The 64,708-nt window shown below is 36.4% G+C and overlaps 1 protein-coding gene and 1 long non-coding RNA gene across 3 annotated transcripts; both read left to right on the top strand.

Moving 5' to 3' along the window:
- The first annotated feature begins 31,499 nt into the window (after positions 1 to 31,499).
- On the top strand, positions 31,500 to 35,089 carry LOC148673580 (uncharacterized). Of its 2 annotated transcripts, XR_015936214.1 has the most exons (4): positions 31,500 to 31,587; positions 32,116 to 32,599; positions 33,448 to 33,513; positions 34,770 to 35,089. It is a non-coding gene; the product is annotated as an uncharacterized LOC148673580 (long non-coding RNA). The 2 variants fall into 2 exon arrangements; XR_015936215.1 differs by lacking the exon at positions 33,448 to 33,513.
- A 12,485-nt stretch (positions 35,090 to 47,574) lies between these two features.
- Positions 47,575 to 57,587, top strand: LOC148673579 (G protein-coupled receptor 54-like). The gene is made up of 6 exons (XM_088630212.1): positions 47,575 to 48,074; positions 48,435 to 48,819; positions 49,472 to 49,596; positions 50,205 to 50,340; positions 50,733 to 50,971; positions 55,950 to 57,587. The coding sequence occupies exons 2-6, from the start codon at positions 48,522 to 48,524 to the stop codon at positions 56,298 to 56,300; spliced, it is 1,149 nt and encodes a 382-aa protein (XP_088486338.1). The 5' UTR covers positions 47,575 to 48,074; positions 48,435 to 48,521; the 3' UTR covers positions 56,301 to 57,587.
- Positions 57,588 to 64,708: the final 7,121 nt, after the last annotated feature.

The raw sequence follows: 64,708 nt of genomic DNA, 5'->3' as shown, positions 1-64,708 counted from the left end.
GGCATGGTTAAGTTGGACAGCTATTTGTGTTTATTTCAACTTAAACCTAACAGTGTAGAACTGATTTTTCAGCTGTTTTGTTTATAGCCTGCATTGCCATGCCTTCTTTTAAACCAGAGAAGGTGGCTTGCAAAATGTAAGTTGTAAGCTTATATGCACTTGCAGATGAAATCACGATTATGGTAAAATCAAACTTTTACGTATCTGGAAGGCAGTAGATGCAGAAATCTTAAATTGTTTTGGCATACAGTTTACAAAAAAACGTTTTATAACTGCTAGACAGCATTATGCAGCATTAACATGAATTATAAATCATTTATATAATGTGGTATAATTAATTCTCCTCTTTATATAGTGAGACGTATTAGGATGGTTTTACTTCCTGTGTAGAAATTATTAAAATTTTAATACAAATATAGTTTGCAACAATCTGCAATCTTCTTGTACCCAAGAAAATACAAAACAATATGAATGTCTGAACAGTTATCATTCGAAAAAGAATATTCTAGCTTGTTCTCTTTTTTGTGATTTGGTTTCTGGAAAATAATCTTAAAATCTTGGTATCTGATTTACTTTCTGACCATAGAGAACAATTTTCAGCAGTGGCAGATTTATTTTGGATCCACGTTTTAGAATTGAGATGACAGCACAGTGCTTGATGTTTTACTTTGTCTGTTCCTTTGAAATCAAGAAAAGACTCTTTCATGAATTAGCCTAATACTCTCTTGCAGCCCTTTGTGTGTTTCTAATCATAAAGTGTTGAAGACTTCAACAACCGGTTAGAAAAAACATTAAAATTGAAGAAGCAGTTAAAAAAGTTGTTATGTAAACATACAGGTGTGCATGATTTATAATGCTACAACACACAACCTAATCTAAAATTGTAAAACTTTTAATTATCTGTTGATTTGCAAATTTAATAATGAGAAACACAGCCTAATAATTTAACCCAAGTCTGTCAACAGCATGACCAATGAAAAGTAATAAAACACAAGCCCATTCTTAGACCTCATTTAAAAGCTGTATAATTGATAACTTATTTCAAATTATTCTTTCAAAGTGTTTTAATGTACACACTTCTTGTGTAAACAGTGATGTAGGGTAAACGGCAACAGTGATATGCTGTGAATAAGTGCAGTTTGTAAGGAATGTAAATTGTAAATGTAACGCACAAATATTATTATATTCCTTGCATACAAATAGTAAAATGACATTCAGGAGCCAGTACTGTAAGATGTTGAATTAAATGTGTTATTAGAACTTCAGAATTGTAACTTTATAATGTGTATGTGTATTTACAAATTGTCATAGTTAAATAAAGTTTGAGAGTGTCTCCATTTATGTTTTACTGCTTACTTTGTACTTCTGTAGGAGAATGCCATTTAGGTGTATATTGGCATACAGACGGGAAGCTGTTGAACACAGTCTTTATAATTAACTCTCAATTTGTGTTCAGAGAGTCAGTTATTTAGAGGAGGCAGTCTCTAAAAACAGCAGCTTCTTTCTTAGGCCAGGTCTTGAAGTGGTTCACTTTCGCTAGCTAGAAAAACATGACTTCCAGTTCCACTAGGAAGGATATTCAGTTGCAGTTCTGTACAAATGTAAAAAAAAAATTGTCATGAGCCAGATGAAGAATTCTGGATTTATAGGCATGCTACTAGAATTATGTATATGATCTCTAAAGGTTTTATTTATCTTGTCTTTTATTCACGTAAACATTTAGATTCCACAGGTCTTACTTCCTTAAAGTTTGAGGAAGGTTGATGGTGGGTGCACAGTCCTTGCACCCCAAAATAACCCAAAATGCCTTTGGAAGCTGAGCACTTGGAAAAAACCTACCTGATATTAGGGAGACCATGTGAACGCCATACAGAAGACAGGTCTCCAAGACAGGAATACTAACTGCTGTGACTGTGATTCTCTTTTCAAAGTGAAAGAAAATGATGAAAACCAGCAACAGATTGATCTGATCCCACTCAGCAGGCGTGGAAGATTTTGTAAAAGACGTTGCTCAAGTGAAGTGAAAAAAGTTGACTGAGAATATGATTGAAATCAGCAGATACAGGGATCCTGTTGAATTTTCTCCATCAAATACATGCCATTTTCTGAGGGTATGAGAAGATTTTTTTGGTAGACCTTTGCTTTTTATACTATACAGGGAGTAATTCTATTAATAGTAATGGAATGAGACATGCAAAGCTTAAACTTATTCTGTTGCGATAATCAAATCCCTTACTAAAAATATTTTAAAAATTGTCTTGTGAATATATCAAGCATCAGAAGAAATGTCTCACTGATGACTTATTCACTTTTTTGCCTTAATTGCACTGACAAGTTACTGAACATTAGTTCAAAAACAGATTAGTTATAGTAGTTAGGTGTTAGTAGTGTGTGTAACCACCACTGGATATCTTTCATAGGAGCCCACAGGAAGTGAAGTCACAGGACTTGATCACTGTAGTGCTGTGCAGTCAAGTTGCTATCAATAACTGTGGCTATAGTTCTGTAGTGATTTAACACATCTGCACAACCATCACCATCATCCCCATCTGGTTTAGTGAGGTGTCATGATTCATAATCTCCCAGATTGTGGGTTATCAGTGATGGCTTAAACCAGAAAGTGAGAGTGTGCTGACTTAACATATCTGTGTCATAAAACATTATATAGCACAGTTAGTCATAAATGATAAATTTATCAAAATGACATGAAACTAAAATCTGCTGTCTGTATTATTTATTTTTCTAAATGCATGTGTGCATAAATAGTGAAATTTTGAATGATTTGGCCAGGATTTGTAATCTTATTTCATGCTGCTCACAAAACCATCTCCCAGTAAAGTAAGAAAATGAATGTGTATGTTTCTGTATTATTCCTGATTTTCTTAAAGAATATTACAAGCTACATTGTACAGATCAGTAGGTAGATAAGTTGAGAAGTATCTTAATTACTTAACCAAAAAGAGATTAGTTAGGGAACATTGATCATAGTATGATATTCTTTAAAATATATTTTGAAACTGATAATTTGAAAGAAAGAGACAATTTAAGAGAAATAAAATTGGAACAAATATATGAAATATGAAATCAGTGAATATCGATGGACAAAGTTTAAACAGATTGAAACTAATTTTGCTTGAATCAAGAGAACACATTTATCCATAAAGTGAATGATTCAAAAGCTAAAACATAGTATGCCATATGGTTCAACAAATCACTTAGGAAAAAAAGGAAAAGAAATGACCAGGTTAAAGAAAAGGAGTATAAGAAATTACAAGCATAGAAAAGGATATTAGAAAAGCCAAGAGAGCAATTGAAAGGCATGGTTCAATTAAGGTTAAAATAAATTACTTCTTTCAGTCCTACAATAACAAAAAGAATAGAAGAAAATTCCAGACAAAACAAAGAAAATGACTAATGCGCTAAATTACAATAGGGTCTCATCATTGGAGAGAACTGTTGCATATAGCTAAATTTGTATACAACCAAGTCCACCTCCATAATATACTACAGAATATAGCATGTATAGGTAAAAGTTGTAACTAACGCTCCCAGAACCAAATACATTCAAGGCCATGACATGACAAGCCAAAGAAACTGAACCTTTTTAGTCTTGAACAGTGAAGATTACAAAGAAACATGATAAGAAGTCTACTAAGTGGATTTCTTCAGGATAAACACTGCAACACTACCCAGAGGACACAGGCAGATGCCACTTGGAAGTGCATTTAAAACCAAAACCAAAAACATTTCTTCATCTAAAAAGGGTAGCTTTTGGTAACCTAGGCCAAAAAGCCTGCTCTCATTACTAAACTTTTTTAATGTTCTAATTGAGACAGGTAAGTCAACTAACTGTATTTTCTAAATGCACAAATTTAATCTTTAACTTGGTATGCTTGAAGGTTTCCTTCTTTCCATGATCATGCAAAACTAAACCTCTGATTCTCTACCTTAACCTCTTACACATTTCAACCATTTTTATAATCGTATAGTGATTTCATATTTTTATATAATTTACCATTTGACCCTTGAAGCTTTTAACATTTCATGCCATATGCTTTCAGTGGAAAAAAAATGTTCTTCAGTCCATATTAATCAATACAAACCCTCAACCTTGTCTTTACTAATTCCTAAATGCCAGCAGGAAACCTTTCAGATAGCACTCCAGTATTTCCATTTTCAACCATTCCACACAAAGACTGAATCAGCTGGCTTATTTCCTTTTTGCTTCCTTGCTCCCAATTAAGCTAGATAAATACTGGCATAACATTGATGTTTAACTGCACAGCTCCCCTTTATTCTGAAGGTCATGAAAAAATAAACATTATGCTTGGAAACATTTTTAGTGGCTAATTCTTTTATTCATACTGTAATTAGCTAACATTAATTCTCCTTTCCACTGACATTAGCAAGCACCTGTTTTATACACAGAATGTAAGACAAAAGACAAACAGTATATACATTTCCCTTTAACTTACTTTACATTATGGGCAAACAGGAAAATGCAACATACCGTGCCTAGAATTATACAGACAGCCTACAGTGAACTCTTTGCTTAAAGAAGAGTTTCTATTGTCAAAACAAAGAGAAGGTTTTGTTTTGACGATCAATCCCTTGCTAGAGTCATAGTTGGAAATCGATTTTATAGTGACTTAATTAGGACACAACATAGCTGGTGCTACATTCACACAGTCCCTGGTGAAAATTGTTATTCTGATTTCATTTTCTGCGGTGGAATTGGTTCCCCTTAGGTTTCATATGCTCTGTAGGAGTTTGGAAGCTTTAGTATCTGTTAACTCTGTAATCAGCCACTAATCTTTCTGCAGGGCAAGCAGGTAAACTGTTGGTACAAGCATATTTGGAATGCATGTATACAATAATTTGTTTTCTAAGATTAAGACAATTATTAAAGATGTTTGCAGAATAAATGTATATGTGTTAATATTAACAGTTTTTAAACCTGTAATCTAACTTGAAATTTTACGAATCAGTTATAAGAACAAAAAGTGTTACAATTAAAATGTCTTGTCATATTCATCTGTTTTCTTGGTATAATATCACAGACATACAATTTGTCTAACCAGGTCGGTTTTTGCAAATGAAGATGTGTTCACAGTGGTTTTAGCTAAATATATTGTATTAGTGACAATAAAAACATGAACAGTAGTGAGGAATAAATAAGGATCCAATTATTATAGTGAGGATTTATTATAATAAATATTATTATATTATATATATATTTATTATTATAAATTATGCATATAATCTTTGTGGTACCTGTTATAGAAAGTTCCAAAACTTTGGAACAATGGGTGTTGTGTTAGGTGCCTAGCTGCAGGTGAGCTAGAAGGTAGATAAATACAGGAGGTTTCTGGTTGAATATTTTCAGAACATTAACTCGTTTCCTTTGCTCCAGGCTCCCTGTTTATCTTCCCTATCTGTTAGTGATATTGGCAAGCCACACATCATTAAAACATATTCTATTCAAGGCCTTGGTCAAAGAAACAAACAAAGCTTTATGCAATTATACCTGCCTATGCAGGGAAAGGCAAGCATAATTCTTGAGTGCTGTGTTTGTTTCTGTTTTTTAGACAATCTCCAACCTGGATGACTTAATAGAATCTATTAAGTGGATAAAATGTTAGATTAACCGTGTTTTCCAGGTCTTACTCAGATGCTAATTAAAATGTGCCTCTAAGATCCGCAGGAACCTGGTACTTGAGGACCAGGGCTGTCTACCCCCAGCCTAAATTGCAACATCTGTGTGGTTGCACTTGGAACAATGTCAAGCACAATGAAAAAAAAAATGTAATTACAACAATGCCTGGTGAAATTCAAGAAAGAAAAACAGAAGCGAGTATACCCTGCTTATTAAGACAACAATGTTTTTGGAACAAGTAATACACTGTAGGTTTATTCCATGCTGAAATCTTCACAGCGATCTTCACAGCGATCTGTTCCAAGACCAGGCTTTCTAACCACCTCTTTTTCTTTTACAGATGTCGTCGTTATAATATAATTCTTACTTCCCCTTCTCTTTCTTTTCAGAGGCTCTAGAGGTTCTTCAATAATGCCTACAAAGGCCAAAATAAGAGATAAGCTGCCTTTTAAATAGATGCAATACAACTTGCGGTAAAATCTCTCTCTCTCCAAATCCAGATGCCACAAAATAAATGGGAGTCTACCTCAGCTTTCTAAAAATGCACCTCTAAGCAGAGAAGGCCATCTCTAACCGAGGTATCTTTTACCCAGAAATCCCAAGTTCCCTAAAAACACAGAAAAGCAAGCTCCCTCTAGCAAGGCTCAGATACTTGGCTCCAATCAGGTTTTTGTCCGGATGATCAGGATGTAAGGACTCTCGTCTGGTGCAAGCTTCAAGTTTCATCTCCTCCTGACTCCTCTCTCTTCTGTCCTCTTTGTGGTCTTAATGTGATCTAATATGGTGTGTTTCTTGACTGTTCATTCACAATCATTTGTCTCATCTTAATCAGCTTGGTAAACTTTACAATTGTTTTTGATCAGGGACCCCCTACACCTCAGCAAACATCCCCTCTGCTTTGAATCTTGTTATATTTACACTACCAGGTGTAACACACTTTATCTAAACTCTTAGAGACTTAGTTACCTATAACTGTAACACTGTATATGTATGAGTAGACTTTCTGTAAGTAAGAATTCCATTGTACCAGTACCGGTTACATATGGCAATAAAGTTCAAGTTCAAGTTCAATTTACCTATTGCATGTCTGTGCCATTCTTCTGTGCATTATTCTGTTTTTGAACAGAAGCTGCGGTGAAGATTAAGTTCTAATTTTGCAGTTTCTCTTCCCTACATATAAAGAGTTTTTTCTAGTACCCCTCCTTCCTCCTCAACATCATTGTTTCTATATGTTTTTCCTTAGCCGATACCTTATACAGTATGTGACCAGCACTGTCATTTCCTCAATCTGGCAAGTTAAAGTCAAAGCATTAAGTACACTTTTCCTTTATGTTCATAGGCTCACCTCATTATTAGGATTTGACTGAACAACTGAAAAAATGATGGTGCACCTGACAAAAACACTTTCACAAATTTGAAGCTATTTTAGGACAATATGTGTTTTTTATGCTTTATATACTTTCTTTTAGATGCAAAAATAAAATGTGGCATGAGGTATGGTCAAAAGTCACATTCTGGGGGTTTAATGCATATTCCCCGATAGTAAGTGAAAGACACAGCACGACCAATGTAAAAAAGTAAGAAGTAAACATATTAGATCTAATTTTTGTCTCTAGGTTACTGTCATTACATATCATGAATCATCACAAACTACTATTAAAAACCCTTATTTACACTGCATGAGCTCTCTTTAAACAATTATTGTAATATCCTGTTAATCTCCATTTCTGAGTAAATAATTTCTGGGTTAAAAGCATCTTAAAAAAGTCTGAATTTCAACTAGGTACAGCGACACTTCAATGTGTGTTTTTCCTTCGATTATCATATAGTGTGCCACAACATATTTACTCAGCACTACAAAAATCTAGTAACATAACTAAATTATTTAAATGTGAATTAATTATTTAATAATAATTCAATTAAACCAATAATGATAATCAACAAAATATACAGTTGCGAGAAAAAGTTTGTGAACCCTTTGGAATTATCTGGATTTCTGTATTAATTAATCAGAAAAATGTGGTCCGATCTTCAACTAAGTCACATTAATAGACAAACACAATCTGCTTAAACTTATAACACATAAACAATTGTACTTCTTGTCAATATTGAACACATCGTTTAAACATTCACAGTCTAGGTTGGAAAAAGTATGTGAATGACTTCACATACTAATTGGAGTCAGGTGTTCCAATCAATGAAATGAGATTGAAGGTGTCCTGCCCTATAAAAGGTTGGTTACTGACAGAATCTGCCCTTCTCAAGAAAGAGCTGTTCATGTGAACCATGCCCCGATCAAAAGAAACATCAGAGGACCTCAGAAGAACAATTGTAGAGATGCATAAAGCTGGAAAAGACTACAAAAGCATTTCTAAAGGCCTGGGTGTTCATCAATCCACAGTAAGACAAATTGTCTACAAATGGAGGAAATTCAGTACTGTTGCTACTCTCCCTAGGAGTGGGCATCCTGTATAGATCACGTCAAGAGTGCATCGTGCAATGCTGAAGGAGGTGAAAAAGAACCCTAAGGTAATAGCAAAGGACCTGCAGAGATCTCCTGAACTTGCCAAAGTCTCTGTTCATGTGTCCACTATAAGAACAACACTGAAGCAGCTCCAGGAAACGTTTGGTGGAGGTTATTGCTGCTAAAGGAGGTTCTACAAGTTACTAAATACAAGGGTTCACATACTTTTTCCAGCCTGGACTGTGAATGTTTAAAAGATGTTCAATATTGACAAGAAGTACAACTGATTGTGTGTTATTAGTTTAAGCAGATTGTGTTTGTCTATCAATGAGACTTAGTTGAAGATCAGACCACATTTTTATGAGTAATTAATGCAGAAATTCCAAAGGGTTCACAAACTTTTTCTTGCAACTGTATAATACCAAATAATACAAAAAATATTTATATCAACATTTCATTGCTGCAGGATTTGAGAAATTCTTTATAGAAAACACACACCTGTCCCCACAGAACTGAAGAAGTGTTACTTGTAGATTTTCATAGGAATAAAACTTACCTTTATTATACTTTATGGTCATTGACACAAATTCTGTGAGCATTTTCAAAATTTCCTCTACAAGTATTGCATGATATAAAACGGTATGTGCATTACAAGAGTAAATGAAAGTGAAGACGATAATATCTTTTTGGATGATGTACTGCCAACTCTAGGTTAACAGAAATAGTGTTCACTCTCTCAGGGTCTGCAGCGGATGTAGGTGATCTAGGCAACAGCCTAGGAACCCGAGGCCACCAAGGAGCCCTCTTAATGTGCAACGCAACGTCTTTTTAATCGGCACGTTCAAATGTGAGTGAAAAAAATCCCTAAAGTGGCTCTTTCTGTTGCTGCTTTGGATTATCCTAATGGGAACCCGTTGGAAAAAAATGACCAATTACAATTGAGTACATAATGTTTCTAAAGCGCAAAAAAGAATAGCGCATAATGATGTAATTTGTATTTCATTTGATTTTGAGTCTGTCGGATATAAGTGACTAGTGAACAGTAGACATGACATATTTTCAAGCTAGACACGTAGACTACTTGAGATAGTTGAGATACTTGAGTGCTTGAGGTATTTTACTATTAGTTTAAAGATTCACGTGTCCCGCAATTGCACACATGCCGTGTGGGTCGCCTGGCACAAAATCGGCGCAGCTCCGTCAATCAAAAGCGTTAAAGCGAATGTACAGTACAAAAGACTGTTCAGCGATTATACATAATCAGCATTAAAAAGCATTGTTTTCCTGTCTTTCATTAAATGGGGTTATTGAGAACTCAACCTATAGCCCTTCGGATTGCAGTCTCTCCCAGTGACGGGGGGAGCAGGAGCAGAGAGGAGCTTTTCAGTGCTCAAGCTGATTAAAACATACCCGAGATCGACAATTTAGGTAAATTGGTTTAGAGAACGTTTTTTTTTAAACCTTCCCTTACTGCCTTACTGATCCCTTGTTATTGAGCGCACTTGTTTTTTTATGTTTTACTTTATTCACATTTATTTCTGCAATTCCTTTCTACAAAGGCTTCAGTGCAGTACTTTTTAAGTTATTATTTGCAGTTTTGAAGTAGCAGAGATCCTGTTTTTCTATTTAGTTTATCACATAATAGTAGGTTTTATTTTAGTAAGTTATTTATTATGTGTTCTTCAAAGCTGGTTAATACATGTTTTCTAGTTGTATAACTAATTTATTTTATTGTTCTAAATAGTAAATGAAGGTTGTGTACAGCATGGAATAAACCTTTACTTGTACATTTGCAGCCTACGCATGCTGACGCAGCTACCTACTTGAACCACAAGTGATTTTATTATTATTTGGTTTATATTTTATTTTGTGTGTAATTACATAACAGTATGGTGTAGGGTAATGAAATGTTTAGTACTTATAAAATCATTGAAGGGTAATTGTAAGTTTACTTCTCTGTACACTTTAAGTGTATGGTACATTAGGGTGCTTAATTATTCTAATTATGGGTTTCTAAAATGTTTTTATTTGTTAATGTCTTTCCCAATAGAGAAATGGAGGAAATTTCCTTTATTTCTGTACCTCCTGGACTGCATGCTGCTGATACATTTTCTCTCTTGCTCTCTACCCCCAGACACGCACCTGTTGACCATTCAAGGACAATAAACCGTGGTGAGCCTGCAGTTCTGCTCTCCTGTCCCTCCTTACTCACAGACACAGTTAGAGCAAAAAATGTGAAATTCTTGTCAGGAAGAGTCTTGAGTGGTAACAGTGTGTTGAACTGTGGTAACCCCAGCAGTGGGAGTACTGGACTCTGGGGGGAAGTGGTGCTTATGCTCTGTGCAAATGAATAAGCTATTTAGAATACCAGAGTAATCACTTGATGGGACACGAATGATTCCTGCTAAACAATCTTAAAATACTGCTTGTCTGCTACAAATTCAACAATGCAAAATCACGGGCTCTCATAAATACCAGCATTCTCAGAAATAGCAACATGCTATGATGGTGGCTCTTTCAATCACTTAGGAAATATATTTGCTATTGAAGCAGAACAGCACACTGTAGTAAGATCTTCGGTCGAACTTGAGAGTGTCTTTTGTGAAGCTGTTGTTTTGGGACAACAAATGAATAGAATGCTTTGGGACATCACCCTTGGATTCTCAATTTTTCCTTCACGGCTGTTGTACAAAGCAGATTGAAATTAATACTCGAGTTAATAATAATAATAATTGCTTACACTTATATAGCGCTTTTCTGGACACTGCACTCAAAGCGCTTTACAGGTAATGGGGACTCCCCTCCACCACCACCAACGTGCAGCATCCACCTGGATGATGCGACGGCAGCCATAGTGCACCTGAAGACCCACCACACATCAGCTATCAGTGGGGAGAAGAGCAGAGTAATGAAGCCAATTCATAGATGGGGATTATTAGGAGGCCGTGTTTGGTAAAGGCCAATGGGAAATTTTGGCCAGGACGCCAAAGTTAAGGTTGACGTCTCAGATTTAATATAAATGCTTTTTAATACTAAAGTTTATTTTTTTAATCAAAGAACCTTTTGGAAGTCTAGGGGTCTAATTTGTATAAAATACAGTGGTTCTGGGATTGTAATCTCTGAACAGGAATTACTTAAACTGGAAATGTCTCAGATACAGCAAATGTTGTCGGGTGCATTAAAAATAATGCACAAAATAAAACCTAGTACATTTTGTGTGAAGGCACAATGTCTACAAATTGCACTTTAAAGGGAGGCATTTCATTGTAAAATAAACACCAACAATGTAAAACACTGCAAATAAAAAAGCTTTATATTAGTGAACAAGTAATAGGTTTATTCCATGCTGAAAAGAGAAGAAAGAAAACACAATGTTTTGGCCATGGAGCCTTCTTCAGGTGTGAGCACCTGAAGGTTAGTTATATTATCTATATTAGTTATAAATATCTACATATTAGTTGTGCTTAGTATTTCTATAATTTGTAGTATATATGGCCCATTTGAAGTATATGTCAATCAATTCTGGTCCAGTGCAATGACCTCATCTCATTTATGACTTTTATGTTCTTAAAATCTATGCCGTATTATATACCCCATACTGTACTGTATGTATCCAGTGTTGCAGCAGCTTGTAAGACTTCTCACAAGTTAATTAAGCAAAACCTGCCTTTACAATAGTCTGTCTGTGCCCTAGAATTATGCTGGTATACAGATATTTCTCTAGTTTACTTCTAATTGTTGATTCCATAAGCTTGCATGAAACAGAAGATTGTTTTGTGCCTCTAATCACTGCAGCTGCCTTCTCTCTGTAATTTGAAAGACGAGCACAGATTTGAAAAATATGTGAAATAGTCACACTGTGTAGCTGTTTTTAATCCTTTTATTTATAGGATAGCTGGGTAAAATTGGAGTGTGTGATTCACCATCTGTCTTCCTCAATTTTTGGAAAGTGTAAAGTTAAACTGTGGAATGTCATAAGAGCCATTCCTATTATGCCAATAAATGTGTAATTGTTGTAACAACTACATCAGTACCAAATAAAAAAATAAACTTAATGTAAAACATTAAGTGCTAAAAGCACTTAACTTTATCGGTATTTGATGATGAAAAAATTATAAACATTTGACTTACTCATCTGATTGTAGCTTTATTATTCAAAACCCCTTTTGGATTCTATTTTAGAACTACCCTCAGTCGATTAGGATTTCTGGATTTTTAGTAGACTTTTATAGTGACCTCACTTCCCTATGTTCTCATTGCAATAATCTAAGCTATGTAGGTTTTATCCAGCGCACATGGAACCTACACATTTCTTCACTCACGTGCCTTATTTATCAACTTACTACACTCCTCCCCCTTAATATTTAAACTACTAGCATGAACCTAACTGTAATTACTGAGCTGGAGAAGACCTTTCAACTCAGAAGTCAGGGGATAATTCTTCCCTCTAAATCATAACTTTTTTTTGTTTTTGTTTGAATAGTGCAAAAATCACAGTGAAGGTCAAGTCTCGGAGAAGGCTTCTTCTGATGCATAGGGTATCTTTGACCTGAAGATTCTGCTGGTATCGGGATCTTAGGAACAACAGGAATAAAATCACCCAATTTAGGTTTTGCAGGATTTGGCACAAAGTCATTGAGTGCTCCATCTTCCGTGTTCAGCTTGTTGTAACAGACAAATAAGTTCTGGACCCCGAGATGAGCTGAACAACTGAGTTTATTGCATGCAAGAAACAAGAAGATCACAGAATTGTTCAGAGAATTGTTGTAAAGCTCCAGTTTAGATAACAAACTTTAGCTGTTTCTGACGCAAATTGTTACCATGGTAATGGGGGGAGGTCACCTGTGTTTGGACATTCCCAAGACCTTGAAGACTGAATGGCCGGTCCTATCTTCCCTTAGTTAGGGAGTCTCTATCTCTAAGTCTCTAAGCGCTTTGAGAAGCCACCTTTAAAGGTGCTATATAAAATAATTATTTTATTGTTGTTATTATTATTGTCTTGCACTTGGAATCTCTTATCAGTTAACTCCCATCCCTGCCATAACTCAAAAATGCTTAAGCATGGAATGTCTTGTACCACAGAAAGTGTGCAGAAAGAAATCACTTAACCCTTATATCTTTCGTCAAACGCTTGTAAAGATAAAAGATGATCAACATGAATGTGCATTTTATAATAGGGTTACATCAAATGATAGAGGTCCACTGCACCTGTCCATTTCTACTGGCATCCAGAGACATTTTGGATGTCTGAAATAATGAACCATCACAGTCTCTCCAGGATTAAACATTCTGACTGTCTGGTCAGACACCTTATTCCAAGCCTTCTGTTGTGCTTGCAATGGTGTCAGATAAATCAGGTTTTAGCAGTGTTATCCTGGTTCAAGGTTGTTGCTTCAGAAACAATTCAGTAGGTGTTTATTATGTCACTGCAGACTTTTTTGGTAAGCAAGAAAAAAATGTTGGTTTACCTAGCCTGAAATGGGAATGGAATAGAAATCGTGTTCTGTGCTTTTTGAAATGTTTTTCCTGCCCTCTCTGCTGCTCTCTTTGAGTCTGGGTGATAAAGTGGTGTAAGGATAGGATGAATTCCATTTCATTTCAGGAATTGAAACTGAGTACCTTTGTCTGAAGCTAGTTCTCTTAGTAGTCCAAAGGAAACAAAGAGAAATTGAAGACCTTTGCACAGTTTTTGTCAGTGTAGGACTGACAAAGGTCCATTTTCAGAAGAGCATCCACCATAACAAGGATGTTTCTTTTCCAGCATAATGCACATGAATTCATTCTCAAGGTGTTGATGCCCAAGAGCATAGATGTAAGGGCACTGGAGTCAACTGATTTTGTGAAACTTCACAGAGTCATACAAGATCCTGAATTTCCTGATACAACTTGGGCCACCAGAGGTATCCACAAGCTAATTGAGATTTCCAGATGACATTTTGGAGGTCAGAAAGTAATCGCTTCCAGAATGTTGTTGGTACAATGGTGTACAATCCATACAGAATACAGCCCTGACCAGCAGATAGTTGATCTCTCAGGTATGTAGGCAGCACCTGTTTAAAGTTTAAAACTTGTCAAATAACCTGTCCTGATCCTATCTTGTTTCTTCAGTAATATCTTTAGAAGAAACAAGGGGTTCATCCATGTGTGAAAGTTGGAAGACTGCTCTCTCATCCTTAGCTTCAGTGTAACATTTACAGGGCATTGGAGACAGTGCATCAGCATTCCTATGCATGTTAGAATGTCTAAAGCCAATGATATAATCATACACTAACAGTATTGAAGCCCAACACTGCATTCTTAGAGCAGCTAAGGATGGTGACTTTGATATACTGTATACTGCATGTCCATGTAAGTATTTTCCTAACTCTTAAGATGATGCTCAGTGCTTTCTTTCTCAATCTCTGCATTATTCCGTTCACTGAATGTCAAGGTTCTGGATGCAAAAGAAATGGGCTGCTTCTTGCCTGAAGGTAAAATGTGTTATATGACTGCACCCACCCCACAGAGCGATACATAATATGCAAGTTTCAAAGGCTTTTCTGGGTCATAATGTGTGAGACACTTATTATTTTGGAGTCATTGCTTGAATTGCTTAAATTCTTCTTTACATTGTGTAGACCAGTTCCTTTTCTTGTCTGCTTATGCAATGATTGTAACATTGTAGAAAGATTTGTGAGGAATCATTCACAATAATCTAGCGTGGTAAAAGTATTTCTAGTAAAATCCCAGAAACTACCACAATTCTATCCCATTTGTGGGTACTGGTACTGTAGATGCAAACCCTTATCACCAATGTAATAGCCTAAATGTAAGAAACATTTGGCTAAACTCATTCTAACCCCATAATTCCCCAGTCTGGCTAAAACCTTCTTCCAGAATTGACAGATATTTGGACACTGGGGAGACCTGATCAGGCCATGTACAACCTGATCCATTTCTTACTTAAAAATCACTGTTACTGTAGAAACGCCAGTGTAGGGAAAGGCATCTCTACAACCGTCTCTGTGTGTTTTTGGTCAGACTTCTGAGCTGAATACAAATACAAATTGGATATAAAACTTCCCACAAGACAGGATGCAAACAAATCCTGCACTCAGAAGTGAATATGTTTCAGATTTTATACAGTGATTCACTGTGACCTTATAGTCATCACAGAGTCTCACTGTGTTATTAAGTTTTGGAATGATGACAATAAGTTCTTCCCAGTCACTCCTGTCTGTATGTGAGATAATGTTGTGTTTCTCCAGATGGTCTAAGTTATTTTCCAGAGCTTCCTTCACGGCATAAGGAACTGGATGAGGCTTACTGAATATTTGAGGTATTAACTACTCAGTATGTTGAGCATTTCTTGCAGTGCAGTTTGTGGTATAATATCTTTCCAGTTTATTTCTATCTTATAAAAGCCAGTTCCTCTCTAGTAATGCAGGTTTCTCTCCTCGCACCACATAGAGGCAGGTCCTCTCTGCGCTTTCATACTGTACAGGCACCTGAATCTCTCCTGTCACAGGAACAGTGTTCCATACATAGGACCAGAGTTTCTGGTTGAAGAGGGTACACTGATTTTCCTTATAAATGTGCTCTGGCAATAATGATACAGATTCCCTAATATTAAGTTGCATGGTCACAGTTTTACCCACCAGCTGTATCTGAAGGTAAATTCTCTAAAACCTCTACCTTGTGTTGTATAGACCTATAAAACCTCTAAATTTCCTCTGTGGTATCCATGAGATATTGCACTTCATCTTTGTGTAATGCATTTTTGCACATTCTTTTCAAATGTCATACAGTTATAGCATTTTTCATGCCAAAATCTACATGTCTTTTGGTGATCTCTTCACCACATAGCAAGGTGGCTTCAAATTGATTGCAGGGTTGCTGTGCTCTCTGAGTCTGGTGTGCTGGCTGTTGACAAGCGTGAGATCGAGCTGTCTGGTTTCTGCCAATCAGTTTTGCTTTCTGGCTGGATGCCACTCTGTGTACCTCCATTTTAGAATGGTGAAAATGTCCAGCTACCTCCCAGACATGTTTCTGAATGAGCCCTAATGCAAGTATAATATCCCATGCAGATTTAAATGTCAAATCTTTCTTTGACAATAGCCATTTTTGATTACTTTCTATTTAGAGTGCGCAGTCAAATTGGTCAGGCAGTGAATCATCCAAGAACTGGCTAAACTCACATGGATTTGCCAAGCTCTTTAGAACAGTGATATGGTCTGCCATGGCTTCCCCCCTTCCTGATGTCTACAATGAATCCTGAACCTTCCTACTATAAGAATTGGTTTGGGTCTGAAATGTCTTGAAAGCATGTCAGTGAGCTCTGTGTGAACTGCATCTACTAATGCTCATGGCACAATGAGACTTTTTGAAGTCTGTATCTTTAAAATTACAGCTAGAAAAAAGTTAGCCTTCTTATCATCTGCAATCTCATTCACATCAATGCACTGTTCAAAACATTCCAAATACGTTTGCAGTGGGGTTCTGTGGCTCTGTGGCTAAGGATCTGTGCCTGTGGCTGGAAGGTTACTGGTTCATATCCTGCGTCCGGCAGAGGAATCCTAATCTGTTGGGCCCCTGAGCAAGGCCCTTAACCCCAATTGCTCCAGGAGTGCTGTATAAATGGCTGACTCTGTGCTCTGACCCCAAGCTTCTCTCCCTGTCTGTGTGTCTCATGGGGTATGGGGTATGTGAAAAGACAAATTCCTTATACAAGAAATTGTATATGATGACTAAAGTGATTTTATCTTATCTTAAGATTCAAATTCTGGTACATGGCCAGCTCTCACTGTAGCAGAAACAGAAGTTGTAGCTTGAGTAAGAAGAAGAATGGTCCACTTGTACAATCATTGCCGTCGTAATAATCTAAGGTGGGGATATATTTTATCAAGAACCTATCACCGCAGTATGCACATCTTTTCCCTTCCTGTTTGTATCATCTTACAGATTGCTAAAATGTGTCCTTAGGTGTAATGGGTTTGACACTCTTCTGGGTTGTGAATACTGGCCTGATGGCTATGTCACAAGGCTTGAAAGATTGACAATGCAGAGGATGCAGAGGACAATTTTAAATTGCTAAGAAAAAGGCCATTTTCTGGAGAACATGAAAGAAGACATATACACAAGGTACAAAGCTCTGAATCTAAATGGTTTTTCAGAAAGTTTCATAAGGTCTAGTCACTCTTAATATCATGAATGGGTGTTCAAATGTGATCATTGCATATGTATTAGAATCTACACAAAATATTTATACACATGGCACAGTAGTTTTTTTCTGATAATGTTATCTTTGCCTTCAGGTATTCCTGAAATGTTACATACAGTATTCAGACAACGGCAGGTCAGGTTGTACATCCATCTCAATAATGTGGCCACTAGTCTTGTTCTCATTTCTAAGCCATTATTTAATTGACTGCTTAACCTTTACAACAGTGTCTTCTTGTTTTTGTTACATCCAAACACTTAATCACAGTCTAATTGATTTCAATATTAAATTATAAGGCACATGTTTAAACTTGCCTTCAGTGAAAATGAGTTTTGTAGTTCTATACCAAATGATTTAAATTAGTATATAACACTTTGGACATAAACAGAGGCTAAAAATATTAAATGTGGAAGTACCTGATACATTGTCATTTCCATCTCTATCTGTTCATACGAATGTGTCATTTATTAATAACTTTTTATCCTTTGATAAAAGAGCAAACTTAATAACAATGTTGAAAATGTTTGGATTAACATATATATGCTGAAGTTATTGGACCAAATGGTTTGGAGTCAAGAACTAAGTGTATAAACAAACAAGGTGATTAATAAAAGGCAATTACTATTCCAGTGGATACCAGCTTGGCTGAAACAAAAATCAACACAATGACCTTGGAGTTATGAACCTATACAGTATATTATAACAAGAGTACCTGTTCCTAGAGGTACAGTGTGTCTGCAGATTTTCTAGGTCTATTTAAAGATGCAGCACCACAGAAACTATTAAATGGGTCTGATTAAGATCCATTTAACTCTTTAAAAAGAATGATTGGAATGAAATCCTGCATATGCATGAGCCCCCTGTGATTGGAAATGAACCTTTTTTGTAGCTTTAATATGTCTCAGCTGCTTCAGTAATGCTCCCAGGGCCTGCTCTTTCCCTGACTCCTTTCTGAAATACTCATTATATTAACTGCCAAACTCTCAATTTGCGAGCAACAATTATGTGCTCTTTCTGACAAGAGCTGCACCTCTTGTTACTGATGGATAAAAGCAGCACAGAACTCACATGCACATTAAATAAAATATAGCTGCAGCCTATTTCCAAATATCTTGTGGTTGTGAAGTAAAAAGGCACCAGTGAGGACTTGAAAAAGTGGTAGGGGCTTTTGACAAAAATCTGTCATAAAGGCTTTCTGGTTTCTTTTCTTAGTCACTTGCGAGCTGTGTTCCAGAAACCCATAATTATCTGTGTAAAGAACACAAGAACACAAGAAAGATTACAAATGAGAGGAAGCATTTAATCTTGGTAACTGATCCATGTAAGACATTTCCAGAAATAAGCCAGGCTTCAACAATATGACGGGATAACTTGTTCCATATTTCCACAATCCTTTACATAAAGGAGTGGCTCGTGTCCTCAGTTTTTTTTATTTAAAAAATAATCTTTTTTAAAAAAATAAGCAATTATAAAGATGTAATTTCAAACTATAAGAAGAATTCCCCGTGTATTATAGGCAATTATTTGAAATGATTGCAGAAGACCTATACATTTTCTGGATGATCAGGGAACTTCAGCTAACTTAATTTAAAAACACTGAAACTGAATTGTCTGCTTGGGTGCTTGTTTAGTGGTTTCATATCAGGAAACTGATATGAAACCATATGAAACTGATATGAAACTGATAGTTTCATATCAGAAAACTAAGTAGTAAATATCAATGAGACTAGGAGTAGCTCTAACCTGGAAAACCCTAATACTGAGCACTGGGAAGAGTGTGAGGCAGGATTAAATAGGCTGGGGAAAAGGGCTAATTGGGAACTGTGCTGGAATGTGAGGTGGAATGCCGATTCCTCCAGGGGCGTGGCATAACACTTGTCAGTGGATTTATCACAGGTGACCTATGGGTAGGGACTCCAGATGACACTTCCTCTTCAGACTGATAGGCAACTCATCACCTGAGGTGTCATGGTGGGCCCAATTTATGGTGGTCAGGTTTGGAATTACATAACCAGGATGCCTTGCTCTTCAGAGTTCCATCCCAGCAACATTCATGAAAAGGCAACTCAAAAGAATAAGGCAAGTTTAGGATTCTATTTTCCATTCAAAGAAAAAAGATTATAACGTCAGCCTTCCTAAACATGTAATTATATGCATAGTCATAGAAGCTCCTTGCATCAATAAGCTACTAAGTACCAAATGTGCTTGATAGGCTGAATGACCTCCTACCGTCTGTAACCTTTTTATGTGTAAAATGTTCACATTTTGTCTTTAATCTGAAATCTAACTTTTCACCCCCTCAGTATGCTGCACATTTTTTAGCTTTCTGTAATAAAGCACTGAAATGAATTTCAATCACGAGCAACACTAGCAGTATTATTATTGCAAGGTAATTGCAGCAGTTAGAAATTTAGCTAGTACAAATAACCCCCTAAAGTTTATCATTTGCAATCAAGTCATTTTAACTATGGTATATAAGCACCAAATTAAAATCTCACATGCAGAGGCATATTTTATACTTTAATTGACTGTTTCCTCTTACTTTGTGGTAATGCATACTTACAATAAGGCATATTTACCATCAGATATATACATTAAAATAAAAATGTCATTCAGAGAATATGAAATTATCTTGTTGTTCAAGAATGACTCAACACTGATGATCATCATCCACAAGTTTGATGAGCACAACCTCTGTCTGCATTTAAATATGGTAGTCATTTTGTTTTCTCAAGACACCTCACCTTTCCACAGTTTCTAACATCTTAATGAACTTTCAAAACATTGTGCAATCCATGTTGCTGAGTGCCTCACTACCTTCTGTCAGATTTCAGGATTTACATCATTTAGTCCTGATGTTTTCTTGCATAACTACATCAGACAGCTTTGATACCAGGGACATGTGTTTAAGTGGAAGATTGTTTAGGATTTTGAAATGCAGCTAATTGAATTACAGTGCTCAGACTAATGCAGGTACTCTAGGGTTGTTAGACATTAAAAAGTATCAATGGTATGCACATCCATAAAAACAAATGAATGAGCTAACTCAAGGCAATTACAGCTGGAGTTGCTGGCCCCTTTTACAGAGCCTATTGGATGCTTTAAAAGAGATATCATGTAAATGTTGTACATGTACTTTTATGCATATATTTTGGGAGTGCTTGGAGGTTAATCACTTCTGGGGTCCCCGGATATCAGTAGATATCTGGAAGGTTGGGAAGAAAAATACCACAGGATCCCGTTGTATTACTACATAACGAGGACTCAACTTCAACCATAGGAGTGTCAACAGAAAATCTGGCTCACTGGTTTGACTGCAGCAAACAAAATGATAGCATGGTGCTGGCTTCCTTGTCATAGCCTGCCCATGCGACTCACTGTCAAACTTCAGAGACATACTGTAGTGATGTTTTAACTTTCTACTGCTAGAGTAAACAAGGTTAGCAGTGCTACTCTGAAGATGTGGAGCAAAGCTGTAATAATTGTAAGTGAAAGATTAGCCCGGGTCAGATTGTAGTGAGGTCTGGGCATAGTGGGAGAAGGGTCACTTCTTAAGCATGTTACATGGTTATCTTCTTATTCCTATATTCTTCTTATTATTGATGTTCCTTGTTAAAATCAAAATGAAAATTTGATGTAAAATATAAATGTATAAAGTATGTTCAGAGTGGCCCAGTGGTGCAGTGGTCAGCCTTGCAGGACTGGGGCCCTAAGTTCAATTCTTGAGATGTGTATGCATGGAGTTTGTACAGTACAGTATGTTCTCTCTGTGTTCAGTCCACAGACATACTGGTAGGTTAATTGGCTGCCGGTGTGAGTGTGCTCATGTTTCTGTCTGTGTGCGCCCTTTGGGTTCCATCCAGAGTGTTTTCTGCCTTGTGCTCGATACTTGCTGGAATAGGCTCCTACCCTAAATTGGATAAAGTGGTTAGAAAATGGATGGATACATGTATATACTGTATGTGCAGTAAAAATAAAAGAGATCCTGTTGATTAATTTTAACTTTTATTGAAGTACAATGAAATTTAGGAGTAAGCTAGATTGATTTGTAATACATATTCATAATTGAATGTATTTAACATGCTGCCTTCTTTCAGTAACTTTCTGATTAGTTTAAAACTTGAATTCCAAAATGCATTTAACTGCAGAAATAGTTTCACAGTACAGTGTCATATGACCTTTTGATAATGAAAGATAAACATTGTACAATAAATAAAATGCATAATTCAAGCAAGTATTACATAGAATGAATAAATTGAGAAATTATTTGAAAAAATAGGTTGTGGCACTGTGGCACATTAAATAACTTTGGACAATGATTTGGTAATTCATGTGCAAAAGCACACAAGCTGTACTATAGAATATAGAATATAGAATATAGATTTTTCCATCAAGGGTACTAGTAATATGACTGTGTTTGTGGCACAGGACATAAGAATTTCAGTTGTATTTATTTACTGTACCTTGTTCTGGATTGAAACTTTATTGTTTCAAGACCACATTACTTTTGTGTATCAGGATCTAAGAAGAGGAAAAGAACAATAGCACTCTGAACTTTAAACACATTCTCAATATTATAATAACAAATGGATCTGGATTCCTGACAAATTCACAGACTGTGTGTTACTGACCCTGTTTGCAGAAGTTGACACCATTCCTTTTGGACATCTGATAGTTCTGCATTTTCCAATGGTAGGACACTTGGTGTTTTTGAAGAATTTCTCACTATCTGCGGTGTGGCTCTGAAATCAGAGTTCGCATGAGTGTCTACGGTTGAATTCCAGTGAGGACTGAGCTGAATTTGTCACCTGCATCATTTTATATGCCCTAAGGATTGTACCTCTGGAAACACAGCAGATATCAGGAAGGTCCTATAGATTTGACAGAACAACATAAAAATACAGACAAAATTGTGTGATTCAGCCCATTTTCCTTGTTTAGCTTAATTGATCTGTAGATCTTATTCTCCTAATTCTTGAAAGAAACCAGGGTATCATCTTCAACTACATGTCTATGTAGCCTGTTTCTGTTGACCACAAACCTTTGTATAAAGAGATGCCTCATTTTCTCAGTCTTAAATGCTCTTCAAGGTAGTTAGAATACAGCATATTTTTTTACTAGTGCATTGCAGAGGTTTATCATAACATCAATTGATATAAATTACACGCATTTATCAATCAGTCCTGTTTTCCCTGTTTTTGCACATTGCATGGAAGATTAATTTATTTCAACATGAACATTAAAATAAGTGTTTCTCGGAAGTTCAGTCGTCCTCATTATGTAATTAATGTATGTATTCCCATTTACAGTGCCTTGCGAAAGTATTCGGCCCCCTTGAACTTTTCAACCTTTTGCCACATTTCAGGCTTCAAACATAAAGATATAAAATTTTTATTTTATGTGAAGAATCACCAACAAGTGGGACACAATTGTGAAGTGGAACGAAATCTATTGGATTTTTGAAACTTTTTTAACTAATAAAAAAATGAAAAGTGGGGCGTGCAAAATTATTCGGCCCCCTTGCGTTAATACTTTGTAGAGCCACCTTTTGCTGCGATTACAGCTGCAAGTCGCTTGGGGTATGTCTCTATCAGTTTTGCACATCGAGAGACTGAAATTCTTGCCCATTCTTCCTTGGAAAACAGCTCGATCTCAGTGAGGTTGGATGGAGAGCGTTTGTGAACAGCAGTTTTCAGCTCTTTCCACAGATTCTCGATTGGATTCAGGTCTGGACTTTGACTTGGCCATTCAAACACCTGGATACGTTTATTTGTGAACCATTCCTTTGTAGATTTTGCTGTATGTTTGGGATCATTGTCTTGTTGGAAGATAAATCTCCGTCCCAGTTTCAGGTCTTTTGCAGACTCCAACAGGTTTTCATCCAAAATGGTCCTGTATTTGGCTGCATCCATCTTCCCCTCAATTTTAACCATCTTCCCTGTCCCTGCTGAAGAAAAGCAGGCCCAAACCATGATGCTGCCACCACCATGTTTGACAGTGGGGATGGTGTGTTGAGGGTGATGAGCTGTGTTGCTTTTACGCCAAACATATCGTTTTGCATTGTGGCCAAAAAGTTCGATTTTGGTTTCATCTGACCAGAGCACCTTCTTCCACATGTTTGGGGTGTCTCCCAGGTGGCTTGTGGCAAACTTTAGACGAGACTTTTTATGGATATCTTTGAGAAATGGCTTTCTTCTTGCCACTCTTCCATAAAGGCCAGATTTGTGCAGTGTAAGACTGATTGTTGTCCTATGGACAGACTCTCCCACCTCAGCTGTAGTTGTCTGCAGTTCATCCAGAGTGATCATGGGCCTCTTGGCTGCATCTCTGATCAGTCTTCTCCTTGTCTGAGCTGAAAGTTTAGAGGGACGGCCAGGTCTTGGTAGATTTGCAGTGGTCTGATACTCCTTCCATTTCAAGATGATCGCTTGCACAGTGCTCCTTGGGATGTTTGAAGCTTGGGAAATCTTTTTGTATCCAAATCCGGCTTTAAACTTCTCCACAACAGTATTACGGACCTGCCTGGTGTGTTCCTTGGTCTTCATGATGCTCTCTGCGCTTTCAACAGAACCTTGAGACTATCACAGAGCAGGTGCATTTATACAGAGACTTGATTACACACAGGTGGATTCTATTTATCACCATCAGTCATTTAGGACAACATTGGATCATTCAGAGATCCTCGCTGAACTTCTGGAGTGAGTTTGCTGCACTGAAAGTAAAGGGGCCGAATAATTTTGCACGCCCCACTTTTCATTTTTTTATTAGTTAAAAAAGTTTCAAAAATCCAATAGATTTCGTTCCACTTCACAATTGTGTCCCACTTGTTGGTGATTCTTCACATAAAATAAAAAATTTATATCTTTATGTTTGAAGCCTGAAATGTGGCAAAAGGTTGAAAAGTTCAAGGGGGCCGAATACTTTCACAAGGCACTGTATATCTGTATTTTGTATTAGCTGTTTGCAACACCATATATACGTTAAATGTCATGTGCTAACCCAGTCCTTGATTCAATTTGTCTTTCTGAATATTATTTGCAGTTAATACAGTGTTTAATTATCCTCATAGTTTGGTATCACCTGCAGACTTGACTAGTTTGCTAACTATATTAAGATCTGCATCACAGATGTAAATCAGCGAAGAGACGTAGTTTCTAATCTTGTGGTAAACTTTTTTCAAATACCTTTCATTTCTGACTTTTGTTAAAATATTGGTAAGTCCATAAATGCCATATTTTGTTTCCTCAGGTAAAATTGGTAGAAAGCTGTCACACTCTGGAGTTTTCTGTAAGTGCAAATTATATATTTATAATTTGCTTACTTTATATATCACATTAATATTTAAATGTCTATGAAATCCTGACCCATGGATGAAAACTTCTGAAACCTGAAAGAATTACGAAGGCCTATGCACATTTAGCATCAAGTGAAACTATATGCTTGGTTGAACTTCTGGCTGCCACATTTCATATTTTACAAGATATTTTAGAATCTTTGGAAATGATTAATTCTCTATGAAACCACACTCCATAGATTAAAATTAGTGGGTCATATTTCTCCACAACCATTATAAAATTATCTGAATGTAAGTTTTATTGGTCATGTGATTTATGGGAAAAATGACTTGAACTTCTGCAAAGAAACCATTAATATTGAATAAAGTGTAACTTCATGTCCCAAAAGTTGGTTGTGTTTTTTGTCAAGATTCTTCATGGCAGGATTCACTTTTAAAGATCATGTTAAATCAAAGCCTATCATTTTGAAAGCATGGATAATTGGTGTATTCTACGTACTGTATCTTGGTGATACTGTATTAAACACTTATAACATTTAAAGTGTTGTATTCCCAAAGCTTAGGGATTTGTAGTTAACCTGAAAAATAATCATGAAAAAAAAGTCATGTGATTTAGTCACATGGTGTGGCCCCTATAAGCTCGATGCTACCTCATGTCCAGGATTTACACTTGGTTAGGAAAGGTTGGTCAATTGCCTGGTTTGGCTGCCATAGTGGATATGTTCAAACATTCGGCTGACATGTTCTTTCATTGTGTTTGGCATATTGGACCATGACAGGACAGGTCTCCAAGAAAACTGAATAAGGCTGACTTGTGCTTAATAAGAAGGCTGTGAGCCTTACAAGACCTTTCACCTTTCCTTGTGGTCAAATTTGAAATGTTCTTGTAACTAGATCCTGTTTTAGGTACTGTAGGCCTGGATTATTCTAAACGTAATTAGAAAGATTGTAGCTCCTCAGGTTTCTGCAGGGTCCCTGAAAAATATAGAGGAAACCATATAAATGCCATTGTCTTTTCCTGTGACCTTTGACCTCTCCTAAAGGCCTTAAAGTGACGTAACAATCCCCTACAAAAAACACATATGGTCTATCAAAAACTGGCCTTGGTGTGAGTGTGTGCATGTTCATGTACTGTGTCCTGCAATGGAATGGTATGTTGTCCAGGATGTGTCTTGCCCTTTACCTGTTGCTTGCTTGCTCCAGCTCCCCCACATCCCTTTATTGAATAAAGCAGTTTGAAAATGAATAGATGAATGTGCTGTATTCAAAAATGTACATATTCATGAACAATGATGTGTCAGTTTTGCCCCAGTGATTGCTGCTTACAGATATATTTATAATTTGCTTAGAAGATGTTCTTTATGATTCAACAGTATAATACAGTTTATTATTTTTACATCTGTTTGATGAGTAGCGTTGCTGTCTGATCATTTATTTTTGTCACCTTAAGAGGTACTTGTAAGCCCAGACACCTTTAATGAGTGATACCTAGCAGCTAATTATTATTATTATTATTATTATTATTAGAATTTATTATTAATAGAACTATACCTGCATATAAACCTATTGTATTAATAAAAACAGGATATACAGTAGGATCTCATTTGCTTTTGGAGGAGCGAATAACAGCTTTTGTAAGACAGTTTGGTCTAACGGTGTCTTTTCAAAAGCTCATTTCCTTTATCTTTTATCATAAAAAATACTTTTGTCCATGTCAGCATGTATATCTCCTCAGACCACAAAACAGTCGACTGTCTATATCTAGAGAATATGTCTTTGTTCGTTCCTTCTAAAAATTATATATCTCATGCTTTATGATTTATGAAACACTGGTCTTGCTTTATCATTCTTTCTTTAGAACACTTGTTTCAGTCTTTCACTTAGACTTTGTGCTACAACACTACCATTTCAGTAAGACAGTTTCTGCTTCGATTCGAAGGATGTCTCACTTTTTGCCTGAATCGATCTGCAGCTGTCAATCGAGCCCTCCCTGAACCATCTCTCTAGCTTTATTATCTGAAACCCATCTCCCTCCCATCTTTTCAAGTTTTCACCTGACAGCCTTCCGCTTAAGCACTAATCTTTCACTCACTTCTCTTCTGACTTAAAAGCTTGGCTATACATTTGTGGAACCTGGTTATGTCAGCTCTCCCTGCTAATTTTGTCAGTTTTCCAATACTGGTCATGAACCCTCTATGTGAAATTTGACTAGTAAGCCTGCCAACCTCCTTTTTCTTTGAAAGGGTATTTCAGAACGGAATATTCAAGCAATGATAAAAGAGTAATTCCTCTCGGTCTGTGGTCTCCACAAACCTTCCTGCCGCACCACGCCTGGGACATATGCTTTGTGTGTGGAAACAGACATTAAATGAAATAAAAGGTCTGTGACATTTCCACAGTTTTTTATTGTTGTGTATGTATTAAAAAAAATGAATTTGTGTTGATTCTGACTGTTTCGTAATATAACACCCTATTTCTTGAACACGTGTAAAGGGTAATTTAGCCGAAAGAGTTAATTCACCATATCATACCCAAACGTTCCAACCGTTAAATGAAGAAAAGTCAACCACAGCAATGTGAATTGGAGCTGAAAATTGATTCTTGATGAATCTGGTATCTGGGAAACAGAAAAGACACGCAGCAGTTTTTCTGTCAGTAGTTGAGAAAGGGAGGGTTGCTGACTTTTATCCATATTTTTGCATGTATTGAGTACACAAAGTACTGAGACCATCTTAGCCATATGGTATGATAGGTATGTGCAAATTGACACTTTGGTGGGCCGGTGTCCAGCAGGTTTTTGATTGTGATTCACAATATGTTTGTGTTTATTAACCTTGTTACCATTCCAGTGTGCTGTAGGAATAAAATAATCTCTTAACACGTTTAAGAAATGATCCAAGGCATTATTGTATTTGTTTGGCTTAGTCAGGTTTCCTTTAGATTATGAAGAATATTTGCATTACAGTTTTTGTGTTTACTGGTTCCAAAGTGTATTTAACAGTAGAAATATTGAAATGATTTAAAACAGAACAAAACAGAACAAAACTTGCCGTAAGTGAACAAATTGCTTAATTAACCAATAGCTTACTAATATTCTTAAACTTTCACCAGAACTCTGAAAATGAATCAGAGATCAAAGCATGAGCTACTGAATGTTGTATTTTTAAGGACCTAGTGTCACGGACGTCCAAAGGCTCCTGACACCCGTAAAAATAAATGAGCTGCCCAGCACTGGGGGGAGGAAAAACCTCATTTAACTGAAAGGAAACCTCCGGGAGTCCACGGCTGAGAGCTACCCCCTCCTCCGGGGTATAAACCTTTATTGGGTGGAGGAAGGGGGGGGTAGAGTAGAGCTCCGGAGACTAAAAACAAAAAAGTACACAAGCACAAACACAACAGACAAAAACCTGGGAAAGACCTGGGAGACAAACCACAAAAAACAAATAGGAACCAAAAATAGGTAGGAACCAAAGTTCCAAGACACAGAGAGCAGGGGGGACCAAAAATCAAAACAAAAGGCAAAAAACAAGAAATAAAAACCACAAAAACCCCAGGGAAAAATACCGCAGACTGGGCAAATGGCACGTTCACATTCTAACGCTGATATCGGAGTGGACAACCTGAGGAAAGCCAGACTGAAGTCCGCTCACAGACACAGATGCCCGGAGTGATATCCAGCGAAAAGAATGGAGGAACGGCAGAAAGCTAACCATTCTATCAATGATATCGGAGAGAGCAAGACCAGGAAGAGCCAGGCACGAGAACCCGCTCCAGACACAGAAGCTCGGAGTGATATCCAGTAATAATAATAGGAAAGCCAGCTCAGCATTCAATCACTGATATCGGAGTGATCTACCCGAGGAAAGCCAGGTGCAGGACCCGACAGGCACGGAAGATCGGAGTGATATCCAGTGATTAGAATAGAGGAACTGAAAAAAAAAACAGCCCAGAGAACAAGAAAAAAAAACAACTGCGGCAAGACAAAAAAAAGCGCCGCTCGTGGGGTAAGTAGGTGGCTCAGCATTCTGTCACGGACGTCCAAAGGGACTAACCGTGGGGAGCAGGAGAGCGGAAAAAAAACCCATATGCGTAGCGGCGAGACGGGAAAAAAGCCTGGGCTCATTAGTGCAAAGAGTTCAGGAATGCCGTATAGAAACCTATGCCCTCAGGGAGCGGACGTGGGGCGCCCTGGTGCTAGGCGGGTCTCAGGACATCCGAACGTCAATGCTGAGCGAGGACAGAGTGCAAGACCCGGAAATATATAGCCCAAGGGAAACAGAGGGACAGGAAGGACAGCAGACTGGAAACTAGGGACAGGACAGAGAAGGAGCGCCCTCTGGCTGCAGAGGGCGTGACACCTAGTGAACATATCATTTTAATCACATGAAGGAGTAAATTAGTACTTATAACAGCAGAAATACCACGCTTTTTGTAGGTGTGCCAGAAATGATGTCATCTGCTAGGTCTGATGAAGTCTTCATCATAATGCAATGACATTATTATGTGATATAACATATGGTAATTACTGTTTGACAGAAATGAGTGGTATTTTCACAGTTGATTCCTTATTATTGTTGGACATTTTTTGTAAGGTGTATTTGTTTTGTTATTCTCTACAAAGACAATATAACACAAGAATACATTGCCAGAGGTAACTGAATTCTAAGTGATATTGATATTTTTGTGTATGACTTCTTTTGAAATAATATTTTACTCTTTTTTCATTTATATCTTTTTTTCTGTACTTCTCCTCTGTTGTTTCTATTCAAATATTTATTATTGCTCTTAATCAATGAAGAAAAAGTTTTTGTGGTTGATGGCTTTTGAAATGTAAAAGATAAAATGATTTTGTGATGGGGACTAAAGTACTACTTTTTGTGCATAGCAACTACACATTTTTTCCTAAAAGAGCATTTAGAACTGATTTAGTCGGTCTACTTTGTTGGAAGTAAAAAAGCACAAAGCTCACTAACTATATCTTCATGGAAGGAAACCAGAAAAGACTGCAATGAGATCTGTGATATTTATTCTTTGAATTAATGACCCTTTCTACATACTAGATGAATGCTTCGCTGGTTTTTAATTCACTTATTTCTAACTAGGAAAAAGCCTTTTTATCTGATTTATTGCAACAAATGTATATCTTATTAAAGTATCTGAATGTCTTTTTTGTTGTATTACTAAATCATTCTGCTTGATACCTTCACTTATTAACATTTCACACTACATCATGCTACGTCAGAGTTAGAGATCGCATTTAATAGTCTATTAAATACCTTTGAAAGATATTACAATAAGTTGTAATAAATTACTGCTTCTTCTTCCAAATCAATAAATAAGAAAATGAATTCACATTCCAAGAAAATACAAATACAGAACATAAACATCAGCTTGTACAGAAATATCTGACCTAGGGCAATATGTTTCAGCACTGTACAGCACCTGTTCATTTTAATTATTATTTTTATTATTAAGTATTTCTGTAATTATTATTGATTTATTTTTACTCCTGAAGCCCTGGTTTAGCCTATTTTATCTAATGAATGATTCACCTCATGCATATGCTATATCCAACTGCTTAATGGATAAAGTGCTGGATAAATTGTGTATAGGTCTTCTAGAAGCTTTGGTAATTTAATTATTAAATATCTTAAGTTTATATTTGGTTGAAATCTTGTTTTGCTTCAGGATAAACACCAGGTCTATTGTAGTGTTGGAATATACTGTTTAAAGGGGTGTGATATTTGTTATTAAAACACAGACCTTGTACAGCTGTGCTAAAATGGAAGAAACAAACAATAGTGACAGGCAACAGGTGACCTAAGAGGAAATGATTGGGTCAAACCTGGTCTAACATAAGGGCATCTGAACTGCAGAGATCCACTCCAGCAGGTTTTGTAGGTAACCTACTAATTTAAGTGATGCGATTCTTAAAATAAGTCATTTCAAAATTATCTGAACAAAAAACAGAATACTTTCAGCTCTACAGAAAGAAACTTGCCTTAAGTGCAGTGTTATTTTTCTCCTTGTGTGGTTCACTTTGCACTCATTGACATTAAGTTTAAGTTGCAAAATGCCTGCCAATCCCACAGTTTTGTCTCATTTAATTTTTCTTGTTGTTGTTTCTTTTTGTGCAACGTCTTATTTTTCTACAATCAGAAAATTTGAACAAATGGCTAAATTGATCAATAGCCAGATAAATTGAACAAACAAGGGCTTTATATACCCTCTACTATAACCGGTCAAAGAAGAGCTATTTAGCCTCATGTTCTTAACACGTCATGTATTGATGTGTTCTCTTTGTATAGTTGAATTTTTTTTACTGCTTGGTAGATTCCACACAGTACATTGTCAATGTTATTCTTAGAGATTATTGTTTATTCAAAGCAGGACAGACATTGATATAAGACAATAATGGTATAGTACATTCTCCTTTTCCAGGATTTATACAATCCATAAAATTAATAACCACTAATAAACAAATATCTTGTTTTAAGTTTTCTATATATTTGATTAATGAGGTACTGCAAATCATTTTAGGTCTATCAAGGTTTTAATGCGTTCATGCCATAAGGTGTCAGTGATGTCCACACAATAATTTGAGTGTTCCCTTGATCCCTTGCTTATTATTTACTTACATTATAAGCTCAATTGCATGACACCTGTTTACACAGCATGTTCAGCAGTGCCCCTTGAATATGTTCAAGTCTTTGTGCTCTTGTAATGCTTTTAGTGCTATGGGTGAATGTGAATGACATTTAAAAGAATGTTTCGGTCCTCTCTGAGATCCTGTAGCTGGAGTTCCACGTCATTCATGCTCATTTGTTCTAATAAATATACTGTATTCACACGCACATGCTTCTTTTTTGTTATCATTAGTATGCAAATGCAAATTATCTGAATTGGCCATGGAAACCTATCAACAAGGGAGAGATGGAAATGGAAATAAAGAAACTTACGCATATTGTTTCAAGGTAAGCATTCTCATATACTGAAAAGTTAGTTCACACATTGAGAGAATGAGATTTCTTAACTGATGTGTATATTATTAAACCAAAATATCTGTTCTTTTTGCACACACTGATCAGGAAATTTAATTTATAAGAAGTATACTTTAGAGATCTTCTAGTGTATCTAAATCTACTCTACACAATTAAGTTCAATTTAAATTGCAGATCAGCAAAAGTATATACATTGTTGCATGCTGACCATTATTGCCATGATTTTAATTCAGTTATATAAAAAGAAAATGGATTTCAGCTCACATCAAATTAAAATGAGAAAATCTGAATACAGGCAGTTTCCAAAATACTTTGTTTCCAAATACTGTTGGCTTTACTGCAAAGCCAGCAAAGGTTCAATAATAGTTATGGTAGCAGATTACTATGCAATTGTACTTTCTCGAATCATACTGCTTATGTTTCATATATTGATATGTACAAATAGTACAAAGCTTTTAATCCTGTTGTGTTTCTTTGTTCATTATGATCATATCCTTACAGGTTTTAGACTTATTAAACAGCATAAACCTGACAAGGGCACATCAGAGACTGGACGTACACCTCTCTACCAAGGACACTGTGTGTGAAGAAACAAGGAGCGAGTATCGAGATAAATATGCATTACCTGAGAAAATTCTCAATCTGTCAGAATTCAGAAGCAGACTTCTTCCCAGTAAACAGTTTCAAAAGGAAAACTATACTTTACCAATTACCATCTTCAAAGAAGTGAGGAAGGACAAAAAGGCTTTTCCCATTATGCATAAGGACTTTGGCCTTTTAAATGGAGGAGATATGAGTACATTATTTCTCACACATATTGCTATTGGGAAAAATCTGATTCAGTCAGAATCTTTGTCTTCAGCTCAAGACATGTTTCACATGAGAGACGTATCATGTCAGATGCTTTCTCATGAACCAAGGAGCAGAAAGCTGAGATCGGAAATGCTTCAGTCCCATATCCTGCCTCCTGTTCATGTGGATTCAGGTTCATTTACTGTATACTTTGTTTTAAATGGGTTACAACATCTTTTTTTTATTTTAGGCTAGAATTTACCTGAGCAGGGAACGTGTAAAAGCTAAGCATTTCATGAAAGAGTAATACCCATTCCACGGTATGTGGAGGAAATATGAAATGGGTTTGAGAAAAAAACACACATGCAAAGGCTTTATCTACGACAGTCATGGTCTGAACACTTTCCATGCTTACAGAAGCATTAAAGTTAAATTGATATAGGAATAATAATTAAAACTAGAGTAGGTGAATACTTACAAAACATGTCATTTTAAGAGCGATCTGAGAAGGATTTACAGATGACAGATCTTGTTTAACTAACTACAATTCTATGAGCAAACAACTAGGAAGGTTGATAACACTATAGCATTCTGGGATGGTATATACAGTATGCCTATACAGATCCCTCCAAAAGCTTTTTTTATATAAGTCCCTCCTTATAAATTGTTTTTGTCAAAATAGAATGTTTGTATGTACATGGATTGACAATGTGGTTAATGATCTAAATATAGTGTGTCATCTTAAGGGGCACACATTTTAAATGTGCAGATATCAGCAGCAGTGCATAACAGGGATCTGTTTTTGGCCAGTTGTTCTTTCTTGTCCATATCCTCAAATTAGATTTTTATATTTGAATTAGAGTTAGAAATGAAATTTGCTGCTTATAGAAAATAAGAAGTTGCACAAAAAGAAACAGCAACATGAAAAATTAAATGAGACAAAATTGTGGATTTGGCAGGCATTTTGCAAATTAAATTTAATGTTGATGAGTGCAAAGCGAACTACACAAGAAAGAGAAACATACACTGCATGTATTGAAGGAAACTTCACACGAGATCTACAAGAGATCTACTGTATGTGTTCATCTCCTCATCAAGACAGTATTGGTAATCAAAAATCAAACTGATTGCTTGTAGCAATATGGCAAAGCGTGTGAAATTTAAATTGGAGAAAAGCACAGTGAAACCTCATTTAATATACTGTAATAAGTCATTACAGTATAAGTCATATATACTGTAAGTCATAAGTCAGTCAACATACATCAAAAAGGATAATACACCTTAGAAAGCATTTCAAGAAGGGGAAAATGAATGATTCCTTAATCTCAACTGATTCTCATTTATGGACAGGTTAAATTAATTAAATTTTAGGTTTCTGCCAAGAATAAATAGACTCAGATTGAGAAAAGTGGATATTTTGCTCATGTATTTCAAATCATAGGGAGTATATACAGTATATGAGCAACACAGGGTCATAATTGGAAAATTAAAGGGAATTCACTAAAGCTGGAAAGAAATGTGCAAAGATAAATTTTCATCTTATCCAGTCATGTGTTTGAGACTCAAACTGTGGTATCCTCCAATAAAAAGTTTAATGAAATTATAGATTTACTTAAAGACTCATTTGCTACCTTTGTTATTTTATTATGCATCAGTGATGAAGCAGTAACAGTAGTAGTTGTATTAAACTGGCTTAATCAGGGATTTTAGTAATGAACATGAACAATTAACATGATATTCCTTTCCAAATCTGGATTTTCTTATTACAATTTTAACCCACTCCATTCAGTTATTCATACCATTCACCACTCATTACAATAGAGTGGCATTGTGTAGTTTAATTAGAGTAGTGAAATTGTATGATCGTCTTTCCATATAGGTGATCTTGTATTGTTTTTCCATAAATGAAATTGAAGTCTGACATATTGGAGAAGAACTGCTTTTATTTCTGTAACACTTCTTATGAATGTTCACTACATTAAAAATGTTCAAGTCAATCATTACAGTTTTTCAATCCATGGGTACTACCCCTGTTTCAAGAGACTGATGGACAAGTTATATTAATGATCTTTGATTTATGAACAGCATCTTTTGTTTCCTCAAGTACTTTTTCTTACTGTTAAGTTCAATGTGAGAACTACTGTACATGGAAGAGTATTTTGCATGTAAACAAGCAGGAAGTGATCCTAGAAAGTCAATGTTATCTATATTGGTTATGTTTTGTTAATCTATATTCTGTATGAAGTCATTTAATATAAATATTTATAGTGAAGGTTAAATGCAGAATGTCTGTCACTACCATATGACATAAACTATTTTTTTATGTTTAGAATATTATTACATATTATTTACTTATATTTTAGGTGTGAATGGAGTTAAATACTTTGAAGACCTGAGAGATCTTCAATGCAAACTTTTTAAAGGAGTCCTGAAAGAAACTGAAAGAGCCAAGCACATAACTAAAGAAGAAAAAAAGAAGTCTGTGGAACCATCATTTAAGAGAAGAGAAACAAAAAGCAGATGTATGGAATTTGCAGCCCCATTAATAAGCAGGAATGATGTTTATTACTCAACCTACAAACATCATTGACATTTCCAGATATTTGTATGATTGTATTTACTGTAGGTAAATATTTGACCAACTTATCTGTGCTAATAGAACAATAAAATATTAATGCATGTCCTTGGGCTCAAAATATTTAGTGGTTTAGCTGAATTTAAAACAATTAAAAGTTGGCTATTAAGAATAAATCAGAACAAACAGTTATGTACACATACAGATTCAAAAAACAATTTTATTAACACAATAATAAAACTTGTCAAATATACTAAAATAACAGTATGTTTGAATATGCCTGCCATGATTCACACAAATTATAAGAGATACTGGTAAAAATACAAGGAAAACTAATTTTATTGTAAGACTCTGGTTAGTATAGTTAACTTTGTAATAATGAATCTCATAAAATCAACATTCATTAATACTGGTTTTCATGCAGTCTCTGGGTCCAGCTTTTGCTTTTGGCTATGCTTGTCATTTCAGTTTAGAGAGCAATGCTTACAGTCATGTGATTAGTTCTCTGTCAAGTTGCCAGGGTCTCAAAGAGCATTGCAAACTGTGCAGCAACGTTTTAACTTGTGCCGTTGTGAGGGATGATTAGTATTGACATCACCAAGTGGTGTGTCCGTCCCCCATGTGGTACAATCCTCATGGGTGGATCACACTGGTCATCTCAGTGGATTTATGACAGGCAGGGTCTAACTCAGGCATGTCTCCCTCCTGGAGCTACATAGTGAAAGGTGATGATTAAGATGCTTTATTATTGGAGGAGTCAGAATAGGCTCAATTTATGCTGGCTTGGTTTAACATATAGCCATCTTATCATGTACTGTACAGTATATCAAGAGTTCCATCTCAGCAACATTTCTATAAAGCTGTCACAAAGGAGTTAATTATGCATTGATGTCTTCAATATTAGCCAACTGTATCTCTCTGTTCTCTTTGTGTGACTATTCCCTTTTTTACTGTATGTAGTATGGTGAATGGAAATGAAGTATTTAACTTGAGTTACTTATGTAAACCATTTACATGTGATGTGAAGAAGGTAATAATTTTAGCACTTATAAATGAATAAGCCCCATAGAGCTTTTAATTTCTAGATCTTTCAAAATCTATATGTCTATCATATAATATATTCATTTCAAAGAATGACTCACCCTGAACACCGTGCCGTGCCAATGTGAAGTGAAACACTCTGCAGGTCTTGGCCTTTTCACTATATAATTAAGCTAAATTACATCTCAAATGCATTAAGAACATTCCTGTCCTTATGTCAATGTTCTTTAATGGAAATAGCCTGGTGTGAAATCTAATAAGTGACAAAAATAGCTTTACTATTAACTGACTAGTTATTGGTAGATCTCTGACGTCTGCTATTTCAATCAGTTCTGAAAGTTTTAGAAAGTTTTAAGACTATTGAGTACAATGCATTTCTTTACTGCTCCTGTTTTGTATCATATCCCAATGGTTGCCACATCATACACTGCTGTCAAAGGCCTGCTTGGTGAGATGCAATGCCCTTCTATCATCATGCCATAGTGAGTTTTAATTTCTGTGTCTGGAGGGAGTTGTGGCAAATGTAATCAGAACGTAATGCCTAGACTCAAAAAGTCTAGTTGGACATAGGATATACTGTAAATTACACAGACCCAAGATAGTAATCAAATATCAATTAATATAAACTCCTATTTAAAGATTTCTTAATACTTCATATTATAATGTTAGATATGCTTTAGTGTTCCAAAATAAATTAAGATTGATGAAGATCTCATAAATTATAGCAAGGATGTGCCTTGATGGTACTACGACAGACCTCCAATTTCATGACGTAACTTCCATCTGAAACAGAATTTCCTAACCAATGCAGAATTATGACAACAGTGAACAGGCAGTACAATACAGAACGTGTGAAATAATATGTAAGTGTATAGAATTATTCATATTCATTCAATAGTGTCTTAATAATACATTTAAGTTTTGCATCTTAAGGAACTTTTTTATTGACAGAGCAATTTGCATACACATACTTGTTGAGGCGTTCTTGTAATCATTACAAATACAATACCTCTCTGATTCACAAAATATATTATGGGTGACAGCATTTTTTTCTTGTCCACTGTAATCACAGAGGGTATTCTGATATTTCAAGGTACTTATATAAAGATACATTTTATAGTTGCAAACCCATTGTTATGCTTTGAATTAAGTATTTGGAATATTATAGTAATAATCCTTCTCCTGCCTTTAGCTCAAATGAACCATGTGGAACAGTTTAAACATCAGGGAGTGCAGTCTAGTTGTACTGATGGTTGAAAAGCAGTCCAATGGCAGGGACTGATGTTTATAGGCTACAGATCAGAAGAAAAGGTCAAATATAATATAGATTGTAGAGTGTGCTAGGAGCTCTCCTTCAGTAGTTAGCAAAGCTGTGTGGTACAGTAGCTATTCTAAGCAATATGAGAAGCATAGTGAATCAACATGCAAGTGCACAGAGTAATTTCACTAAAATGCAGAACCTGACTTTGTATGCATCAGTGAAACAATGCATAAGCTTTTATGACTCAATCTTAATAACAGAATCATACAATAATGGGGTAAAATATAATTATCAAAAATAAGTACTGTAATGCAGGTACCCCCATGCTGACCTAGTAGTGGGTAATGTATGGAAGGACTTCAGTCCTTGCGAAAAATTCCCATCTTAAACTGTAAGACATTTAGTTATTTTGTGAAACATTGCAAGTATTGGAGAGCTGTCCACATTACACATTCAAGACCAAAATCCTACTGAGCATCTTCCCTTCTCTTATTATTGTCTGAGTTTCTGTTTTCTGGCTCTTTAAGGACAGTTGTAATTACAAGAATAAAATGTGCTGTTTGCTTGTTGTATTAACCATGTCTTGCTGAGACTGTGAAAGTCTGTGCAAACTGTTACATTGCATATAGTACATCCAGAAAGTATTCACCCTCCTAAAAATAGCAAATAATTGTGTTTCTATTGAAATTAATTTTGTCCCCTTTATTCATGCAGCACACAATTTAATGAGGCCAAAACATGTTTGTTTTGTAACACAAAAGCTATGATAAATGACAAATAGAAATATCTTGGTCACTTCACTCATTGAGTAAGTACTCTGTAGAAGCACCTTTTGCAACAGTTGCAGCTGTGAGCTGTCTTCTTGGGTAGGTACAGTATATCAACATTGTACAGCACATCTGGATTAGGTGATATTCACTCTATCTTCCTTGAAGGTTTGCTTAAGCTCTGTCAGGTTGGATGGGGAATGTCAATAAACCACAGTCTTCCACAAACTCAATGGAATTCAAGTCTGGGCTTTGGCTGGGCATTTCAAACACATTCACTGTCTTGTTCTCAGGCCACTCCAGTGTCACTTCTGTTGTTTGCTTGGGGTTGTAGTCATTCAATAATGGTTTTGTATTCAGGGGAAAGCTGTATAAAATGAATAAGATACATGGTGAATCTAATTTTAAAAATGAAGGAAAAATGCTTAGAAATGATTTTAAAAACTGTTTTTGTTATTATCAACTACCTGACGTGAAAATTCTCTCTGGCTTTCATTAAGTGAATGAGTCATACCTGCAAAAAAAAGTATTATAGTGGAAAAAAATGATATGTGTTTCTTTGCAGTTTCTATATTATCCTTTTAAATTAAGATATAAGGATTGGCTTATGTTAAAAGACAAATTATATTATTAGTTAGGAATATCCTGTACTTTTAACGTTTTTTATAGTTTGTACCTTTCAAAGCAACATTAGTAGTATAACAATCTTGAATTGAACTAATTAGAACTGAGTAGAAAAACATTACAGGGTGTAAATTACTCCAGCATGCTGCCCATTCAATGTGCTTTCTTCCCATGCTATGTTGCATGCCACTAATTATGCTGCTGTTGGATAATATGGCTAATTCATTAGCCACAATTAATTAAGTTGTGGCTATATATTCTAGATATATCCTCTATATATTATTCACTTGTAACTACTTTTTACTTCTGTTTTGTTTTCACAGCATCCAGGTCCGTTTCACTTTAAAGCAACTAATGAGGTATCACAGTTCACCAGGCACAGAGAAATGAGCATTAGAACATGGAAATGTAATGTCCCCATGGCTACATCTTTTTCTTTCATTTTCTCATACATTTAAATGCTTGAGATATGTTCAAGTTCAAGTTTATTGTCATTATACTCATATACAGGTATATGGTATAACGAAAAGCTATTTAGCTAGCTCTCGGACATAAGTAGTACAAAGGAAAAAACAACAACAATACAATTGTACAACAAAAGAAAGAGACAACAGGCAATGTGCAAAAAACAACAACACGTACTGTAATGTGCAAAAACAACAACAGGCAATGTGCAAAACAACAAAAAGGTAACAGGTTATGTGCAAAAACATGCATCAACAGAATGAAATAAAGGGATAGAAAATTATGGGGAGTGAGCTTTTGACATGTATGGTAGAGGTAGATTTTCAATGTGTGTTTGGGTTTTTGGTAAGAAAGAAAGGAAGAAGGCACTGTGAGGTTCAGATCATAGGTGAGAGGTGAGGTGAGAGTGAGAGAGGCTGGGAGTTTAATAGTTTGATAGTGCGGGGGTAAAAACTGTTCCTGAGTCTGGTAGTCCGGACCCGAATGGGGAACACACAGGGGTTTAATAGTGCACAAAATAATAGTGACAATCCGTGAGACAGTCTACGGGGAAGACAAAACGGCATCCAAATCCAAACGGGTCCAAGGGCAGGTCAAAGCACAGTCCGAGAGTCCATCAACAAGAAATCCATCCTGGGACGCGACAAAGTTAAAATCCCCGGGAGGGGGGAGCACACGGACAAACAAAACATGGAGGTCCAAGGGTGACGGGGCGAGATCCTCCAGACCCTGGGCTCAGGAAGCGGGAGGTATTGGGGATGAAGCCTATGCCCTCAGGAGACGGACGTAGGGTTTCCTGGTGCTAGACGGGCCTCGCGGCATCTTACCCTAATGATGAGCCCCGAGGACTGGAGGAGCTGGTCTTTAAATAGCTGGTCCAGGTACACCTGGAGAGCTTAATCACAGGAACAATAATGGGAGCAGTGGAGCAGTGGAGCTCCCTCTAGGGAGGGATGTCGGGCATGACATCATAAATGTCCTGTATAGATGAGAGGGCAACCCCAGTGATGGACTGGGCAGTTTTCATCACCCGCTGTAGGGCTTTGCGGTCAGCAGTACTGCAGTTGCCATACTACACTGTGATGCAGCCTGTCAGTGTGCTTTCTGTAGTGCATCTGTAAAAGTCAGTGAGGATCTGGGGACATATCTTCTTCTGGAGACTGAATTCTGTCCCTTCCATTCTGTCTCTCTTCAAGAAGACACCTCCCCCCCTCCCACTAGAATAATTAATTTTCATATGTACTTTTTGTAATACAGTATAGCACCAAGGGCTTGGTCAATCAGCTTTTGTCTGTTATTCATCTTCTTCTCCTACTCCTTATTTGCTCTGATATATTGTTTTTAAAAAATGGGATACTGAAATTAGTCTTGCTCCTTCTCTCTTAATTCGCTCAATTCCATGTTTTTCATTTAATTTTTGTTTCCCTTGTTTACTAAAAAGAGAGGCTTTCTATTCCTACTTTCTCTTCCTTGATGGCAAGCACGTAGTTTCCTGTTTTGAGGAACACAGAACATCAGACAGAGGGGGGACTAGTTCAACTGAGACCATGCTGAGTGATCTCAAAGGAGCTGTTGAAGGTGGTATATTACGACTTTCTAATGTGATGTCATCAGGGCATCCAGTCCACCTCAGCCCTGGAATTCCCTCCCCTTACTGGAGTTGTGGTCATGGTGGTTTCTCACTTCCATTCTCCCTCTGGAGATAAAGAAGTGCTTCTTGCCAACAAATGTCTTTTTGTCCCCTCATCTGCTGCAGGACTTATATTCAGGATACTCTCACATGGCCAAAGAGGACTGCTGTTCCAGTCACAGACCCGAGATGCCTCGACAGATTTCTCAGAATAGTGTACAAGCATGCTCTCCAGTTCAGGTTTACCCGAGTGGAGTCCAGGATTCCTAGCTGCCCAAATCACAAGAAGTGCATTTGACTGATTTTCTAGGACAGCACATACGGTATGAATTTTGCATTTTCCCCTTCAGTCGGTCTCTTGCTCCATGAACATTTGCACATTTGATGTACGGTACATGTCTTAGGATTGTGAAAATACACTCACTGCCCACTCTTGCTTTGATCAAGGATAGAGACAGTATACTGGGTATTGATTCTCTGGCACACAATTGGCAGTACAGCTGGTAATACTCCTTCAGTAACCCCTCTTCCTATATTCTTGAAGAAAAACCTTCTTCAAGAGGAGTGGTGCTGCTTGTGGCTCTCTGTTAGCCACATAACCCTGACAGCTTCTGAACAGCGCCTTGGCACATTATGCTTTGAGCTGATCTTTTGTCTCAGGCTTCAGTGCACATTTTGTCACCCCATCCTGCCATGTAGCACCTGTGGCATCAGCCCCTGAATGGGAACATCGGTCTCTTTTGTCTCCGTCCATTGTAGGTCACCTCTACTCTTACTAAATGGCAGCTGTCTGAATCTGACTGGTCCCTGGACTCCCTCTGTGGCCACCATTGTCTTGGAGACATTACTTAAGTATAATTGTCCCATTAGATGGCCACTATTTTTGCAATGAAAAGGAATGTTAGGTTACCTTGTAACCCTAGTACTCTGAAAGAGAGGAGTGGTCACACAGATTCTTGGGTCACTTGGCAGCCCTTGAGCAAGTTTGTCAATGAGAAATGGAATTTCTTTAGTTTAGGTATTGAGATAGGAAACACGGTTACAGGCGTAATGCACTGTAAAGTAGTGACAATCTACAATCATGTTTTATTTGAAGCATTATAGTGTTTTTTTTCTGTTTCTACATAACTGTTGCCTAACAATTATAAAACTATGCTTGATTTAACATTTGTGCTGTGCCCCCTGGGGCAAACAGTAAAACAAAAGAAAAAATTGACACTGTTGCAGTGGCAGATTTGACATCTTTAATGATCTCTTAAAGACAGGAAACAGAAAGAAGAAGGAGATGGCAGTAATCTGCTTTTATTCTACTGGGTAAAAATGTCACCTCGAATCTAAATGTTTAATAATAGAGATTGTCTCTCTATTATACCATTATGATTCACTTCAAATAATTATTTTCCTTCTTTAATTATAGAGCTAACTAAAGACATTTGCAGCAGATTACTCATCCAGCATTATTTATGCTGTATGTTTTATTTTTTTTCCCCAATGAGATTAACTCTTCTTGCCTTGTTATTTTGTACACATTGTGATGAAGCCTGGACATGTTTTCATATTGCTATTTTGAATTCTCTTATGCATACGTAAATGTGTGGATTCTTTAATTAGCAGGCAGTACACATTTTACATTTTTATATTAAACTGCTGATGTTTAGTCAACAATTACAATTATGTTGATAAAATTGTATTCTAAATGAGGGTTAAGTGTTTTGAGGGTAGGAACAGTTTTATTGAAGATTATGCATATACAGTACCTTTAGCCTATTTACTGTGTATTAATTTTTTTTAATTAAAAATGAGAGATGCATACATGGTCTCCAGCTCCTTAAATCCTCCTACACTTAAAACAAAAAGCCATCCTCCACAGCAATAAAGGTATGAGCTAAACTAAGGTGGCTCACTAAGCTATGGTGTGAAGATGAACAGTGAAAAGGAGCCTCTGTTGTGGCAAACTCTCCATAAATCCACATAAAGACTTGCTCTACAAAAACACCAGACCAGTAGCTACCACTGCAGAGAACTTTATATATCAAACAAGCCAATTTCCATTTTTGAGAATGTGTTTTCGTGCCCTACATGAAGTATCCTGAAATTTCAGTCTGTGACTGGACAAGTCTACCAGATTTTCTCCCCCTCAGCTTGAAACCAAAGTAGAGAGCTTCAACCTACTGTACTTCAAACCAGGGCAGGATGGAGACAACCGTGTTATAAAGACTACCCCTGGAAATCCTCCACCATGCAGCCTGCTCCAGGAGACCGTGAGGAACCTAAAAGTTTTCCTTTATAGGGACCTGAATTTTGTTCATTGTTGTCTCCTGGAGGCTGTGCGCAGGTCACACTGGGCCCATTGAAAGTTCTCTCCTTCAAGTGAAAGGCAGCGATGTCTTGTCATCCTGGTGACAAACTGTTACCTTAGACTTACACATTAAGAAACCTCATTGAAACCCCTGAGGTTGAGTTTTGTTACAGCTTTATTACATATTCAATCCATTTTTTAACCAGTTTATCCAATACAGGATCGCGGGAGAGCTGGAGCTTATCCTGGCGAGCAATAGGCACATTTCAGGATACACCCTAGATGGGATGTGTCAAGGCCCAAACACTCACAGCAAGGACAGTTTTCCCAGAAGCCAATAAACCTGACAGTATGTTCTTGGACTATGGGAGCACTCAAGTGAACTCAGGGAGAACATCCAAACTCAATGTAGAAACCTCTACACAGTGAAAAAGGAATGCTAACCACTGCGCCACTGTGCTGTCCTTTCATGTATATTATTTTTGTACAGTATATTAAATGTCCTTTGTTGGGTGGCTTTTCCTTTGTAGATGTGTTGAGTCCTGGCTTTGTTTCTGGACTGAGTCACTATATGGAGTTTGCAGGTTCAATGCATTTGCCTAGGTGCATTAGTATCTCCAAATTGTCCCTGTGTGTTTGTGTGAATGTTCTTAGATTCACTGGTTCCCCATCCAGGAAGTAGTCCCATTTTATGCATACAATCTGCTTTTGAAAGAATAAGTGGCTTTCTTATAATGAATAGGTGGAATTTCCTTTCTTTATAAGATGTAAAAAAAGCCATTACTATTTCAAATTGCATTATATTTACAGTATATATTCATAATGTTACAGTAAGTTTCTGCTTAGCTTGATGCCATTTATGAACAAAATCAGATCCCAAGCAAATAGTTACTTAGCTGAATCAAATTTAGACATTGCACACACATTGCAAAAAGAGATCAGAAATCTAAACTGTATTTTACAGATGAAAAAAGAAATATTTTTCATGCTGTGACTTTTTGTAAGTAAAATCAAGGTTCCTTAATGAGTTCATAAAATTGTCTTTTTCAATTCAAAAGATTATGCTTTCAGTTTGATAAATGTTTTAATTTCATGATAAACATGCAGGAAGAAAATAGGGGCCATACGTACAGACTGTCTATGCATGCTGTGAAGCATGATGAGTGTGTACTGCCTACCAGCTTTGACAAAGAGACCCAATAAGCTATGAAAGAATGTGGAGTTCATAAAGAGATGGAATTCAATACCTGGTGAAAGAGAAGGGTAGGTTGCAGGATTTGTCACTACTGAGCGATAGCAGTGAGTAAATCCCAGAATGACAGAAAGCTGAAGCTTACCGTGATTTATCACTCTTTATTTTTCAAATGGCAAATTCTGGCAATCCTATTTTGTTCCTGAAGTAATGCCTCAAGTTACTCCCACAACCAGTTCCAACACATACCAATCACTCAGTGTCCACATGTGCATTGATATGAACAAAGGTTAACTTTTATTTCAATACTATCATAATACACAATTAATAAAACTTTGATTACATGTTTTTCTGTTTAGAGAAACATTGTATAAAATAGTTTTATTATATCATCATAGAAAATAACCTTTTTATCATTCACTACACGATATTAGGTACTGCTATTTATTAATAATTGAGTCATTCATTTACCGGTTAATGTTTGTTAACTAGCACCGATTTTGTAAACAATTATTCCACCAAGGGAGAAAATATCTAATTATAAAAGTCTTTTGTTTGAATAAAACTCTAGATCATGACATTTAGCAGTTATTTAGATGAGATGCAGTGTGATTTTGAATATTGGTAATGTCAGAGTTTTATTTATATTAATTTAATTTATTCATATTAATTGCACACATCTTTGTATGTTCTGTTGTGTTAGTTTAGTAATTTAAGTAGACAACTTATTTAAGTCAAATAGCAAGTATGAAAATGCTATTCAATTACTGTTGTTATTGTATTAAATTCATTGGAGTTTTCAAAACTGCTAAACCCAGAAGTGTGCTTTTAAAAAAGGTGATCTCTGTATGTCCACCTACTGTGTGTTATTGTGCTGAAAAACGTTTTCATGCTAACATACCTGCACTTCTGTCACTGGCAAATGTTTATTCCTGTAGAACAACCAGATTTTTGTTTCCAGCTGATTCACCCAGCAACCTACACTTCATTATTTTGGACAGATGCTAATTTAGCATATACTAGAGGAGCTAATATTATGTGTTAATATACAGAAAGGAGTAATTTAACGACTATTGAATTCTTAATTTACAAAGCTTGAACAGAATATGAATGAGGATACCATTTGCAGAGCAAATGACAAAAGGACAATTTCAAAGGTTGATGCAAGCCTGACTAATTGCTCAACTTAGAGCCTCACTAAAAGCTCCAATACAGATTGTAAAATTCTATGAAGATTCAAAAGATAGCAAAACATTTCTTCTGTAAGCTTTAATCCAGGATACAGGGTGGGAGAGCCATTGGTGAAAGCAGAGAAAGCAGAAGGCCAATACTCCACCATGTACTGTAGGGTGACAGCAAGGAATCATAAGAAGATAAGGAAAAATTACAAACAAGAAGAAGCCTTTCAGCCCATCTGGCCCTTTTCGTAGTTAGCAGCTTATTGGCCCAGGGTTGTCATCCAGCCATTTCTTGAAGGAATCTAAAGTACTGGCTTCAACCACATAACTGACTAGCTTGGCCCATAGTTCCACAGCTCTTTGTGTGAAGATGTGTCTCCTCTTTGGAATATTTACTTCAGGTCCTTTTTTAGCTTTCTCTGTTCAAGGCTAAAAAAAGTTCAGTGACCCTAAGCCTGTCAGTGTAAGACATTCCCTTAATTCCCAGAATGCATGTGGTTGCTCTTCTCTGTAGACTGATTCCAGCAATAGCAAGATATTTTTAGTAATACAGTGAGTAGAACCATACGCAATATTCTAAATGAGGCCAAACTAGTGCATTTTACCATTTGAACATACAGTAATATCCTTTGATTTATGGCAAAATAGCCTAACATTTTGTTTGCTTTTCTATTGCTTCCCCGCATTGCCTAGAGGATGTAAGCAAACACACAAGTCCAGTCATCTTTTCAGACACAAGGACTGTGACCAGAACATTCACAGAGAAAGGACCGCAGAGCAAGCACTGAGGATGGCGAGGCCAGTGAAAAAGTTACCCCGGACCCACAGTGCTACAAGATGCGAGCACCCATCAGCAGCCAAGTGGAAATTAGTGGTTGAGGAAAGGGAAAGAGACAAAAAGGGTGAGGGTGAAGGTGCAGTGAACAGAATGTTGAACAAGGAAAAAAGGAGGTGAAAACAGAAGATGGAAAGGGGGAAAGAGTGGACCAGGAAGGAACCGCTGGTTATGGTCTGAATGATAGCAGCAGTAGTATTTGAGACCAAATGAAGGAGACAGATATGGGACACAGAGAACTGGAATGAGAAAAGCAAGAAGTAGGGGAAGGGTGATGGCAGATTCAAGCTGCATTTCTGAGGAGTGTTGAGTTTTGGGTGAAATGCAGCTTTTGAGTTTAGCAGGATGAGCAGGAACACCGGGGTGTGATTTAGATCAAACAAGTGAAAGACCCGTATTAAGGAAAAAAGTCAAAGAGTGAAAAACAGCTAAATATTGGGGTAGTGAAGCAAAACATTTTCATTTTTGTTGTGTACTAATGAGTTGCAGACTTGAAGCAATCAAGGAAACGTGACCAGATACAATATCAAGTCAATTCGTTTCAATACGTATGCTGAGATGAAATAGGGAGGGACTGAACATAAAAACATTCTTATTCTGACATGAGTTAATGTATGCAAAAAAGATTTAGAAATAAAATCTAAATTCTAAATAAGTTGAAATTCTATATTGTTGTCTTATATTTATCTTTTGATTTGAAATACAAATTTCAGAAGTGCACGACCCAAATGACAAATTTTGCTTCACTGTCTTATAACTCACACTTTTCACTGTAAAGTACAATACAGTATATGAGATTTAGACTTCTGTAGGCAGTAGTGGGCGAGATAACTTCTTATTCTTGAATGGCCTGTTCTAGAAACATTTTTCTTTAAAGTAGATACTTTTTTATAAGCCTTGGTGACATGTGACTCAAGAGGCTTATGGAATTCTAATGTTTTATATCTTAAAATGAAGGAGAGAAAAATCACTCCAAAAAACATCAATATTTATTAAAAAGACTGAATTCTGTCTTTTCATACTGTACTTTCACTTGTTTTTTCAGTTCCTTTTGAAACCCTTACCAGTCTTATTGTGTAGATGACACAGATTCCTCTTGCCTTAAAATCATGCTTATTGTATGTTCCATTCTTATAAAATTGGGGATCTAAAATAATTAACCAGCAAGAACATGGCCCCTCCAACTGCATCACTGTAAGATACACAGTAAATACATGCTTAAAATATTTTAAATTACACATTATGAATTAAATTAAGGTATTTATGAAGCACAGTAAATTAAATATTAAATATTAAAATGAAGGTCAGCCTTAATTTTTACCTTTAAAATGAAAGGTAATTGCACATTTTCATACCAGTGTGACACATTTTCATCCTGAAAATATGCCAGGAAGTTCAAGTGTTATTTCATTTCTGTCTCTTTAAGAGAGAGAGAGAGAAAGGGAGAGAAAAAGATCACCCCCGTATTTGTAATAGCTCTCACAGCCACAGATGCTCTCCCTATTTCCTACAAAACGCAGTGGACTGAGTTAATTTTCACATAATCTGTCCATAAGAGCTAAGAAGAGTGTTCCACACAAAGAGGATGCAGAATTGCTCTCAGTGGTGAGGTGGAATGCAAATTCACAATTCTTATTTTAAATTCAAGTTAGACTATAAACCACTGACCCTACAAAGTCTGCACTTACAATCCCTTTTGACAATTTTCATCATTGGATGGTTAAAGTCTCATGAAGGGAATCTTCTTGGCAAGGGATCAAGTACTCACTAATCTGAAGGCATTTGGTAAATCATACTGTAGGTAAGTTGAAAAGCTGTTGGAAATCTTTATGTATTATTGTAAGATGTACAAAGATGTAAAAAAAAAGTGTCAATTGTCTTTTTTCAAATATACTGTAAGACTGAATTCAGTCCTGAATGAAATTAAAAGTTTACGTTTTTTTGACACCTGAAAAATAACTGATTTTAAAATTGAAGCACAATTTCATGGGATATTTATCAGCATGTTTACTGGAACATCAATCAATCCATCATCCTTTACTGCTTCATCCTAGGATGTAAAACATTTCCATTTATTGAAGAATGCCACATACAGAAAAGCTGTAAACCCTATGTTATCATCATCAGATTATTTACTGCTGCCCTATGTTATCATACACAGGCAGGATCTGCGCTGAGATCTTCCTTCACAATTTCTGCAGAGGTTGACTCTTCATCCCACTGTTGTTAGGAGGACAAAATTAATGCTATGGTGGAAACAACTCCAACTGCAGTGAACTCAGCGAATAATTCTGGACTGTCCTTTTGTCACAATGGCTTGGATCTCAGCATACCCTCAGAAGGATCAGAGGCTGCTTTTTCTCTGGGCTCGGGGTGCAATGGGTCAATTGTCAAAGAGCAACAAAGCCCTCCACTACTGGTTGATGCCTGGCTCGTTCCTCTCTTTTTTGCCCTAATTATGTTGGTAGGGCTGATAGGAAACTCTTTAGTGATTTATGTGGTTACTAAGCACCGACAGATGAGGACTGTCACCAATTTTTACATAGGTAAGGCAGACTGTAATATTTCACAGTACTCTTTGTGGCAGTTATTAAGAATAATATGTTATAACTGTAAGTGAAGTGAATATTTTAAAAATCATATTTTAAGATGATTGTATTATTTAGGGATCCTTTGAACAGTTCTTATTTTTATCATCTTTATTTTACCTTATGAAAAGGAATGTAACCCCTTAAGCCAGTTTGTAAGGTTTTTCCATATATTGTAGTTTCTCTTCCTAACTAATAATAATAATAATAATAATAATAATAATAATAATAATAATAACTTAATTTTATATAGTACCTTTAAAGGTGGCTTCTCAAAGCGTTTTACTGAATGACAAGAACAACAACAACAACAACAACAACAATTAAAAATAAACAAAGATTTTGAAAACCTGACAGGAACCCACTGCAAGGACTCCAGGATAGGAGTCATGTGATCACTTGCACTAGACCTGGTCAGACAAAAATGTCTGCAATAATAGTAAGAAACAATGCCCTCTGATCTATGATTTAACTGCACATTTTTCATTTGCAAATTTAAAAATTATTAGCAATCAGACTGTGCTAAGTCATATGTTTATTAAATTTTGCTACAGTATATTCCAGTTGCAAACCTAAAAAAAGCACTCAGATATATTGTTCTTTTCTGCAGCAAATCTGGCAACAACAGATATCATATTTCTGGTTTGCTGTGTGCCTTTCACTGCTACTCTCTACCCACTGCCAAGCTGGGTGTTCGGAGACTTTATGTGCAGAATTGTGAACTATCTGCAACAGGTTAGTTCCTTTTCCATGGCTGCTCATTATTTACATTTATTGCCCTTTAAAAATTAGTTTTAGAGTTGAAATATAAAATAAAATGGGAAATTCTGAAGAGCGTGGTTATTATAAATTAACATTTTGAAATATCAATGGGAATATTTATTGTTCATAAAGAGGCTGTCAATAAAGGACTCATCCTAAATAAGGTCACAGAGTTGAAATTTGGTGGTTGCTCCACCTTACAGCTGCTGGGGTTAGAGCTCTTGGCTCCATTATGTGTTTCTAAATTCTGCATATCAGTGCAAGGCAGTATTGCTAGTCATAGCTCTCGAGGCACTGTAAGACATAACATTGAACTAATTTGACAGACTTTTAAGTTTAGTCGTAGAAATGACTACAATTGACTACTGACTACTACTGACATACTGGAATTAAGCAGCAGGGATTTAGCTAAGCCAAGTGCAGAATATAAAAGGAATATTCGAGGAGTTTGAGAATGTGAACATTTTTAACAAAACAAAATTGAGGTTGTGGGGTTTGGGTAGTCAATATATTTGGAAACAAAATGATTATTTTTAAGGTTTCGAGCTGTAGCCTAAATGTATTATTTTTCACCTTGACAGGTAACAGCCCAGGCAACATGCATCACCCTAAGTGCGATGAGTGTTGACCGCTGTTATGCCACGGTCTACCCACTGCAATCACTGCGCCACCGCACTCCCAGAGTAGCGATGGCCGTTAGTGTGAGCATCTGGCTAGGTACTGGCAGTACTGATTATTTTATTTTGAGAATCAGGTATGTTTAGGTATTTTGTTCTGCCACTCCACTGTACATGTACTGACAATGGACCAGATCTGTCATTATCTTGTAACAACAAAAATACGAGCCGTGCCTGCTTAGGTACAGTAGCTTCACAAAGTAACGTGACTTCAGTTAATACAGATGGTTATATTTCAATGTGTGGCTTGCATTTTTACTGTATTTAATCAAATTCTTGCACAGCAGCATCATTAACAATTGTCCCTTGAATTTTAGAATTCTTGAACATGCTTTTGCAAATATTCTTCATTTTCTTTCAGCCTAGAATATACTCAGTACTACTGTGGTCTTTGAGTTCAGTGTATTTTATAATTCATTTTTTTCCTTCTAGGTTCTTTTGTTCTGTCTGTGCCAGTGGCCATATACCAGAGGCTGGAGTCAGGATACTGGTATGGACCTCAGACGTACTGCACAGAATCTTTCCCTTCAGCATACCACCAGAAGGCTTTCATTCTCTATACCTTCCTGGCCGTTTACCTTCTACCCCTTATTACCATCTGTTTTTGCTATGCATTCATGCTGAAAAGAATGAGCAGGCCAGTTGTTGAACCAGTAGATAACAACTATCAGGTGAGATATTGAAGATTGCATTTTATACCTCTTTAGCTGTGTGTAGCTCTTAATAAGTGTCTAAAATAGAATGATGCCAATGCTTCATATTTTTTCTGTTTGATTAAAGGAGAACTGCAGTCCCAATTTCTCAGACCGGTTTTTAAATCTCATTAACAAAATGAATTAATTGCCAGTATCACGAAATCCTGAACTTTGTGAAAGTACTGAGTACTCACCATGTCGTCGCAAAGGGTGAGACTGCGAGTTTGCAGAAATTGTGACTTAAACCAGCCCTTCCTGCTCACTAATCACCGTAATGACTAATCTACTGCGATGCACGAGCGAATAAGCACAGGTTGTACAGCAGACAAAAATGTTCCAACATGATTTGTATGCAGAGTTATCAACTAGTATTTGATGTCTCAAAGTCCAGAGCAATATTTCTATTGGGCTAAAAGAGATATATTCACAAGCCTACTAGTGTACAATGTAGGGCCAGTACACATCACCAGGTATCTAAACATTTAGTCTATTTTTTATGTAAATTGGAAGTTTAACTTGTTCCTTTGTACATTTTATTTTCATTGTGGTGTGAAATGCACTCATCAATGGCAATGCTTTCTAACCCTGAAATATAAAAATAGCATTGCTGTTCTCCGTAAAACGCATCTACAGTATATCGTGCAATTGACAGATTTATTCACACACACATTAAAAAATCTCCAGAAAAACATACATATTATTATTAGAACAAAATATCACAATGAAATAAGCATTAAGCAGTTCTAAAATTGTTCAAGCACCTTGAAGGATGCAGTGAATACTGTGTTTTGAACACATTTCTTTATGGGAAGGAAGATTTTTACAAGTGGGTGACACAGAGCTGCAGTAGTTAGCATTGCCACCTCCAGCACTGTAATGGGTTTCTGCACTGGGGCGCTGTGTTCAATTCCTGGGGTGCTATCTGTGTGAGTTTGTATGTTTTCTCCCTGTACAACCTCGGCTGTTCTCAAGTGGAGATCTATAGAGACTTAACACTCCTGGCCAGACCATTATACATGGATTAACCCAAAGAGTGTTTTGCAGTACAAAACAATTACTTTTTATGCTGGGAATAAAAATCATATATATATCATATAACAGTCTTCTATATTACAATGCTTTTTAATAGAGGAAAGAACACTATTCCAGAAATAATCTAAAAGAAACCTGATTATTTTAATGGCTCAAAGAATGGCTCGGAGAAAGGTTTTGTAACATATTCTGTAACAACATATGTTTTGCAACATTCTAAAGAATAAACAAGAGGAGAGATAAAATACATGGTTAAAATACCCAAAGGATGTCCTTTCATACAGTAAATGTGAGTTCTGAGATTATTGTTAAATTAATTAGGAGTCACACTGTAAGTGATATTGAATTTGTAAATCATGATAAAGAAAGAAACCTTAAGGTAAGAAACCAGAAAGAAGAATCCAGATTTTATGAAACATAGAATTATTGTCAAAATACATTTCTTGTAAGCCTGCAGATTTAAATGGGATTTACTTTTCTTTCAACACCTTGGATGACTGGGCAGATTGTGTAACTAACTTATCAAACCTTGAATAGCTGAACACATTCTATACTTAAAACCCTGTTGCTGTGATACCCTGAAAGAGCTTCTGTTACAGAGAGGAAATTTGTATTTTTAAAGATTTCCTTTACACAGCTGTTACAGTAAGGTGATGGCATGAATCTGACCCCTCAAACAGATTGTCTTAGTTCTGACATTTCAAGAACTCCTCTGGGAATTTTGCCATCTTCTACTTTGCATTTAGTGCTATAAAGGCATGACCAGACTCACTAATTAAAAATATAAATACAATTAAATAGAAGGACGGTCAACCCCTAGTTATCCCTACTTCTGCTCACATAAGTATGTATATTCTTGAACATCTGTCTGTGCTTGATCACCTCACTTTACCTCATCTCCCTCTTTGTAGCAGCTACTGTACTTGGCTTGTCTCAAATTTAAGGGGGGGAGGGATTCTGATAGCAATGCCCTTATGTTCCGGTACTGTAGTTGTTTTCCTCAGCCAGGTACTGTACTGTAGGAAAAACCGTCATGAGTGACTCATAAGGAGTCAGACTCTTTGCCATAGTCTGTGAGAATGAGTCAGGACAGACTGCCAGGGCATTCATCTCAAGGTGAAAGAAATTCATTTTCCTTCATGCAGTAGACTATTAACCATATACATGGATTGTATTTGCTTTCACTAGAGCAAATTCATTGTTATTAATTCGTTTTAATATTAATAGATCATTGACACTGTACTGTATATTGTACTGAGCTTTATGAGCTGATAACATACTGGCAAATCTATAAAATAATATCTTGATTAAATCATATGCACCTTGTTTAACTGCATTAAGAAAGGTTACAATGGAGGCTTTTTGGCTTACGTGTATCTAGCTCATTTAGTGGTTAATAGTTAATTGCTCCTAGGAGGATCAAGCTGTTTTTTTAAGAAACCAACTCCAATAACATCCTTGGGATGCTTGTTCCATACTCCATACATAGTTAAAGAAGTGACTCTTGTTCTTGATGTTTTTTTCAGGACAGATTAAAAAACAGCATTATCTTTTAGTGTATGCACGCTTGTGATGTTGCGCCACTCCTATGCGCGTTTTCGTTCAAGTCTGCAAGGGCTAAGGGTGTCCCATTTCAAATTTGTGTCAATAGGGGGCTCACGAGCGCCCCCAATGCGCAATCCTCTGAAGTCTGCATCGGAGCGGACTCCGCTGAAGGGAATCACCCCCAAACTATTTGCGGACTGGTGACGTTTCAAGCTGTAGCGGTAGCCTATCCAAGCGGAGAGAAGTTACCTTGGAGAATAACTTTTTCAAGCATTAGTATAACAGACATTTTTTACATTTTAAAAACTCATAATAATTTATGTAAAAACAAAATGTCATTAGACTACTTTAGATTAATAATGTATGTATTTTAGGTACGACGTTTTGACATAAAGCCTGCATTTCGTCCCCCTATTTCGACTGATGAATATCCGTTTACCTGCTATGTGCTTTATACACGGAATGTTTAATAGTACACGCATTTAATAGTAAAAAGCTTTAAGGTATTGCAAGGTTTAACTTACTTAGTTTACTTTGAATGAACGTGTTATGTTCCCCATGCTGTCATTTTCTTTTACAGGGACAGACGAGATTAAATGCATTTAGTAGTACACAGCTTTAAGGAACCTTGGCAAAACCACCCTGTTTATTCAGTTTGCCCATTTTGAGTCGAGCCTGCTCAACATGAATGAATCATAACTTTTGTGCAGGTATAGACGAGACATTCAATGTAATTAAACTGCGAGAGGAGAACGAAACATTCCTTTAAAAAAATAAATGAATGCTTACATGCACTTAACCACTGGAAAAGAAGCATCAACACTAGGAGGCACTTTGACCCTGAGTTCTCAAAGACAGTTTTCCGAACTCATACATCAGAAAGACCACCGAAACCAAAATTATTCTGCAGCTAGGATCACACATTCTCCCTTCTCTTAACGACAGACTACTGTTCTTTTAGCCTCTCTTTCTGTCCCCTGCTCCCGCCTCTCACTCCTCCTCCCTCCCAACCTTTGTTCTCCCGCTACTTTACCTTTGCCTACTGCCCTGTCTCTCTCACACCTGAAGAAGGCTCCACGGCCGAAACGTTGTGTTCTCTTTCTTCTTTTTTCAGCATGGAATAAACCTATTACTTGTTCCTTTGACCCTGAGCCGTGTAACAAACGAATGACATCACGCGAGAGTGTCCCATTGCGCACTCGAATACTCGCGCACTGGAAGTTCGCACTTGCTCTACGTCACAGACATGCGGTCTTGGAGGAAGGGCGCGCAACAGAAAAATTCATTGTAGTGGCTCTTCACTCACATTTGAAAACGTGCCGATTAAAAAATATGCTGAAAAGAGAAGATGGAAAACACAGCATTTCGGCTGTGAAGCCTTCTTCAGGCTTTCTGTCTTCTTTTTTCAGCATGGAATAAACCTATTACTTGTTCCTTTGCAGACTACGCATGGTGACGCAGCTACCCAACTGAACTGACTAAAAAGTATGTTGTGTTGCACGTTAGGGGGCCTAGTTCTCCTATGTCCGGCCCTGCTTTAACCTTAGTTAAATTCCCTTAAACTAGCTTTATATATTTTTGTGTTTACAGATTTGTCAATATATTTATTCATTGTCAATCAGTTTTGTTTATATTGACACATGATCAAACCTGCTCCAATAATAACAATAATCTTTTTTAAGTGCGTACTGTACTTTGGACATTGCTATCTCTCCCCTATATTAGGCTGCTATTGCTTTCTTGCATTGAGTTACTGAGTTTGTGCTCAGGAATGTTTTAAAATGAATATACATCAACTTGCTTTGATTGGAAGGACATTTTGTTTTATTTAGACCACTACAAGCAATCAGAATGTAAATGTTTAATCAGTTAATTAAGGAATGGTTCCTAATTTTTGTGTCCATGAATGTAACTGAACAAATGTTATTCAGCCTTTACAGAATGTTCATGGAATCCTAAGCAATTCTTCCATTCCAAACAATTACCTTGAACATACACATTGCCTTATAAAAAGTAATGTGACTTTTACATATGGAGATTCCAGAAAAATCAAACATCACTACCTTGTGCACTGTGCACTGAAATTCTGACATACATACAGAGTATGTGGAATTGAACTTTTTTTTCTAGCATACATAATATCAGCATATACAGTACAAGATAATACTCAACACTTTTTGAAACAGGTTAAAAGTGGCCATTGTTTAATGATAATTGACATAATCCGCCTTACTTAAAATATGCAAATTCTAATATCATCAACAGGAGTAATGGTCAAAGGAATGGAATAACTGATTATTGATCAAACCAGATCAGACTGTAGTTTTAAAAGTGAAACCTCTGAGAATACTAATATATCGTGTGTCTTGTTCTCAAGGTCCAGCTTTTGGCAGAGAGGTCGGAAGCCATGCGCACAAAGATTTCCAAGATGGTGGTTGTGATCGTCGTGCTCTTTACTATCTGCTGGGGCCCCATTCAGTTCTTCATCCTCTTACAGGCCTTCTACTCCAACTTTCGAAGGAGCTACGCGACATACAAGATCAAAATATGGGCTCACTGCATGTCGTACTCCAACTCATCTGTCAATCCGATTGTTTATGCTTTCATGGGGGCCAACTTCAGAAAGTCCTTTAAAAAGGCCTTTCCTTTCATCTTCAAACAGCGCGTCGGCACCACTGGAGTTGCAGCTGTGAACACTGAAATGCAATTCGTTTCATCGGGAACATAAATATGACAAAATGTTATGAGCTTTTTAAAAATTTGATGACAGACAAGATAACAAAAGATCGAAATTTTAACACTCAATAATGTGTATTTTTGTCACTTGTGTCAGCCAGCTTGGACAAAACAGATAATGTTACGTTGCAAAATTATGCAACTCTCTTTCATCTTTACCTGTGTTGAAAAAAAAAAGATCATGCTCTTATCTATTATTTCCACAAGATTAAATTCTGTTGGATTCTGAATTATTTGTATCTTTTTGCCCCTTAACAAGACCAGAATTAGAACTATCATTTTATTTTTGTTTCTTGACTGAAATTACCTGAACTGTTTCATAGTGTTGTGAGAAGAGTGTCATTTAGTTGTCCAAAAATCAGGAGAAAAAAGTTTAATGAGAGGGGGAAACAATTTAAGTGCTCTACAAAATTAAATCACTTAGAAAAACTTTACAACAGCAAACTTTAAATGCAGCAGCAAAATACAGGGTTGTTGTTTTTTTTTGGCCACAACACTGGATCAGAGATTTAGATTAATTTTCACAGTTTAAAACAAAACTACAGCTTTAGGTCATATTTCAACATGAGCATGAGGTGCTAATCTGTCCTGGCATTGGGTGTCCTTCTAGAGGCGTGTACAGAGAGTAGTTGCACTCTCCAAGCCACTGACCATGAGAACTTCTTTAAACAGCAGAATAGTATTCGTGCAAAACTGGATCAATGTGAGGTGACGGAGGCAGACTTCTTACTGATCAGATATTTGAAACTGGTTGGACTAGAAAATGACTCCCCTGCTACTGAAAACAGAGCTGTTGGGCTTCTAATGTCCACACCATACAAAGAACTCCTCTCCAATATCTCTTTAAAACAATGGCACTTCTCAAGGTGCTTCGCCCTGTACTATACTGTGCTGAAAGTTCCTTTGCTCATTTAAAAAAAGCTTTATCATGTTGATATGTGCCTTTTTTGTAATTGTGTTCAGAGGTCTTTGATAGCATTTGTGTTTTTTCTTTCTAAATATATTTTAAAAAGAATCTTTAAAAAAGCATTCAAATTGCAAATGACATTAATTAACAGACTTGAAGGAATTTTGGAACTGAAATACAGAATCCAATTCTCACTACTTTGTTTATGAAATGTGTATTGCTAAATATGGTTTGTGACTATTACCATGTTAGTGAATTTTGGTTGTCAGTTAAGTGCCAGGATGCTATTTTAAATGCAGCAGCAAAATATGGTCTGTGAGTTATGTTCTTTAAAATAAAAAAAATGCACTCAGATTAATGTGTATGTGAAAAGTTCTTATGTAAAGATAATTAAGATGCAGCATATATTTCATTAAGAAGAGCACTACATTAGACAAATAGCTTTTTAGAGCTGTTTTTATCAACATAAGTAAACTGCTGAAATTTTATGGCCTCTGAAGACGGAGCTGTTAAACCATTTAGTTTCAATGTTTAATCAGTGTATGTCAATTTATTTATTCCAGAAATGGAAGGAAACAACAGTTGTAATTGCGCTTAAACAATGAATCCCAGAACCCAGGACCAAGGGGAATACTAATCCTTCTATTTCCTCTCAGGTCTCTAACATCACGTCAGTCCCACCTCTCTGTGCTGTATGTCCCTCTTCCTTTCAAGCAGGGATCCAATCATCCATTTGTCTGCCTAGTCACCACATTTTAACCCGAAACCATGGTAATTCAGTGCTCTGACATTGAGCTACTCAAAGTATTGTAATTCCCTGCCTGCTTCAGGAATCTGATTCTCCAAATCATTGTTTTCCTACCTTAGCGTTGTTGAGATCGCTCTGCAAAAAGCCAGGTTTGTACAATTTTGAGTCAATACTTTTTGAGAGCACCTTTGATAGAAATTACAGCTCCAAATTGTTTGGATAAGCCTCTACCACCACCACATATCTTTCCTGGTCCTGATCTTTCCTTTCCCAGTATGGAGCAATTTGTGCCCAATCACCTTTGCAGTCTTAGTTTTTCATATCACTTTTAAGCACATTGTCTGTATTTTTCTCCTTTTTATTTTGAATTCCCTGAAACACCAGTTTTCTTCTCCTACTCTGACACTGAGGATTTCATAGTGTATCTTGAGTGTAGCATTCTCTTGGGTAGACTTATTTTGTAATTACTATACAGTATCTTTTAGCTCAAAAGTGGAAAATTCAGGCTATGAAACAGACACATGATCTAATTAAACCCTTGTAAAGTAAATGGAAATGATCTGCATTGGCAAGTTGCATCTGCAACCACACATCTATTGCTTTGTGCTCTGCAATATTTAATTCAAAAAGATTTAGATACATGTAAGATGGGGCAAACACATCTACATACAGTAAAAAGTAGATGAGTGTAGAACATTCAGGATCATTGCACATGAAAGTAAGGTACATTCTTTGTAGTCATTTCTTGCAGTCTAATGTGGCACAGGTATTGGGGCAGTTCTGTCAATAGACTTGACCCAGGAAGCAACAGCACTTGTCTCAGGCCACACATAGGAACATCATACAAACAAAAGGGAAGAGGCTAGATCATACTGTCTCCCAGAGCATGACCTTCTTTTCCAAGACGTGACCAGAGAAGCCACTCCACAATTAAAAGGGACACATTCTGAACAACTATATCACAAGCTAAGGTTGCTGCTGAAAGTGGTGTTAGTGGGACCACTAGGGGGCACTCACCCTGTGGTCTGTGTGGGTCTTAATGCTCTATTATAGCTATGGGGACACTATACTGCAATAAAAGACACCATGCTTCAGATGAGATATAAAACTGAGGTTCTGACTCTCAGGGGTCATTGAAAATCCCAGGCTGTTTCTTAAAAAGAGTAAGGGTGTTACACTGGTGTCCTGGCCAAATTTCCCCCTGACCTTTACCAATCTTTTCCTCCTAATAATCCCCATCTATGAATTGGCGTCATCACTCTGTTCTCCTCCACTGATACCTAATTTGTGGTGAGCATACAGGTGAACTTTTTGGCTGTCTTTGGTGGTGGTGGAGGGAAGTCCCCATTATCTGTTAAGCACTTTGAGTGGAGTGTCCAGAAAAGCACTTTATAAGCATAAGAATTATTATGATTATTATAACCAAAAACAAATATCTGCCTTTGCTTCAAAGATGAACAAAAAAGCGTTGATACTTGCTTTGCTATACACAAACAGCTGGTTAGGTCAGCATCAGAAGATGCCCAAAGAATGCAATTGCACCCAGGCACAGGCTTTGTGTGTACTCAGGAGAACCCTTTTTTATTTTCAGCCATTCTTTTATATTTTTATTTTAGGCAGTTATTACAGAACTATATTTTATATTTACATGTAATAAACAGACATAAAATCTATATGAATTACTGGACATATAAAAAACAAAAAAGACAAACACATATGAATTTCAAGACTAACCAAGTTCACAATAAAAATAAAATTACTGTGGGACTCACAATGCTCTGATGCTACAGTAGGTCAATATTGAGAATTATTGCTAAGACATTCTGACACAACGCGCCATTTACCAAGGGACATATGTTTAAAAAATTTTTCACAGTGAACAACCAACTAATATAATTATTTTGGGCTGTAAATGTTGAACAAAAGTAATTAAAAACAATTTATTAACATCAATCCATCATGAAAATCCCACCATGTCCTCACCCTCAGCCCCCTTTATCATTATCACAACTTTGTCCAGAAAATAAGACATCATCCACCAAGGGTAAAGCAGGACAGTAAATGGTTGTGAATTGAAAACTGAGGTTGAGAAAAACATAATGAAGCTATTGGTGAAAAATGTAAAATATGTTAAGAGGGTGGATGGCAAATGGTTTGAACAAGCACAGAAATGCATTATTAATGCATTAGCAATGGATGAAAGCGCCAAGGATACTGATGTTGGGCATCTGCCAGCCTCTGCACACGAATCATCAAATGTCAACCAGGAAAGATACTGTACTGTACAAATACTCGATTTGAAAAGTATAGCAACATATTCAAGGTATCGGGTCATGTTGTGATCTTAGGCCTCAACCTATCAACCTAGTCAACCTAATCCGGCATCTTCTTCCAATTATTATGATCCAGTTTTGTGGCCTGAAGTCTGTACCACAGATCTTAGAAATGAAATTGTGAAGGAAAAACTACCCCAGCTTAAGGAAAGTGATGTCCCAAAGTCATCACTTCACATCTTCTAATTACAGTACCTATCACATGTTGTTGGTGTTGTTTCAGTACAAAGTGTGCCAGTCACATTCATACCTGGGCATTAGCCCAGAAACATTCTAGAAGTATGAGCAGTGGCCCTAGGGCATTGTCACTTTTACCCCATGTTAAACAAGAAACAGATTTTCACTTGGATGTACAGTACAACATTGAAAAACACTGTAGAAACTCCAAGTCTGGACCCTGAAAGCCATATTTTATCAAGAGTTAATTAGGATTACATTTACGCAGTGATTTACTACAGATTTACTACGCAGTGCCTTCTTGTATCCTTATAATATCTTGTATACTCTATACTCTATACAGGCCTTTGTAATAAGATTATTATTCCTTTTACTTTTATGTTTAAGATGTATCATTATTTCATCTACTATGCCTTTCAAATCCATGTTTATTGTGGTTGAAATTAATGTATTTTTATATTCAGACCTGTTGTAATGCACCAAGGTGAGTTATGGCAAGAGTGGATTTTGCCTTTGCCATTAATTCTTTGCTGTATTACAGAACACACATAACAAAAGCAAAAGATCTTTTATTTTTTTTTAAACTAAAAAGGTCACAAAATCTATGCCTCTCGGCGCCCCTGACATTTTGCTTCCAGGACCACAGTGGGAGATTAATCTTTTATTCCTGGAGTATCCTCCCACATGTTTCTATTTAACCCAACTAATACTATGCAAATGAAAGAATCAGGCTCAATTCATATTCTTCTGGTCTGTTTTGTGTTATTGTTACATCATTCTCAGTGTACATGTACATATGGCAATAAACTCATCCTCAACACCCTCTTATATTATTATTATCTTTACCACTTGTAAACGTAGCTTCTTAAAGCAGTTCAGTTTAAGAAAAACAAAACAATGATAGGCATTAGCACAATTAAAAAAAGGTTTCAATGTAGTAGAAAATGGAAAATGGCAGGCACAGATATAAATCAAGTAAAAGTCTTTCTGAAGAAGAAGGTTTTGAGTCTGGATTTGAAACCAATCAGGGAAGGTGACTCACAGATATCCTTGGGGATAGAATTCCAAAGCTTTGGGGCATAGCAAGAGAAGGCCATATTACCCATAGAACGTAGACAGGTGTGAGGGACAGAGAGGAGACCAGAGTCAGAAGAATGAAGGCTGAGAGGAGGGGAGTAGGACAATAGTAAATCAGACAGGTATTGAGGTGCCAAGCCATGTAGAGTCTTTTGCAGTAGGTGAACATGGAAATTTTGATGTCGACACGAATCTTGATAGAATCCATGACAGGAGTAATGTGATGATTTGTACATGACCCAGTCAGGATTCTGGCTATATCGGACATACTGAAGTTTGTTCAGTGTGGATTTAGGTACAGTATACCTGCAAGTAGGACATTGCAGTAATCAATTCTAAAGAAGATGAAAGTGTTGACCAGCAACAGTGAGAGACAACATGGTAGGTGCCAAGAAGCATGACTTCAGTCTTGCTGCAGTTTAAATTAAGGAATGGTTTTCATGCAGGTTTTTATGGCAGAAATACAATTATAGAGCGCGGAAACAGCCACTTCACTGTCAGGTTTAGTAATGGGTGTAGTTTTGAGTATCATAAGCATACTGTAGAAATGATAATTCAGACCATGTGATCTTAATAGCAGAAGCACAAAACTAACTTAGTAAGACATTAGCATCAAGTTGAGAGAAACTAGAAAGAAGGGAGCCAGCAAGACCAGGCATGCAGGGAGGTGGTTCAGTAATAACATTCATTGTGGAGCAAATGTGATGCTAAGTGTTGCCAATCAATTATGTCATAATGTCATTTTATGGCATATACATTTTTCTTCAAAATAATACATTCTCTTTGCAGAAGTCTAAATCTAGACCAGATAGGAAATTATTATATTATTTGGGTTTGTGTGAGTGAAAGATAATTAAATTATTGTTTGAATCGACAGTGAAACATGAATAATAGCAAACAAACAAGCACTTGTTTTCAAAACAGGGAATGGTTGGATAAAATCCTTGGATCAATTAATTAGTGAAAATCCTCATTTACAATATTGGCTGATGGTACTCCTCATTTGTAACTGTTTTTACGTATTATGTCAACATGAAGTACAGGCATATAACATTTATTAGTTTAAAAGCCTTTTGCTCCAGTAACAGATGCAATTGCCTGGCTACATTCTACATCTAATGAAATAGATTCCTGATATGTTCAGGAGAGGATGTTTCACAAAAAAGTTAAAAAAACACTATGTTACATAACTTATTAAACAATATCACAGAAAAAATAGTGGATCTTGTTCCAATCTGCAGTTCATTTTCCTGCTTATTGCTTATCATTTTTCAACCAATATTTTGATTGTAAGGATATCAAGGTGCATAGAAACTATTAGAGCAGAGCCCAAATAAATATCTTAACCATCATGTTATTCCTATTTGAATACAATAAAAGTACAATAAAATTGAATGCTCTACATATTCATGAATCAATTGAATAAACACTCTCAAATATAGTTAATTATTTAAAGCCGATGTAACTAAATTGTGTAATTTAAAATCCAAAGAAGTCTCCTTTTTCAGTAATATTTAAATTCTCGATCACATTTTGGTAGCACTGAACTATATGTTTTAAACCAGCTGGAAAATGTTTAGCAGGTTGACAATACATAATCAGTGTACACTATTACTACGGTTTTACTCTTTTCCCTTACCTCAGTTACCCTTTTTAAATGCAAAACAATTTTCTGCAGTGCTTATTCTTAGTGATCCAGTAGTCATTCCAGCATTCACTTCAATACAATGTTATCTGATTACACAATGAAATACCTAGGAGGAGCAATAAGTAAAAAATAATTTTCATCATGCAATTACATTGTTTACAATACAATTACATTGCATACATCCATTACACTGATAATTGCAATATACTAAATTATCACCTATTCTAAATAACATGTGGCAAAAAAACACATGTGGAGATTTGGAGATTCTTGAAATATGCATCCCACCTCTGGGTTAGGTGTCAAGCCAGTGTTGTGTTTTGTGTTGTTCCTTTTTTTCTTTCTACTGCTCAGCTTGAAACTAACCTCTAGTTGTTCCTTTTGCAGACATTACATAATCTGTAGAAGCATTATTGGTAGGATCAGAACATTCAGAATTTTCTTTTTATTTGTTCTTAGCAAGAATGTTCAATCATTTCATCACTGTAACATTTCTGTTCTGATATACAGTACTTCTCTCATGAATACAGTAGCTTCTCATTATAAATCCTCTTCCATAATATTTAAAATGGACTAATTGGAATAAATCACTCAGTTAAGCTCTGATCGTTTCGATATAGCTCTTTAGTCACCCATTCCTTATTGTTCTCTATGTTTATGTCAAAAATTATTTGATAAAAAGTTTTTTGTCTACAACAAAATTAACTAGTTTTGAAAAGAATGTTTAGCAACTAAGCCTAATACACCCAACAGATCAAGTATCAAATTCTATAGTTGAAATTTATAATTGTTTTAAAGCTGTTATAAATCAGTCTTTTCTGCAGTACAGTACTGATATTTCTTGAAAGACTGTAATGCTTAAATCTTTGCCAAGGAATATAATTAGAAACTCCTAAAGCATATTTAAAGCATAGGACATGTTTGTTATAAAAACCATGAGCTCCTGGCAGCAGCAGATACTTATTTTTGGAAATTGATATTCCATCAAGCAAGCTGTTTTTGGCACATAAATAATAATTCTATAGTTTGATAAAAAAAATAAACTTTTGATATTTCCAAAATCAGGCATTTCTTTGCTGTACTTTAAATACCTGTTCTGAACAGCATAGAAGTGCTGAGCTCAAATAACAATTTTGTTAAATCTTAACATACAGTACTTGATTGACATGAATGTTTTTTTCTGCCTATTCGCTTTCTATGGATTACTGGCAGATGTAACCACCAGATAGGCCTAATGTCCACTTTGTTTTTACCAGAAAATACATTGCCTGACCAAATGATTGACAAAGAGCACAGTGGATGCACAAGTCTAACCCCTGATTATATCAATTATTCATGGGAGATAAGGAAATACATATGAATACATGAAGAGGTTGTATACAATTTTCTGGGCACAGCTGGGAACAGATGGGTTATTTCTCTGTGTGTAATTATTTTTGTGACGTAAAAAGCATGAAAGAAGAAAATATGTTTTCCCAAATTTAATGGATGGTTATGAAAGGAAATGATT

This window comes from Lepisosteus platostomus, chromosome 4 (genome assembly GCF_059453375.1).
Source record: "Lepisosteus platostomus isolate fLepPlt1 chromosome 4, fLepPlt1.hap1, whole genome shotgun sequence".
NCBI lineage: Eukaryota > Metazoa > Chordata > Actinopteri > Semionotiformes > Lepisosteidae > Lepisosteus > Lepisosteus platostomus.
The sequence above is the reverse complement of the archived record's forward strand: the minus strand, read 5'-3'. Positions and strand labels throughout refer to the sequence as shown.

Coding starts and splice junctions, on each gene's coding strand:
- LOC148673579 (XM_088630212.1), top strand. CDS start 48,522: ATGGTGGAAACAACTCCAACTGCAGTGAACTCAGCGAATAATTCTGGA. Junction 48,820..49,471: donor TGTCACCAATTTTTACATAG/GTAAGGCAGACT, acceptor TCTTTTCTGCAG/CAAATCTGGCAACAACAGAT. Junction 49,597..50,204: donor TTGTGAACTATCTGCAACAG/GTTAGTTCCTTT, acceptor TCACCTTGACAG/GTAACAGCCCAGGCAACATG.